This window comes from Leucopleurus acutus (genome assembly GCF_964270905.1).
Source record: "Leucopleurus acutus genome assembly, chromosome: 5".
Lineage (NCBI taxonomy): Eukaryota > Metazoa > Chordata > Mammalia > Artiodactyla > Delphinidae > Leucopleurus > Leucopleurus acutus.
The window spans coordinates 116,881,547-116,953,635 of NC_139147.1; positions in this window are offsets into that span (position 1 = coordinate 116,881,547).

Below are 72,089 nucleotides of genomic sequence, written 5' to 3' on the forward strand. Positions count from 1 at the left end.
ACAAGCTATATAATTATTCAGGTTTGCTGTAACTTAAAATGCACAAAGCAGTCTGCAGGAGTTTATTTTAGTTAGTTTAGTGGTTGACTCTTTAAAACATAGATATGTGTTTGTTAATTATTCATTTCTAATTTTTATGTTGTTTTCTATTAAAATGAAGTGACTTAGACATTGAAACGCTTGCTTTAAATTGATGAGAGTTAACACAATATGTTTCTGATTTTTACCTATCTTAATCTGTTCTTTGCCAACTGAGAGCTTACAAATAATTCACTGAAAGATTTTTACTTTAGACTCTAGTATTTAAGTTGCGCTCAAAGTTTCACAGTGAAGCAGTATCAAACTTGTGTGTAAAAGAATACATTTAAGGAAAATATTATTTTTAAAATAAGCATCATTTTTCTTAAGTGAAAAAGTTGCACTAAGAAAACAAAACTAAACAGAAAAGTAAACCTTTCAAATGCCAATCTATTAGATTGATTTTATTGCTATTAAACACATTTTTTTTAACTGAGTTGTCTATTGAGAGAAATTAAAATTTAGATGTCATAAAATAAAGAGTTTACAGGTAGAAAAAGGAATTGCAAATATATTTAAAATTTTTATTCTATGCTATACAAAATCAGTTATAATTTTCTTAAATGTATAACATATGTGCATAATTTTTCCCTTCTGAATTATTTAAAGGATGATATTCTAATTGTTTGGGGGATAGTTTTGCTAATTAATTACAGACATGAGGGTCTACATATAAGATGACTGATTATATTTTTATGTCTTTATAATTTCATATCAACTTTATTATGACTTAATCTGAAAAAGAATCTTCAAAAGAACTTACTTAAACACAAATTTATTTTATTTTATTTCAAGCAAACGTATTAAATGCTATATTCTAAGTCTGTCGTTTCTTCAATATTTGGATACTGAAAACTATAAAGGACTTTTTAAAAACCTTCAGTCCATTTCCAAATTTGAAAACATCACAACGTCTTATTTATATAAGCAAGAAAGGAAAATAATATGATTTTAACTACTCACAACTAATTTCTGAAAACCTATTAAATAATATGATTAAGTTTATTTTTGAAGCAGCTTTATATAATCTCCTAGAGAGCTTTCTATTTCCTCTTGACTATTATTTCTGTCAGTTTGTTTGCTGAATGGTACAATACTGAATTTCCAGATTTTGATTTCCCATACTAAATCAATGGTTTAAAATACTGTAAACTCATATGAGAGATTACCGTGCAATTTTATAATGTATTACAATCACATCATTTGTCCCCAAACCCACAGTGATTATTGTTAAAATGCTCCTTTGCTCAACCAGTGAAATCTTTTTCATCATGTGCTATCCACATGTAGAGGGCGCTGTTGTTCATGTATTTTGAAAGTGTTTCCTAAAGCAAAACACATTCAGCTAATAGTTTAGTATTTGTTTTTCAAAACCTGCCTATAAATTACAATGGAAGTATTAACGTGTAAAGCCTGAATTTAAATTTAAAGTAGCTGTTCATGTAATTGATCATTAAAGTCGTTGCATTTGACATTAAGGATATGTGTATTTTTAAACATCCCTGAGTTCTGGTGAAACTTTAATTCATTTTAAACATCCTGGTTACTAGATATTATATGAATATTTCAACTTTTTGGTAGTATAATTATGTAAAAAGAATGGTCTTGTGACTCAGGAGACGCATGCTGAAAAATCTAGGGGTGTCATTTTCAAATGGCTCAGGGAAAAAAGAAGTAAATGGCAAAAATGTTAATAGTTGCTGCTTCTGGGTGGGGGACTTGCAAGTGTTTGTTAAATTGTGTCGCCAACATTTTCTATATTTGAAATTCTTCAAACTAAAAACTTGGGGGAAATGTTCTAACTCATTTTTAATTTCTATGGTTATTTCTGTTAATTATTTTTCTAAGTTAGTATATATTTTAAAAATATATCACTGAGCATGCTAGCTTCTTTTTGGTTAACTTTTAATGCAGTCCTAAAATGTAAAAGTTTATCTTGAGTATATGAAAAATATAATACTTCTTTCATTAATTGATTAAGATTGAGCAGAGAAAAATAATTTTAAAATAAAAATTCATATTCACTCCTATTTTTACAAAATGTTTTAAAATAAGTATATAATAGTGACTTCTCTGAGTTTTAAACATTTTCTTCAATATCATGAAATCATTTGAGTTCAATTCTTTTGTTCTATAACATATGGTTGCTGTAAAGAATTTAAAAATAGATTTTAAAAAAACCAAGCAAATCATAGTCAGTCTTGTTCTAAACACAACATTTAGGTAAGACGTTGTTATAACTTAAAAAATCAGTTTTTAAAATCTAAAAATTTGAATGCATCTTTGTATAGAAGGCATTGAATAAATGATACTTATAACAAACCAGCACTTTACCAGAAATGGCAAATGCTATATAAGCGTTACAATTCCAGATTTAAAATGCATTAACTTAGAAAACTCTAGCCAGATACTAAAAATAGATATTATTCTAATGTAGTTTTCATTCTTAATTCTTTACATTTAATGTAATACTTAGAATCAACCGTTTCAAAAGTTTTCTTTCCATAGTTATATATTTGCTACATCTAAATGTATTTTTAATATTGTGATATATGCTGAATAGAGTTAAGAAAAGGATATTCTCTCTAGTTAAATAAAGTTACATTTGAAATGATCCAGACTTTGACTGAATATTTCTTTTTCACTTATATTATCAGTCACTGTCAAAGAGGCAGTAGCATCTCCCTTTTTCTTTTAAATTTAACTTGGAGAAAGAAAGAGGGAGAGAACATTAGTGACTAGTATATGGAAATATATATTCCATGCATATCCACTAAACGAAATCACTAGAAGAACATAAATATAGCTTAAAGAAAAGTTTTGAGTTTAGCTCAGGCAGAACTTTTCACCACTTCAAGTTATTTTAAAATCAAAATAAGCATGGCAGAAAGCAGAAGAAGAAAAAGCAGTTCACTAAAATGGCTCATAACTTTCTCTTTTGAATAGGGTATCTGAAACTTTGTCTGGTTAAACTGTATCTAATCTAGCACAAGTAAGCATTGTCTGAGGTTTATGGTATCCATGAACATTCAAGAAGTTTTCCACCTTAGAAAACAAGGAGGTGGGGGGCAGAGGACAGTGGAGGGGGAGGGCTGATCCATAACTAACAGTTGCCTTTTTATGATTGGCAAGTTCTTTGGGCCCAAGATACCCCCAGCCTGACTGATGAGGACGCTGAGATGCCGTTCGGCCCTGTCTTTATGTCAAATCACTGCCATCAAAACAATGGCTCATATTACATGAAAATCTTGTGCAAATGAGCCATAATGGGAGTGAATGACAATCTCCTAAGACCATGCAGCAGGGTCCTCCTTTGATCTGCAACACTGTTAATCTTTCTCAAACATTGCACACTAAGTATACTTGGCAAATCCTATATGAGCAAGTCCCTATAGTACAGAGCCAGAGAGAAACAAGCTGTAAGTGAAATAGACACCAACAAAGAGTTCCATATTGGTCATGGATTTCCATTTTACTTGAGAGTTTTTTTATTTTTTGTGTTGTTGCTTTTTTAGTTTTTGTGTATTTGTCGTTTTGGTTTAGTCTTTTACAGAACATTTATACTTCATACTTCCTTAATTTAAAATCTCAGTTACAATTGTTTTATATATATTGGGTTGAATTTTACACAGCTGATGTTGAAAATTATTTTGAAAAGAACTTACAAGGGATATAATAATTTGAGAATGTGTGAAATGCCTTGTCTACATGGGCTTTTGTCATTAATCATAGAGGACTCAGACTGATGGTTTATATGATGTCATGCCAAAACATGAAAGAGAGAGACAGAGGAGAGGAGTTTCATACATGGTGTTTTCTAGTGTAAGAAAAGAGTGATTTAGGTGTTTCTATTTCTAAGGTGTTCTAAGCAACCAGGGAAATCTACCTCATGTGGAGTTATAGATCACTCTTTAGATAATGAAAGGTACTTTCTTTTACTCTCTAGTATCAAAATCAAATTGTTTGGTTGGGTCACCAAATATGTAAGGCATATGTAGACTAACGCAAGCTGAGTCAATCGTGGTAATTCAGTGTTTGTAGTGCTCTGCTTTTGAAGTGTTGCCTAAAAATCAGCCTTGGGCTTCAAAGAGAGAAGGATTATAGCCTTTATCCAGAAATTAATATGGCTGGAACTCAGAATGTCAGAGTCTAACCATGATCCTGGCCAAATAGGAGCATAGCAGGAATTCATTCTCCTTTGACTTGGAGTAAATCGTAAAAATGGATAAATAAGCAGTGAAATATTATGAATGTGCTACAGCAAAGAAAAGGGGGAAAAAATAAACCCTGCTTGTTTTCTTGACATACAGACAAGCCCTCCCAAAAAAGTGATGTCCCCAGAACTTTCACCAGTCTTCTCCACCTAGAGCATTTTAATCTCCCACCAACTGTTTAACAGAGAGAAGTGCTATTAGAGAGAAAGCTATTCCTTTTGCTGCTAGCACAGATCAGATGACAGCCTCTCCAAGTCCCTCCTCTGTCAGAGTTCAAGCGTTCAAAAATGGTCAGAATATCAAACAACAGAAAAGCAGCAGGACTTTACAGGAAGAGTTTAAGGACATTAGATTAGGCAGAGTGGTCAGAAGAGACCCGCTGGTGTTAGGTTTCATTTTCATACTCAATCTCATTTTAAGTGCCTTCTGCCAATAGCCTAGAGTAGGCGAGTGATCCCCTTCCGCTACTGGGTTACTGTAGAAAGCAAGTCCTTAAAATACCAGGCATTTCTACTTAATACCCTGGTATGTTTCAGGTCGAATATTAAATGACTAGATGTTCTCACCTTCATAACAATAGGTAATTTGGAATTACTCTTTCAACAGGATGTATTTATTTTGGTCTAAAAGCAAAAAGGTGTGGTGTCATTTCTTCTAGGAGTTGTGAACAAAAATGAAGGGAATCTCTCACTGAGTTTGGGGAAAATTCTCCCCTGAACAAGGTAGACCCCCCAGAACAACAAAGCAATCTGTCCTTTAAAATCAGACACAGTTCTTGCTGCTTGTTTCTTGACACATTTTTCTACGGACGCTGAGAAAAACCCATGTGTAGAGCCTTTACAGAAGAGTATGGCTGCATCATGACAGGCTAAGCAATGTGTTTCATTAAGAAGGAATGTTTATTGTTCAGTACAGAGGTTTTGTGTGGAAGACACTTGAAGAATGATCACCATAAAATCTAATTTTAATATGTAATAGCCTCTTTGATATAATATACATAGATCCCACACATAAAGATCACAAAGGCATTTGATTTTCTATATTTTTCTTGCATTTAAGATATATCTTTTGTTATAGAGCCTTGCATTTGACACTCATATGAACAGGCTGCCAGTGTATTTTAGTTCCAAGAAAGTTGGAAGGCAAGAAGAAAAGGTGGTTGATGGATTAAGTCTCTATGAGAAGGCAAAGTGATACCCATAGGCCTCATTCTGTTGAAAATGGGGGCAAAATAGGTACAAACTTAAGCAGGATTCATTTTCCCCTTTTCCATTTTTGTCATCTTGCTATGAGATCCCAGTTCCTAGTTCAAGTTTCAGGGAGCCCACCAGGGCTATTTTGCTATAGAACATAGAGTCCCAAGTGTTAGCAAACATGAGTCAAAGAAGGATGGTTCAGGTGAAAGGAAAACAAAATTTTTCAAGGAAACAGGAAACTGGAAGAAAACCTGCTTTTAAGAGTTTAGCCGAATGATTTGTTTTTAATGGCATAAAGTTCTCTGACAGCACATTATCATTATCCAAAAACTTGGGGCTTGGGCAATGTCTACTTATACAAAACATACCATGGAATATCCCTACTATGTTTAGTTGTCAGTAGGGCCCAGTTGTTGTGTCCAAACTATTTAAAACTAGTTTCTAAAGAACTATAACCTACTTAACAGTTTAATGTTACTAGATCCACCCACAATCACTATCCTATCCTCACCCCCATCAGTGCCCGTCAAGGACCACACAGCTATAAATCTATGGATTTATATAAATATGCATATATGACAGATGTATAATAAATCTATAGATTTATTAAATAAAATCTATTTAACTGCATTACTACATCAAAATATCTTGTTATCTAAAACTTTTTGTTATTTTTGTGCAGATGGAATCAGTATTTTCCATGATAATATGCACTGGAAAATACACATTTTTTAAAAAAGAGAAACAGAAACAAAACATGTGTCTTATAAAGCTGAAATGTCTACAGAGTCCTCAGCATTTCCCTATTTATTATTATCTGATAAATTCATTTCTAACTCTTCTTATCTAGTATTTTAAACTTTAATTTTTGAATGAGTAATATATTTACATGGGCTCAAAATGCAAAATAAAGAATGAAAATAAAGTGACAATTCTTCTTCTTATCCCTCTCCATCCATCCAGTTTCCCCCTCTATAGTCAGATAATTTTTATGTATTTTTTCATAGACTCTTTATGTATAAGAAATACGATCAGCCACATAGCCCCTCCTGAAACATCCATCTGTTCCTCCTTCCCTCCCTCTTATCTTTGCTTCATGCTTCATTGTTATGACAATGCCCTCATTTTCCCACTCATCTACTAACTTACTCCATGTGACTCCATCTTTTCCTTTTTCCTCCTCTAACAATGGAAAATATATACTTTTTTCTCCTAGTGCCATTGTTCCACACTGGTTTAGGTACTATTTTTTGCACTGACTCAAAACTTTACTCCTTCAGTTCCCACCTTTCTCCTCCTGCACCTCCACTGTCTACTTCTCTAGGTTCTGAGCTAGCTATTTACATTTAAAAGAATTAAAATTAAAAATTCACTTCCTCAGTTCCACCAGACACATTGCAAGTGCACAGTAGCCACATGTGGCTAGTGGCTATTGAATTGAACTGCTCAAATGCAAAACATAACAGTTATATCATTAGCAAATATTTTCTTCCATTCAGTAGGCTGTATTTTCCTTTTGTCGATAGTTTCCTTTGCTGTGCAAAAGCTTTTGAGTCTAATTAGGTCCCATTTGTTTACTTTTGCTTTTATTTCCTTTGCTTTATGAAATAGATCTTAAAAAATATTGCTACAATTTATGTCAAAGAGTATTTTGCCTATGCTTTCTTCTAGGAGTTTTCTATAGCTCATTTTTGATTTGTTTTGACCTTTGTATTACTGTAATTAAATCTTTGCTCAAATGCTGGAAAGTCTTAGCTCTTCATTCGTATTTAAGAGTGAGTCACCAAGAAATTTATCACAGGAAATCTCCCAGAACACAGTTGCTAGAAAGACATTATAGCTCCACTGAGCCACATTGTGACTTATCTCTGTCTTCCCCTGTGACTCTTCCTCTGCTTTCTCATAGCCACATCAATATTCTCCCAGGATGGTAGTATCAGCCTTGGATGCAGAGGATCACCTAGTTTAGTTCCCCCAACTAAGTGGTGCAGTCTCCATGTCTCAATCCCATTACTTGGAAGAATGAATCTGATGGGCCCGGTCAAGTCAGCTTTTGTGATCAGTGCTCATGAGAGATTTAGTTCGTACATGGGAATGGCCTCTTCTCAGACTACTAGAGTTGGAAAGGTTCTTTTAGAAAGAAGCATGAAAATCTAGAGAAAATTATTAACCTCTCTAACACAACAACCGAAGAAAATCCAGATAGTACCTAGAACACACTGGCCAACTAGGTGAGTTGGACGAGTCCACAATGACTGGTATAGGTTCAAAGACTGGCATGAACCATGACTCAAACTCCATTGAAGTTGTTTTAATGTCAGTTTACTATTGATTCAGCAAACAAGGAATGTAAAGGATACTCATCAGATTAAAGGTATAATTCAGTAGACACAGCTCCTGTTGCCTTCCTGGATCCTCAAAGTTTTGTCTAAATTTCAACAGGTTTGACAGTACTCATAGGGTGAGGAACCAGGCAGATTAGCAAATTCTAGAACCTCAGGCTCAGGCTCACTTTTTTTTTTTTTTTGAGTGGCTGGAAGAGAAGCATGTCAGCACTTCCCTTATTTCCAGGGGGGAAAAAATAATGTGCTTAACTTACATTTTGCATAATATATTCTGTATTATCACCAAGCCTACTGGAGGTTTCATTGCACATGGCCTGGCCATGGCCACCACAATACATAATATAAATAAGTGAAGAGACCACGTGGACCCAAGTGTATAACATGGCAACAACACTGATAAATGGTAACTGACACCCAGCCTCTGCATAGACAAGAAAACTAGAATTGGAGAGATTGTAATCTGTAGAGAAAGAAACTGCTATTCAGTTCTAGGTGATTATATTCTTGCAAAAAGATGTTTTTCTTTATTTTCTGTTGTATAGAAAAAGTCAGAAATCAGATTTCTAAGTGACATTTCTGGATTTTGAAATGTTGGCAATTATCAAGAATTTTTAACGCACTCTTGGTAAAACGAAACATACCTACTGATAGAATCAGGCCTTCATACAGCTACTTTGTGAATCTATCTGCACATACCTTATTAACTACATATACAAACACAGACACCTTATGCAAATGAGTGTGGATTCTAATTATTCCTCCAGGCAAAATCCAATATAATCAAGAATGAGGAATTTAGCCTCATATACCAATTTTCCACAAAATCACAAAATGTTAGAATAGGAAAAAGCATTGGAGTTCAATGACCACAATTTCCTTATTTTATAGATAAGATACCTTTTGTCTAAAGAGATTTAACAACTTGTTCAAAGTCTTAAAGATAGTAAAATATATGTATGTCATTATTTTTGGATTTTCTTTGAAGGGTGGTAAGATTCCTTGAGTTCTAAAATATAATTCATGGCTAAGTATCATATCTCCACAGGTTTTCTAGCTCAGTCTTATTTTAGCCTGAACCGTAATTTATCAAAAAGCTTTATTTAAATTCCTCTCACAAAACCAACCAAAATTATTTCAATGTGCCACCTAGAAGGGCCGATGTAACTAAAACATATAACAATGGTGTGATTATGCGGGAGTAAATAATATCAACGTTAGTCTTCATGCACTATTGGCAAGGCACCCCTCTTTAACACCCACCCCCAACTTCGCTTTATACATGGAACTGGTAAAATGCTGTATTTATTTCAGGGCGCATTTGCCCAGGTAATTTTCAAACTCTAACTCTGGTTCTTGTGCCCAGATTTTTTTTTTAGCTCTTTTGACTTCACACATTGAAATTTATGGTGCATTTCACAGTGCTCCCCGCTGTGGGCCTCATCAGGTCCTGGCTGCCAGGCCACTAGGAAACAAGAAATGAATGCTGGAACACCCCGTGGCTGTTCTTAACTAAAGAACTGCAAACATGACCAAAGTTGCCTGCAAATCCTCCCAGATTGTCAGAAGAAAAATGGCAACAAGCTACAGCCATTCAATGAAGCAATATTTTCCTTATTACTTGCAAAGTCTTTTATTTAGCTTCAACAGTATCATATCTGAAATGATTTCATGACTGGGGGCAATACTTGGGTAGCCATCTGTTCTCTCCGATTAGCTGTCAGATGAGTAGAGTGTTTTTAGTCAATGTTTTCAAATTATTTTAAAATACCAACAAATTCAATATTTGTTTATGACATTAATGAGGAATATTTTCATCTTTTTAATCCCAAACAGGAAGTTAGATTTTCCAATAACCTTATATTATCTCCACAGTCACTGGTGCAAATGGGTAGATTCTAACTGATGTTTTTTTAAAATGGAAAAAAAGAAAAAAGTAAAGTGGCCAAAATGTAGAGATGGATGGGATACACCAGAGCTTTCTTGGCACTTGCAATTTTAAAAGTAAATCTTTAATTTGGAGATTTCTGCCTATCCACCATTGCAAGCCCCTCCGGGGCAATGATCTATCAAGTTCTGACTGTCTCAAACTGTTTGTGCCGGATTCCACATCGATCACACTCACACTTGCTGCACTTTCAACCAGAGAGCCAAGAAACAATAATTTTCAATTAAGAAACCAGAAGAAGACTTGGCGATTTGATTTATGGTGCATGACTAATTATCAAATAGCTAGCCTAATGAAAATTAAGCTGCTGGTTACTACAAAGATTTAACTTCATTTTCTTGAAGAGATACTGATATGATCCAGAATGTAATTTATTGAAGTAGTATGATACATTTGAAAAGTCATAGATATGTAAATGAGATAATTATCATTTTTAAGTGACAGGGATAATTATTTATATTATGATGAATTTTATATTCAGAGTACATATATACACCTGAAATAAAAGATTATCTTTGCTTACAATAATGATTTTCATTCCCTTCTTGTGCTACTGGAAGATCTAAAAATATTGCACAAATTATAAGGATTGGAGGCTCTTTTTCTAAAAAAGAAAGTTAAAATTAATAGCTTTTTAATTTTTTTTGAAAATTGCTTCATGTAAATTATTCAGAATGAGTAAATGAATGAATATTTAAAACCATATAAAATATTATCAAGTGAGTGTGCCAGACCATATGTATACTTTATGCTAATTATAGTTTTTTCTTGTATTGTTAAATACAAAAGCCTAAAATCATAAATACGCTACCATGCAGTTTACCTTGGTTCCATAAATGAAATAATTTAATGCTATGTCATGTGTGATGTTCTTTACCATACTAACTTAGCCCTGTTTATAAATAGTCAACTCTCCACCCTATTTTTAACTCCACTTCACCTCAAGCATTCTCCTGTACAACCAAATTGAACCATTCCTTGTTCCCTAAACATCACATTGATTTCCTGTCAATCTTCCTTCATTCACACATCTATACATTTCCCCAAAACCTGTATCTCCAAATTCCGCCATCTTTCAAGCCCAGTCTCAGATGTCACATCCTCCATGCAATGAACAAAAGTTTTCTCTCTATCCTCCCCCATCCATCCTGAAAAGATGTCTCCTTTCTTTGAAATCTCACAGATTTGAATGGTCATCAGCCAGATCAGTGGTTCTCAATCTTGGCTGCTATAATGAGGACTTGTAATATCTTGTTTTTGACTTGTGTGTTGAATAATGGGTGTTTTCAGTTCATGAAGATTTATCAAACTATATACTTATATGCACTCTTCTCAATGTATGTATTATACTTCAAGATGAAGCATTTAAAAAATATCAGTGCTGTGACTCCATTCCAAGCTAATTAAATCAGAATCTCTGGGGATGGAGCTTTGGGAATTGGTATTTTTTGAAAGTTCCCCAGATGATTCTAACATTCAGCCAGCTATTCAGAACCATGGACCTAACTGGTGTCTTGAGAATTTTTCTTCCCTTCCAGAGGGATAAATACCACTGAGATAACCAAATGTGAATAGACAACCAAAATTATAGAACTCCTAACCATAAACATCCTTCCAAAGAGTTTTATGTTTTATTCTTTTCTAGGTAATGTGCTTGTGATTTATAATCATTACATGTTTTGCAGTTGATAAGCTGTTCTTGAGAATGCTCATTTCTAAGATGTGATAACTGCAATGAGCTTGATATTACTGTAGTATTTGTAGTATTATATTTATTATAGCCTTATAAAAATAACATTTTCCCCTTCTGATTGTGTGCCTCCTGAGACTAGGAGCTGGTTAACTTTTTTCAACAAATATTCATCATGATACTACTTTGAGGTTGCTTCGTCAACTATTAAAAGGAAAAGTGAGAGGAAGAAAGAAAGTCAAAGTAGGGTAAGTAAGAGATTAATTTTGTGTCTATGCTTAACTGTATCGTTTAAGATGGCAAAAATATTAGAAACAATATTCTTATTGTTTCAATCATGATATATCAGTGATCAGAAAATCTTTTTTGAAATAGTTGGTCTTCGGTGAAACTTATTTCCAGCTGTCCTCTATACTGCTCCTAAATTTGTTCATACAGGTACTAATTAATAAGTTTTCATTGGGAAAAAAAGCATCTCAATGACAACCCTCCAATATATTTGCATTCCACCCTATGTCCAGAGCTGTCTTTCTAAAGTACAAATCTAATTGATCCTCCACACTGTTCCAGAATCTTTAACACCTACCCAACTCCTTACTACCCAAATTGAGGTCTGAGGGCCACAGATGGCTGGGAGTCTCTCAGAAAGGCCAAATTTCAGTCCCCATTCCAGAACCACTGAATAAAAATCTGCAATATTAATAAAATTTCCAAAGTGAAATGTGTGCACACTGAAGTTTGAGAAGCTCTAATCTAAAGACTAGTAAAGCCAAGCCCCTCATTACCTGTCTCCCATCTTCCTCTCCCAGCCTTATTTCCAGCTAATCCTTCGAACCCAAGCTGTGTCTCTAGCCAATGGAACAAGGCAGCATTTTCTTGTATTTACACATGTTGTTTGCTCTTTCCTGGCTGTGCTTCCACACATTCACCTGGTGATTCACCTGGTGAATTTCTCAATTCAGCTGATTCCCTTCTTCTTTGAAGCAAGACCTTCCCTGACTCTTCAGGTGGAGTTAGAGTCTCTGTCTTCCTGCTTACAATGCTCTTATTTAACAGTTGTCAGGGCTTCCCTGGTGGCGCAGTGGTTGAGAGTCCGCCTGCCGATGCAGGGGACACGGGTTGGTGCCCCGGTCCGGGAAGATCCCACATGCCGCGGAGCGGCTGCGCCCGTGAGCCATGGCCGCTGAGCCTCCGCGTTCGGAGCCTGTGCTCCGCGGCGGGAGAGGCCATAGCAGTGAGAGGCCCGCGTGCCACAAAAAAAATAAAAGTGTTGTCAAATTGTATTGTAAATAGTGTTTGCCTTTCTGCTTTTCTTTAGACTGTGGACTCCTTGAGAGCAGGAGATGCATCTTGTTAAATCCTACAGTTCCAGCTAGCAATATTTTAGATAGATATAAAGAAATTAAGTCAACAAATGCTTTATGAGCGCTGGATAAAAGGCCCAGATGAGATCATTCCTGAAGACACAGTGTTGTGAAGTGTTCCTTTTACAAGAGTACTTGATAGCGACACATTTAAAAGCACCGCATTGTGGTTACTTATTGATTCCTCTCTTTGTAGTAGAATAAGACATACTGAATTATACTGATAGAATTACAAGTGACTTGGGATATAATCTAATCACCTACTCATTCTCTTTCAAAGAGGATGATCCAAGGTGATTTAACCTATAACCAGAGAAAAGATGTATATTTGCAAATCTTTTTACCTCCTCTTTATCTTCTGGTATATGTTTTGCACACAAACGTGATGCTCAATAAATGATTTCTAAATAAGAGGATGACCTAGTTTGCCTTTTTAGTATTATTTTCAAAGTCAACTATCATTGACTTATACAAAGTAAGATATAAAAAAACATTTAGCACAGTGTTAGTACAGAGTAAGTGATCAATAATAGATATATGCTTTTTCTCCCAGCCTCTCTTCTCTTTAACTTAAATCTCTCATGCTGCAATTAAATTCCCATTGCCTTTGTTCAATGCTTCAGGAAATAAAAAATTAAAAAGCTAAAATTAATCACTAAACCTAATTTTAAGCTCAAAGGCAACAGAGCACCAACAAATAAGAAATTTACTCACTTGTTTTATTTCCTTTGCCAAACTACTGATGAAAACACCAATACAGAGCTTGTTGTTGTCATTGTTTCGTTTTTAAGAACGTAGAAAGAGAATTTTTATAATACAAGATTACGTAATGTATACGTGAGGAAGGAAACCCTGAGCTAAGTTGTATGCTGTTGGTCTACACATCATATACCCACAAAATCTCAACTTGCTGTATCTTGTGTTTTATTCTTGCAGGACTCCTTGATTTCTACAAGAGAGTAGATGGCAAGAGTTAATCCTTTAATGGGTTAGTTGTATAAGGTCGTTTGATCAGAGGTTTCCTATCAGCATCACACAAATCAGTCCCAAAGAATCAAGTCCCTACATGGCCAACAAGTAAGACTCAAATGAATATCAATTGTACCACAAGGTAAAATAAGAATTGCCATATTGTTTTTATTATCTAGGTCTCTAAAACTGTCTTTGAGAAGAACAGTGGTAATATTTTATGGATCTCCTGCTTCTAATGCTGGTCTTCTATTTAAAGTTTAATGTACTGAGTCAATTATTCCTCTCTTTGTTAATCATTTACTAATGAAATAACAAATAGACACTATCGAATGAGTCACAAATTGGGGAGGGCAGAACACAGCTGTGTGTGTTCAGATGTAAAGAACTCCCGAAACTTAATAATAAGAAAACAAACAACTTCCTTTTCTCCTTCCCAAAATAGGCAAAAGACACTTCACCAAACAAGTTATATGGATGGGAAATAAGTAGACTAAAAATGTCAATACTACTGGTTATTAGGGGAAAGCAAATTAAAACTATAATAAGATACCACTACACACCTACTAGAATGACTGAAATTTTAAAAAATAAACAAAAACACCTGGTAACCTGACAACGCCAAGTACTCATGAGGATGAGGAGCAACTTGAACTCTAATTCCTTGCTGGTGGGAATGCAAAATGGTACAGCTCTTTAGAAAACAGTGTGGCAGGGCTTCCCTGGTGGCGCAGTGGTTGAGAGTCTGCCTGCCAATGCAGGGGACACGGGTTCGTTCCCTGGTCCGGGAGGATCCCACATGCCACGGAGCGGCTGGGCCCGTAAGCCATGGCCGCTGAGCCTGCGCGTCCGGAGCCTGTGCTCCGCAACGGGAGAGGCCACGACAGTGAGAGGCCCGTGTATCACAAAAAAAAAAAAAAAAAGAAAACAGTGTGGCAGTTTATTAGAAAGATAAACATACAATTAATAAGTAACCTATTAATCTCATTCCTAAATAAAATAATTCATTTTCCAAAAAAAACAAAAGTATAAATCCACAGAAATACCTGTATGTAAATTTGATAGCAGCTTTATTTATAATATCTAAAGATTGGAGCCGTGTCAAATATTCATCAATTGGTGAATGTTCACACAAACTGCGGAATATTCATATAATGGAACACTACTCAGCAATAAAAAGGAACAAATCACTTATATATGCAACAACATGGAAGAATTTCAGAATACTAATGCTGAGTGAAATAAGCCAGAAACAAAGAGGCCATATACTGTATAATCCCATTTATATGGCATTCTAGCAAAAGAAAAGGTATAGGGATGGAAATCAGATGAGGGACTGGAGGTCAAGCAAGGGGGTTGAGTACAGAGGAGCGTGAAGGGATTTCTCTGGATGATGGAGATGTTCTATAACTCAAATGTGATGGTGGTGGTTACAAAAGTATGGTTATAGATAGATATAGATATATAGATATATCTGTAGGTATATGTGTGCTAAAAAGCATTGAAACATCTAAAAGGGGAGAATTTTACTGCCTGTAAGTTATATCTGAATAAGCCTGACGTAAAAGGCTAATGACCAGTTGTTACATATTTGGAGCACATATAGATGATGATAGCATAGCAACAAATCACTACTACAGATTAAGTCCTATATGAACTAGAACAGTTATTTCAGTCACTGATTTGGCTAATTTAATAAGAGGAATCACAAAACTTTTTTATCTACATTCTGTAACCCCAGAAGGAACCCATATCTTTCCTGTTTTCATAGAATGCCACTAAAGTTCCAATGCTAAAAGAACAATGGAATCTAAGTAGCCTCACAAACTAAAGAGTACCACCCAGTACATCCCCACAGAACTTACCAAGAGAAGGCAGACGTGCCTGGCTACCCCTACCATCACCATGCCAGAGCAAAAATGATAATAATAATAATGAAATGAGAGGAATCAAGGAGGATCATTTCAGGGGTGGCATCTCATCTTCCCTTCTTTCACCTAGAGCCAGATGAGAAGGATTCTAAGAGAACCTTTTAAAAACTCTCAGGGGAAATCTGACAGCTCACCTCCCATTTGAATTTTGGTTTATTAGGTGGACTACTGTGGCTGCCCTGGGTACCTGTTTAAAGAAAGGAAAAAAAGAATTGGAGAGATGCAGCAGAGCAGTTTGTACTCGCACTGTTTGACACGGCAAGGCTGTGTGAGTTGCCGACAGGTCAAGTGGACCATAGAAGACAGCTGGATTTAGGCCATTTTGCCACTCCTGGATATGGTGCCTTCTAGATGAGGAAACCTTGGGTGCTAAAGACTACAGGTGCCCTGCCTTGAGAAGGAGCTGAAGGGGGCAGTGAAGGAAATGTTCACACCAGAGCAATCCTTCAAGTTTAGAAACTTGTGCAGTAGGGGGACAGTTGCATGACATCCAAGTAAACCCATCCATAAGTATCCTGCAGGTCTCCAAAACCAACAGAGGGCAGCTAAGTAAAAAGGTCCTTGCTTCTTCTCTATTCCACCTCCTCATGACTGCACACGAGGGAGAGAAAGGGAGCCCAGAAAGGAAAGCAGAGTAGAATAGGTTATGTCTCCCTCACAGGTGCACCTCCCTCAAGACAAGAGCTATTCTGGCTGTGGGACAGAGTAAATCTTGAGATGAATTTGAGATCTAAATTTTACTTTAGACTCGACTGAGTCAAACTTTGGGAAACTTAAAAGTAACTGGAAAGTTATGAGTTCAATCTGAGATACTGTTACAAAACAGAGAAGTCAATTGCTTAAAAGCATGTTTGAAAGCCTTGCTATTAAAAAAATTCATCCTCTTCAGCTGAGGCATTCTCACTGAGAAAAATTAGTTCATGAGCTTCATCAAATAAGAAAGTATACCCATTACAGAATGAGTGTCAGTGATTTGAAGTATAATCCTGGGGACAACAGTGGAGCACACTCAAGAAAGGCCATATTGCAAATGAAATTGAGGGCACAAAGAACAATATTGTGCAGATTAATATGGACATCAACAGTTCTTAACCAAAAAGTGATTCAGTAGTCTACATTCAAATGTAAAGAAGTTTTAAGAATACCTTAATCAATTTATTGCACTTTTATTTTTCTGTTTATGAATACACAAAAATGACATATGATATTTTAAAAACTATGAGTAAATAGATATAAAAGAGCTCTTTCTGTACGTTTAAAATAAAAAAATATAGGGAACGATAAATCACTGTCATCATTTAATTGACATATATAATAATGGTTTGTCTTCCAATTGGTGGCATATTAGGTTTAATAAAGTAAGATATATTCTGGAATGTGAACATAAGTATTGTATCCAACTTCTGAGTCCCAGTCTTAAAAAGGAATCTGATAATCCTCCGCTCTTACCCCATTCTTCTATTCCTTTTCCAAGCTACTGGTATATCGTACTGGTCAGCTCCGACCATGCAGATGAGGGTAACACCTCATGGAACAGCAGATTAATAACATAGAAGGAACCTGAGTCCCAGATAATTCCACAGAGCAAAGCCACCAACCTATTCTAAGCATCTTTCTATCTCCAGACTCTTATATAAGAAGGAAACAAACTTCTATCCTATTAAGTCAGGTATTTCTAACACATTAAGACAGTCTATTTGTTATAGCAGCTTAACTTATAAACTAGCTATTGTAATACATAGTAACTTAAAAACTAATATTTACCATGTTTACTATATATTAGACACTGTATTTACTGTGATTTACTTATCACAGAAACCCTAAAGGAAGGCACTATTATTCTCCCCATTTTTAGAGATAAAAAATGGACATTTGTAGATGTTAGGTAACTGTGCAAAGTCATACATAAATGCAGGAATTGAGATTTTCCACTCATAGACTGAGTTCAGAGCCTCTGTTCTTCTGCACTGTGATAGTAGTGTTCCCATCATAGGGCTGTTCCCCCAGTCCCATGAAGCATGTTATACTAGTGCAAAAGTTTGATGTGGTGCCTTCATACTTTTATGACTCTATAGACCAATACAAGAAACTTGCATCCAAATGATGTACAAATCATCATAATTTTGACCTAATGTAATCAAAATATTGAAAGTTTATTAAGAAATAATTCAAAATACATGCACAGATGCAATATTATCTATAATTGACAAAAACTGGAAAAATAGTATCCAACAGTAGGAAGGGGTTAAAGAAAATTAAGCAACACAAACTCATTGAAATGTTTTGAAGAAAACAGAAGTATAATTATAAACATTATACTGATCTTTCAATATTTACAATGTAATGCTGTGTGGAAAAGGCAGGCTACAAGAAATACGGAAAGAATGTCTAACATTTATTAAGCACCAACTGTGTTCTAAACACTAAATATTTTACACAAATATTACTTTATTTAATCACTACCCCAATGATGAATGGAGAGGATGATAACCCTTTCCTCCACCCCATTTTCTAGATGGAAAAGCTTAGGTTTAGAGAAATAAAACTTTTGCTAAAGATCATGTAGCTAGAAAAGAACAAAGCAGGAATTTTCGGTCCATGTCTCACTGAAGTATTTTTTTCTATTATTCCACGCCACTCAAAATGGACTACACACTTTGATTATGACTATAGAAAAAGATTAACAGGGACACAAAATTAAAAAGACATGAAAAAATAAAAACAATATGCCGAGATGATAGGGTTATTTTCCTCTTTTTCAGCAATTTTTTCCTTACTGGTAAAGAATATACCTGGTGTCCATAATTGCACACACTTTTTAATTAAGTGATACTCTTGCTTAAGGTGTAGAGATAGAACATTACTTAAAGGTAGCACACATAGATTTGGGGACTTTGGGGGGGCATTGAAGAAATGGTTCTTAAGTTATCTCTAGGAAAAAAAAATCCATGGATGATAGGAAGTTAATTTTAGAAGCCAACACTATATAGCTTTCCAGTAAAACCAACTGACTGTCTGATTTACTCGTGACCTTTTCCAAACTTGATTCTTTTCCAGTATTGCCTTCCTCAGTGGATAGCATCACCATCTATCCAGTCACACGTCATCTATGACATTTTCCTTTCTCCCAGCCATATCCTATCCACCATCAATGCCTCTCAATTTTACATCTTGAGATCCCCTAAACTCATTCACTCCTCTTTCCAAAAAGGTGCCTTCACCTCTCTCCTGAACTACAATCCATAACCTAACTGATCTAGCCAACACATCTTCCAATCTATTCTCTACTGCAGCCAGAGTGATTTTTAAAATGCTAATCATATCACGTCATAACATGTTTAAAATACCTAGTAAGTATTCCCTTCTGATCTCAAAATAAATCTGTGTCTACAAGGCCCCAAAGAATCCCCACGACAGACTCATCTCTCACTTCCTCTTCGTGGTCCAACCACATGGATTTTACATCACATTTCTCAATTGTGTCCTGCTCCCTCAGAAAGTCTTTGGCAGACGATGTTCCCTCAGCTGAATGTGTGCTTCTGTACCTTATTCCAATTTCTATGTGCTAGCTTAACACCTATTCATTCTTTACATCTCACTCCAAGTATCATTTCTATAAGGAAACCATTCTTGATCCTACATAAGGTTACGTCCTCTTATTTTCCACTCTTATAGTGTAACGTGAAATTCCTTCTAGCATTTAAACAGATAATAATCTTTTATTTATTCATGTGATTATTTCATTAATATCTAACTCTCCCAGGAAATTGTAGGCCCCACAAAGGTAAGAATCTTGTTTGTTTTTGTTCATGTTATACATCCAGAACCTAGCACCGGGCCTGACAAATGGCAGACATTCAATAAATACTTCTATCCAATGGTTAAATGACCTGAATAAAGGATAGCACTGATGGTGACCAAGGCAAAGCACACCTTTGTTCTCAACTTCTTTGGGTCCAAACACATAAGGTCAAGGTACATTCTGCACATCAAAACTATAATTAAGTGACATTTGCTTTTCCATCCATTTGTTCTCCTTTCTGACCCTTTCTTCTCCACAGCTGTATCTTCTGCCCTCTATATGCCCAGTGCCTTCTTTTATTCCCAACCCCTTACAAGATTTTTGTGGTTACTTAACAAATACAACAAATACAGTAAGGCCCTGCTACATTCAAAGCACTGTGCTACATACAGGGTATAAAGAAATGAATAATGGTAACTCTCACTAAGAAATAAAAATGGCATAACAGTTGCCGGTAACTATTGTATACTTATCACATGCCAATCACCATTCTTGATGATATACACATAAGGCTGAGATGTGAAGTACAACGCTTACCTGGAACTTAGAGGCCACTCAGCAGCCTGCCTATCTTAACCTTCTCACTTCCCCTATTCCCTACTGATAACTTCATTTGGGGGTTACCCAATGCAGACAAAGAGGCAATAAAACAGGAGTGTGTTGAAAGCCATTTGTAGTCCAGGCCAGACTCCCTGCCCTGCCAGGACATCTGCTAGGAGGGAGACGGCCGCGGAATCAATCAGAGGCACGTTTCAGGCATTTGTTTAAGGCAGCTCTTTGAATTGTGTTTTTTGAGAACTGCAGATTGTCATGCAGCCTGTTAGCCTCCTACCTTGAACTAACACTGGCATAAGAATAAAACAAGTATTGGGGTAACTCAAAGTTAGGAGGCTCCTGCATCTTGTATCATGAATCCGATGGCCAAGTCATGCCTTTGTGTGCCTTGAACATCATGCTAACCTGGGACAGAGAAGCAGCAGCAAAACTAGGGTCACCAGGGAGAAGCGTCTCCTTCTAGGACCACAGATTATCTCCAATGACTACTGTGACTCTGAATGGGAGGGGGGTTATATTACATTCATTATAGATGAGGTTACTAAGCCCCACAGGTCATCCAACAAACATGAGACATAGTTCTAACTTTCTTTTCTCTGTCTTGAAAGCCCATATTCTTTCCACTCTACTGTACAGTCACATAGTAGGAAGAAATAAGGAACGTTTAAAATCTGCAGATCCAGGCTGTAGATATTAGGGGACAGAAAGAGTCCTTCTAATAGCGTCCCTGGGGAAGACAGCTTGGAGCACTGTAAAAAGAGTGTTCTTGAGCAAAGATGCCAGGTGCAGAAACAGAAAATTGCAAGGTTAAACTGAACTAATTGCTGTGTGCAGGGGAGAGGTGCTGAAAAGTTACACGGGAGCTGAAATGTAAAAGACTCCAGAAGCTAAAACCAGAGTTATCATTGGGGCCCTATGATTTCTCTCCTTAAATTCAGACAGAACTTAGCTAATTAATCTACTAAAGACTTGTCATTAGAATTTGCCATTACAGTACCCCATTTGTTGGGCTCCTTGTATCCTGAATCTTGAATATTTCAACTTATTTTTGACACTCATTAACTCCCTTTCTGCATGTAGGTCAATCAATTTTTCCATTATACTTTTTAAATTAATTACACTATAACAATAAGGCATGAGCAAAGGTCATAAACTTCAGTCTTCAGTGATGAGGCAGTCAGTGTAAATACGTGAAAGGTACAGAGACAACTAAAAGAGAATGGTAGAAACTTGGCAAACTAGATAATACATTTCCCACTCAAACTTTGGATAAGCATGGTATTTATAAGTTTGGACTACAATCTACCTGGATGCAATGTAGGTGTTTATATATAAATATAGTATTTACTAACATTACTAAGGGCATATTATGCACTCTTCTGACTGCTTTACATCTATTAATTAATTTAAACCTCACAACCACCCCACGAATTGGGAAAATTAGAAGCATTCTCATTGCAGATGAGAAAACTGAATTGCAGAGAGGTTAAATAACTTACCCAAGGTCACTCAGAGATAGAGTCAAAATCTGGCTCTGAGGTATGTTCTTAAGCACCACAGCGTATGTCTGGACCTCAGAGAGTACTGTTCATGGTGAATGATTGACTGCTCATGACTGTAAAGAATTTAGGTTCAAATGTTGGTGAAACCTATATCTCAGCCAATTCTACCATAAAAAACTACAATCTACTCAACATATTTATTGTGTACCTACTGTGCTCAAAGTACTGGATACCATCCACACAGGCTTCCTAACCAAAGCCAGAAAAACACGCCCATGTGTTTGCAACCTAAGCATCTATGGCTGTTTCATGACTGAATCTACTGATATCACTCAACACTATTCAACCAACAAAAAGAACCAAGTATCCCACTGAATCAAGCTGCCAGTCAACTAAAAAGTAATTCCATTTAAAAGCTGTTAGTGTAAGACAGACGTTTGGTTGTTGGTGGGAACTAAGAGAGAGGTCTCAGAGTCATGATTTTTGTCAATACATCTATCTATAAAAATGACCACCACCCTGGCTCTTCTTACCCAGTGAAATTAGTCTAGGCCTTAGAGCAGTGTTTCTCAAGGTCCTGTTTCACAATCACTGGGAGTAATTACTTAAAACCCAGACTTATGTACAACCCTGCAATGTCAGAAACTTTTGCAATGGAACTCAGGTACCTGAACGTTTAAGAAGCTCTCAATACTTTGTATACTCTCAAAAGTTTGAGAACCACCAGTGAGACAAAGGATGAGAATGAGACTTTAAGCACTTTCAGAAAATGTTGAGGTCTGTTAAAGAGTAATTTGTACTCTGTACAAAGGATAAATTCATGATCTCTAAAATTAGAAATTGTAGGTTCATGTGTGCTCAAAATGTAGATCACCATATTTTAAAATGCAAAAATATCATTGTTCTTTGAAAAATTACAACATTGAATAATTTAACTCTCTAGGATTTTGCATTTAAATTCGAATTTCTGGAGAAATGTGTCAGAATTCCCTTCCTCTGCAACTAACAACAATAAAGCCAAAGTGTTTTATTATTTTTTTTTTCTGGTACGCGGGGCTCTCACTGTTGTGGCCTCTCCCGTTGCGGAGCACAGGCTCCAGACGCGCAGGCTCAGCAGCCATGGCTCACGGGCCTAGCCACTCTGCGGCATGTGGGATCTTCCCGGACCGGGGCACGAACCCGTGTCCCCTGCATCGGCAAGTGGACTCTCAACCACTGCGCCACCAGGAAAGCCCAAGCCGAAGTGTTTTAGACAAATAATTACTTTTTCTCGTATAACAGTAAGTCCAAAGACAGGAAGCTGCAGGCAATTGTCCAGGGCCTCAACTTTGCCATAGGGAAACTCCCTATCTGTTCTTCCATTCTTAACATACAGCCTTGTTACTTCATGGTCATAAAATGGGAACTTTTTGCCCCAGCAAAGCACTAAAATCAGAAAAAAGAAGGAAAGAGAGAGGGGTAATGCCAGTTGTATAGGTCTCACCACACTCCCAGTAGATACTGTCTTTCATTTATCTGAGTTTATCACAAAATCACAGCACCGGAGGCTGAAAAATGAGAAACAGAATGGCCATGATTGGTTTAGACCAGGAGTCAGCAAACTACATCCCACTCTCATGGGCCAAATGCTGCCTGCTGTCTGTTTTTATAAATAAAGTTTTATTGGAACAACCACACACATTCTTTTTTATATATAGGTGCGTTCATGCTACAATCGCAAAGTTGAGTAGTAATTGCAAGATAAAACTCCTGGCCCACAAAGCCTAAAATATTTACTATTTGATCCTTCACAGTAAGTTTCCTGGCCCTAGATTTAGACCAATAATGATCCATTACATGCATCTGAGAACATCACTGCAATAGGGGTTCTGGTGGCAGATATAAATATTGGGCAGGCAATCCTAGTATTTGCCACACTATGTGTTCTCTAATGACATTCTTGCTTAATTGCCCCATCTGCAAAAATCTGGTACCCTTTATAAAGTTGTAGCTACCTCAAGTCTTTTATAATATTAACTGTGAAAAAAAACATGTGAAATATTTAGAACAGTCCTACCACATAGCTAAGGCTCAATAATGCTAGCTTTTAGTATTACTATTTACATGACACCTACTGCATTATCCTTTCACTTTCTTGAACTGTCACCTGAATTGCCTTTGTCTTTAGCAACTACCGAGAGTCATTTTTATTTTAAAAAATTGTAACTACAGGAGTTGTATTTGTCTAATAGCCTTTCTATTGGTAGATTACGGTAATGTGGACTTGAGAGCACATTCTAGATATGTTTGGATTAATTAAAAATTCTAGATCCCACAAATTGACTTCGACATATTTATAAGATATTATCCATCATCAAATGCAAAAAATTCTTCACTTGTTTCTTATATACAATACAGTGATCAATGCATTACTACAAATCATCTCTAAGGAAATTAGTGTTTTTATGGGCCCTCTTCCTGGCATGATGCTATTTTCCAATAGGGTTCCAATCAGGCCTCAGATAAATATTTCAGCAAGTCACACTTAGCCTTTAGAGTTATCCTGACAGCATTCTTTGCAAGAAGGTATTTAGGTACAAGAGACCAAAACACCTGTGATGTAATTTCTCTGTATTTGCATAGATTCCTCATTCCTCATAGTCAGGGAAGAAATATTATCTTAAATGTTACCTTCCTTATGAAATAAAATTAAAATGTGCTACTAATAGAGCATTAGAAAAGTTATTTATTAAAAATGAAAGCATAATCACAGAAAGCTGATGTATTGTATGATTTTTTTCAATGTACAACACTAAGTTTTGTATTAAAAAGACATGGAGATTTACTTTCACAATATAATTTGAAATACAAAGAAAAAAATGTTACATGCTGAGCAATGAAATTGAATATTTTTTGACTCTTGAAGGAGACCTATCCATTTCATTCAAGTCTTCCATATTTTTAAGTTAAAAAAATAGAAATCTACAAAACATTTTGGTAAAATCTGTGGAATTCTGCGGGGGTCCAGGGACTGGAGTGACAACTTTTCCCTGCATTACATGAATAACTCATCGACTGGCCCCATCCTCATTAAGCTCCAATGAAATAATAACAGAGAGACTTGTATAAGAGTAACTCTCTGTCTACTACTATCTCTCGTGCTTGGTTTAGAATTATTAATCAAAACCCAGACATACAGAATATAGAAGATTAGAAAGCTTGAGGCTTATAGCTAAGTATTTAGAGATGACTTTCTTTGTGCTGGGTGAAAATAATCTATCACAAAACAGGTGGCTGTGAGACGGCAACTTCAGTAACAAATTGGCCTGAACAGAAATTCTGACCTTAAAAAAAATACCACAATCAACATTAACAAATGTCATCAAAAACACTGTTGTTTGGGACATAATTCACTATACAGTCAAAAGAATTATACTACTGGAATATTTGCCCCGTTTGCAATCAACAGTAACTCTTAGGAATTCAAACGTAACATAAAACTTAAAATGTTGCTTTTCATTATGACATCCTGTTTCCTTTTTTCTAAGATTACCCAAAAGCTAGCTTTCTCCACAATACTGCTCTAATAGTTTACATCTCTTTGGGTCTGTGAATCTGATCATCACCAGTAGGCTGCCAGAACCTACTGTTTCACGTGAGACTCCGGTATTCTTTTGTAAATACTTATAGATGTAAGCACTGTGATTTTAGTACCCGGGGAAAGAGTTAAGCTAAATTATAAAGCAGGGCAAAGCTCAGGAAGGAGAGCAACCTCTTAGCACCATTTTGGAATGGTGGATGCACAAGCTGGATGCACCCTCCCCAGGGCTTCCAGTGTCTCTCTGCTTCCCTGGGACCTCCTCTGTGGTACCCAATCTACAGCTTCTCTTCCTGAGAATTTCCCCTGCTCTGGACCTTTATTTCACCCTTTTCATATTCTACCCCAACCAGCATCCTGCAAAGTTATCCCTTAGACTCTACCCAATTATATTTTTTTCTTTTTAAAACATTTTTTATTGAAATAGAGTTGATTTACAATGTTGTATGAGTTTCAGGTGTACAGTAAAGTGGTTCAGTTATAAATATATATAAATATATATATATAGTCTTTTTTTTACATTTTCTTCCATTATAGGTTATTACAAGATATTGAGTATCATTCCCTGTGCTATACAGTAGGTCCTTGTTGGTTATCTGTTTTCTATAGAGTAATGTATATATTTTAATCCCAAATTCCTAATTTGTCCTTTCTCCTCTTTCCCCTTTGGTAACCATAAGTTTGTTTTCTGTGTCTGTGAGTCTATTTCTCTTTTGTAAATAAGTTCATTTGTACCCTTTTTTTAGATTCCACATATAAGCTATATCATATGATATTTGTGCCAACATGGATGGACCTAGAGACTATCATACTAAGTGAAGTAAGCTAGACATAGAAAGACAAATATATATTTTTAATTCAGTTGTATATCATTGATTGTACCTCCCACAACAAAGTGATTAGCTTTCACGTGTTATCCTTCCCAATGTCATCTCAAGTATGATTAAGTTCATAACCCAAACAAGAAGTCTCTAATGGTGAAATGTCAGATATTGATAAAGGTAAGTGAGCAAGATACACTGCGACAAGAAAGTCTTCTTGACATCTTGCAAATAATCAACTAGAGCTGTATAATCTAGCTGTATTTAAAACTAGCCTTTAAAAAAAAACAGCTTTATTGAGGGATTATTTACATACTATTACATTTACCCATTTTAAGTGAACAATCCAATGATTTTTAGTCAGTTTCCAGAGTTGTTATTCATAGCAACATTATTCATTATTAATAGCCCAGAAGTAGGAACAAGTCAAATGCCCATCAACAAGCAAACAGATAAATAAGCAAAGAAACAGAACTAACCTTTTTAAGGAGATCACTGCAAGTTTCATGAAACCTTAAATCTAATGGATATTATTTATTTATCCTTGGGTTTAGAAAAAGTAGTTTAAATGGTCTGAAATTCTCCTGATTCAGAGTGATAAGTTTGTACTTTAAGAAAAAGACAAGGTCTGTAATGTTCACCATCTACATTTCTACTACTTTCCTCTATGTAATGAATGTGCTATTATATTATGTAAATAAGATGGTTTGTTGTTTCAGTGAGAATCAATCCCATTACCCAGAATAATACTCTAAAACATTGATTTCTTCCACAGCCATGTCATAATGGTTCCAAAAATACAGGACCCATCTATGTGGTCATCCAATTATTTCTAGACAGAATACTATTTATGCTTTGAAAACTTAAATGATTTATAGCTGGCAAAGGAAGAGATGATGGAAATAAATGTAGCACTGTAAAATAGTTTTATGTGTCTTATAGGATCAAATTCTAATAAATTACTGTAATTTGAGTGCTAGTAATTCCAGTCTGGGAAAATCCTATTCACCAAAATCTGACCAAATTTTGGCTAGGAAGAAAGTTTTATTGGATGCAATCTGGTCCTTTCCATTAGAAAGAAACAAAGTTACAATGGCTGCAATTGTTACATGCTTCACTTCTCCCACATCCAAAAATATATATCAGATAGCTTATATTAAAGAAAAAAAAAACCACATGAAAACACATGTACCTCAACATAGAGTGGCTTGTGTCTGTGCTATCTCCTGACTGAAAACCAGTTGAATCAAAAACTGAGTCTAACGGTCTTCTATAGTCCTTCTTGTTAATTTTAAATCTTCTCAAAACTCTCCTGTTTGTATGTCAGTCGGTATTTTGTTGCGTTTATCAAGATTAATCAAAAGCAAATTTACTCTAGTCAGGGAATGACTTTACTCTTAATCACCGCAAATCATGGTATCTGGTTTGCCTTTCTAAGAAAACTATTTGATTAAATATTTTTTGGTGGAGACTCAATCACTACTTGCCAAAACGGTTCTGCCCCTTCCTAATGTCAATTGGTGCTTTTTATTAGAAATTATATTACTAAATCTGTGGTTTAGAGAGAATTTTATCTCTATCTTGCTAATAGATCCAGTCTCCATATGAGTATACCCAAAGCAAAAATATTAACATTATGCATACATAAAGATTAAATGTATCACTCCTCTCAAAATTTAATGTCTGGTAGTTAATCCATTTACCTTGTCATTTGTATTAAGACTCCCAAAAAATTTTTCACAGTTCACCAATCAATTTTGGAAACTAATCTGGTCAATCTCAGGTCTCAGTCTCTCCCACGTCCATAATTTTATAAAAGTCACAGGGTAGGGTTTCCCTGGTGGCACAGTGGTTGAGAGTCCGCCTGCCGATGCAGGGGACACGGGTTCGTGCCCCGGTCCGGGAAGATCCCACATGCCGCGGAGCGGCTGGGCCCGTGAGTCATGGCCGCTGAGCCTGCGCGTCTGGAGCCTGTGCTCCGCAATGGGAGAGGCAACAGCGGTGAAAGGCCCGCGTACCGCAAAAAAAAAAAAAAAAAAAAGACCAGTAAGACTCCCGGGAATCACACCATCCCTGCACCATCCATTTGCAGAAAAGGTCGCAGATGTGCCAAGACTGGAGGCTGCACACACATACCTCCTTAACTCTCTTCCAGCAGTGACCACAAAGATGTACATGACAATCAACACTCATGCCCTCCCTTCCTCTCTGAGGGAGATGCCAGGATATGAATTTTCACTCTTAAAAAAAAAAAAAAGGAATCTCTGTTTAGTTTACCAAAGAGCATGAGGAACGACATCAAAAATTGACCTAGACTATGACTAATTTATGTCAAACAAGCAAATTACGATAAAAATTATGCCCCCATTCTTTTGAGAACAGAGAAGATTTGAAAATGGAGTTAATGATCGATCATGTATTGTGATCAAGCTTCTATAATATCCCCAGAGTATGGGATTCAGAGAGCTTCAAGGTTGGTGAACACATCCCCATCAGAAGGATAATGCACTCTAATTCCATGGAAATAGAAGCTTCGACACTCAGGACCCTCCTGGACCTTGTCTATGTATCTCATCATCTGGTTGTGCATCTGTATCTTTTATCGCATCCTTTAATAAGCAGGCACACACAAGTGTTTCCCTGAGTTCTGTGAACCACTTCAGACTCTTGAATGATATTGTTACAAGATACTGCAATATCATCAAAGCCCTATCAAAGTAAAGTTCTCTTGAATTAGCCCAATAATTGATGGGAAAAAAGAAAACCTTGATATGAGAAAGAAAGGTGTTGCTGTAAATGTCTATTGAAAGCTATTTCTGTCTCTATGTTCCTAGCTAATGCTAATGTATCCATTTTATTTTTGGTAGCAATGTTAGGTAATCTAAGAGGCAGACTCTAGCTTATACTATTCCTTTGTGTTTATGCCTTAACTCAGCTTCAAAGTACACCATGTTCTTTCTTTAGAGAATAATAACTCAAAATTTTTTTCTAATTAACCATTTTAAAAAAAATATTTTGGTAAACATCAAAAATTCTCATTAGAAAGTATAGAATAAGAGAATCGCAGAAAATTGATCATAACATCCTATAATGTGTGAATACTGTATATACAGAACCAACGGAATTTTCTAGAGAAGCTTGTTTTACATTTTTTGATGATTTTTATACCACTTTCCCTTCACACTAAAAAGGATTTTCATAAAATGATACTGTCCTTCCTGTGTAAGAAAGTGATCCTGATTCCCTATCATTCAGACCGTTCCTTAAATCATATTTCTCATAATAGTGTTAGGTTTTCTGAGTGACCTTGTGCCCAGGGGCAAACATACCTTTTATCCGCTAATTATTCATAAGAATATTTACTGGGCATTGTTTGTACATGAAAAACTGTGCCAAATGTTGGGCAGGACACAAAGATAAACAAAACTTTTTCCCTTCCACTAAGATGTCTAAAATCTCTTAAAGGAGACGAGACAGTGCCCAGATAAATTCCAAAGTCTTTCATGACAGATATGTGAGTGGCATAAACCAGAACCGCAAGAGTTCAGAGGGGAACTATCAGTGTTTCTGGGAGAGAATATTGAGTCTTACATTTATCTCTGTAAATTCCTATAGGGATGTGATTTATGTTGAAAACTAGCACCAATAAAGCAGTGGGAACATAAATGGGGAAAAAAATAACTCATGGGTCTCATAAAAAATGCAGATGCTTATTCCATTTTCAGACTTCAAAAATCAGAGGTTTTATAATGCCCATTTCTACTTAGTCCTAGGATATAAGCAAAAGTATAACAATGAAGTGTTCACCACATCTGGTTGATTTCAGTTACTGAAATGTAAATCTACAATTGGAATTTCTGCAGAAGTGAAAAAAAAAAATGGGCAGCATCCTAAAACAGCCTTCTCTTCTGTGACTAAACTGCCATTACTCCCAACTTATCTCCAAAGAGCTCATTCTGTATTTATTTAATTACTGTTGTCATCTTCCCTAAACCACTTCCTTAAATCTCCTTATAGCCCTCTTAAAATTCAGTGACTGAACATATATTAAAATTCCAATAAGAGCCTCTGTGCCTACTGGAAATATCAGAATCATTATAAAACTTTAATACTTACAATTTTTCAAAACCACATTTGCATTGCAACTCTTGGTAAGTGTATCCTATAGAAATCCTCATAGCTGGACAAAACTGTTTATTTATGGTATTTTTATAATATTAAGTTTTTTCCAGTAAGTATGTAGCAATAAGAAGATAATTGAATTATTGTGCTGTATGCCTGTTAATAGTAATGAAACTATATAGGGTGACGTGGAAAGATCTTCAAGACAGAAAAATGTGCATACTTTATAGAGTTGTATGTTTGTGTACATATGCATGAAAAAGGCCTGTGGGACATTTACCAACCCATAAACATTGCTCTTCTGTGCAGAGAGAAGATTGGATTAAGAGAAAGGGTGAAGAATAACTTATTTTTACTTTAATATTTCTGTACTGTTTGACCATTTTACATTAAGCATAAATTTATTGTGTTATATTTTCTGTAAACATACTTAAAAGATTTCATCTGGAAGAAGTCTTTTAATTCACAAATATATGTTGCAGTTTATTGTTTGCAGGCTAAGACCAAATACATTCTCAATAGCTTAAGGTGAGACCTTCAAGATGGCGGAGGAGTGAGACACGGAGATCACCTTCCTCCCCACAAATACATCAGAAATACATCTACATATGGAACAACTCCTACAGAACACCTACTGAATGCTGGCAGAAGACCTCAGACCTCCCAAAAGGCAAGAAACTCCCCACGTACCTGGGTAGGGCAAAAGAGAAAAGAAAATACAGAGGCAAAAGAATAGGGACTGGACCCATACCTCTGGGAGGGAGCTGTGAAGGAGGAAAAGTTTCCACACACTAGGAGCCCCTTCACTGGCGGTGACTGCGGGTGGCGGACGGGGAAAGCTTCGGAGCCGCAGAGGAGAGCACAGCAACAGGGGTGCAGAGGACAAAGCGGGGAGATTCCCGCACAGAGGATCGGTGCCGACCAGCACTGACCAGCCCGAGAGGCTTGTCTGCTCACCCGCCGGGGCGGGCGGGGCTGGGAGCTGAGGCTTGGGCTTCGGTCGGAGCGCCGGAAGAGGACTGGGGTTGGCGGCGTGAGCACAGCCTGAAGGGGGTTAGTGCCCCACGGCTGGCCGGGAGGGAGTCCGGGGAAAAGTCTGGAGCTGCCGAAGAGGTAAGAGACCATTGTTTCGGGGTGAACAAGGAGAGGGGATTCCAGAGATGGTCGCGAGCCATGGCTATCAGTGCCCAGAGACAGGCATGAGACGCTAAGGCTGCTGCTGCCGCCACCAAGAAGCCTGTGTGCAAGCACAGGTCACTGTCCACACCTCCCCTCCCAGAAGCCTGTGCAGCCCGCCACTGCCAGGGTCCTGTGATCCAGGGACAACTTCCCTGGGAGAACATACGGTGCACCTCAGGCTGTTGCAATGTAACCCTGGCCTCCGCCAACACAGGCTCCCCTGCATTCCGTACCCCTCCCTCCCCCCAGCCTGAGTGAGCCAGAGCCCCCGGATCAGCTTCTTCTTTAACCCCGTCCTGTCTGAGCGAAGAACTGACGCCCTCAGGCGACCTACACGCAGAGGCGGGGCCAAATCCAAAGCTGAACCCCGGGAGCTGTGCGAACAAAGAAGAGAAAGGGAAATCTCTCCCAGCAGCCTCAGGAGCAGCGGATTAAATCTCCACAGTCAACATGATGTACCCTGCATCTGTGGAATACTTGAATAGACAACGAACCATCCCAAATTGAGGAGGTGGACTTTGGGAGCAACAATATTATTTTTTCTTCCTTTTTCTCTTTTTCAGAGTGTGTATGTGTATGCTTCTCTATGTCATTTTGTCTGTATAGCTTTGCTTTTACAAGTTGTCCTAGGGATCTGTCTGCTTTTTTCTTTGTTTGTTTTAGTGAGGTTTTTTTTTTGTTTTTTTTTTTTTGCAGTACACAGGCCTCTCACTGTTGTGGCCTCTCCCGTTGCGGAGCACAGGCTCCGGACGCGCAGGCTCAGCGGCCATGGCTCACGGGCCCAGCCGCTCCACGGCATGTGGGATCTTCCCGGACCAGGGCACGAACCCATTCCCCCTGCATCGGCAGGCGGACTCTCAACCACTGCGCCACCAGGGAAGCCCCTTTAGTGAGGTTTTCAGCACTTGTTCTCATTAGCGGATTTGTTTTTGCGTTTGGTTGCTCTCTTCTTTCTTTCTTTCTTTTTTCCTTTTTTAATTACTTTTAATTTTTTATTTTTAATAATTATTTTAAATTTTTAATTTTAATAACTTTATTTTATTTTATATTTTTTCTTTCTTCTTTTCTCCCTTTTCTTCTGAGCCGTGTGGCTGACAGGGTCTTGGTGCTCCAGCCGGGTGTCAGACCTGTGCCTTCTGAGGTGGGAGAGCCAAGTTCAGGACACTGGCCCACCACAGAGATCCTGGCTCCATGTAATATTAAATGGTGAAAGCTGTCCCAGAGATCGCCATCTCAACACTAAGACCCAGCTCCACTCAATGACCACCAAGCTACAGGGCTGGAAACCCTATGCCAAACAATTAGCAATACAGAAACACAATCTCACCCATTAGCAGAGAGGCTGCCTAAAATCATAATAAGGTCACAGACACCCCAAAACACATCACCAGATGTGGTCCACCAGAAAGACAAGATCCAGCCTCGTCCTCCAGAACACAAGAACCAGTCCCCTATACCAGGAAGCCTACACAACCCACTGAACTAACATTAGCCACTGGGGACAGACACCAAAAACAACTAGAACTATGAACCTTCAGCCTGCAAAAAGGAGACCCTAAACACAGTAAGTCAAGCAAAATGAGAAGACAGAAAAACACACAGCAGATGAAGGAGCAAGGCAAAAACCCACCAGACCAAACAAATGAAGAGGAAATAGGCAGTATACCTGAAAAAGAATTCAGAGTAATGATAGTAAAGATGATCCAAAATCTTGGAAATAGAATGCAGAAAATACAAGAAACGCTTAACAAGGATCTAGAAGAACTAAAGAGCAAACAAACAATGCCGAAAAACACAATAAATGAAATGAAAAATTCTCTAGAAGGGATCAATAGCAGAATAACTGAGGCAGAAGAATAGATAAGTGACCTGGAAGATAAAATAGTGGAAATAACTACTGCAGAGCAGAACAAAGAAAAAAGAAGGAAAAGAAGTGAGGACAGTCTCAGAGACCTCTGGGACAACACTAAACACACCAACATTTGAATTATAGGGGTCCCAGAAGAAGAAGAGAAAAAGAAAGGGACTGAGAAAATACTTGAAGAGAATATAGTTGAAAACTTCCCTAACATGGGAAAGGAAATAGTTAATCAATCCCAGGAAGCACAGAGAGTCCCATACAGGATAAATCCAAGGAGAAATATGCCAAGACACATATTAATCAAACTATCAAAAATTAAATACAAAGAAAAAATATTAAAAGCAGCAAGGGAAAAACAAAACATAACATACAAGAGAATCCCCATAAGGTTAACAGCTGATCGTTCAGCAGAAACTCTGCAAGCCAGAGTGAGTGGCAGACATATTTAAAGTGATGAAAGGGAAAAACCTACAACCAAGATTACTGTACCCAGCAAGGATCTCATTCAGATTCAATGGAGAAATTAAAACCTTTACAGACAAGCAAAGCTAAGAGAATTCAGCACCACCAAACCAGCTTTACAACAAATGCTAAAGGAACTTCTCTAGGCAGGAAACACAAGAGAAGGAAAACACCTGCAATAAAAACCCAAAATAATTAAGAAAATGATAATAGGAACATACATATTGATAATTACCTTAAAAGTAAATGGATTAAAAGCCCCAACCAAAAGACATAGACTGGATGAATGGATACAAAAACAAGACCCATATATATGCTGTCTACAAGAGACCCACTTCAGACATAGGGATACATACAGACTGAAAGTGAGGGGATGGAAAAAGATATTCCATGCAAATGGAAATCAAAAGAAAGCTGGACTAGCAATTTTCATATCAGACAAAATAGACTTTAAAATAAAGACTATTACAAGAGACAAAGAAGGACACTACATAATGATCAATCCAAGAAGAAGATATAACAATTGCAAATATTTATGCACCCAATATAAGAGCACTCAATACATAAGGCAAATGCTAACAGCCATAAAAGGAGAAATCAACTTTAACACAATCATAGTTGGGGACTTTAGCACCCCACTTTCACCAGTGGACAGATTATCCAAAATGAAAATAAATAAGGAAACACAGGCTTTAAATGAGACTTTAAAAAAACATGGACTTAAATGATATTTATAGGACATTCCATCCCAAAACAACAGAATAGAGTTTCTTCTCAAGTGCTCATGGAACATTCTCCAGGATAGATCATATCTTGGGTCACAAATCAAGCCTTGGTAAATTTAAGAAAACTGAACTCATATCAAGTATCTTTTCCGAACACAGCACTATGAGACTTGATATCAATTACATGAAAAATTCTGTAAAAAAATACAAACACATGGAGGCTAAACAATACACTACTTAATAACCAAGAAATCACTGAAGAAATCAAAGAGGAAATCAAAAAATACCTAGAAACAAATGACAATGAAAACACAATGACCCAAAACCTATGGGATGCAGCAAAAGGAGTTCTAAGAGGAAAGTTTATAGCAACACAATCCTACCTCAAGAAACAAAAAACATCTCAAATAAACAACCAAACCCTATAACTAAAGCAATTACAGAGAAAGAAGAACAAGAAAAACCCAGAGTTAGCAGAAGGAAAGAAATCATAAAGATCAGATCAGAAATAAATGGAAAAGAAATGAAGGAGACAATAGCAAAGATCAATAAAAGTAAAAGCTGGTTCTTTGAGCAGATAAACAAAATTGATAAACCGTTAGCCAGATTCATCAAGAAAAATGGGAGAAAACTCAAATCTATAGAATTAGAAATGAAAAAGGAGAAGTAACAACGGACACTGCAGAAATACAAAGGATGATTAGAGATTACTACAAGCAAATATATGCCAATAAAATGGACAACCTGAAAGAAATGGACAAATTTTTAGAAATGCACAACCTTCCGAGTCTGAACCAGGAAGAAATAGAAAATATAAACAGACCAATCACAAGCACTGAAATTGAGACTGTGATTAAAAATTTTCCAACAAACAAAAGTCCAGGACCAGATGGCTTCCCAGGTGAATTTTATCAAACATTGAAGAAGAGCTAACACCTATCCTTCTCAAACTCTTCCAAAATATAGCAGAGGGAGGAACACTCACAAACTCATTCTATGAGGCCACCATCACCCTGATACCAAAGCCAGCAAAAGATGTCACAAAGAAAGGAAACAGGCCAATATCACTGATGAATATAGATGCAAAAATCCTGAAGAAAATACTAGCAAACAGAATCCAACAGCATATTAAAAGGATCATACACCATGATCAAGTGGGTTTTATCAAGGAATGCAAGGATTCTTCAATATATGCAAATCAATCAATGTAATACACCATATTAACAAATTGAAGGAAAAAAAACATATGATCATGTCAATAGATGCAGAAAAAGCTTTCAACAAAATTCAACACCCATTTATGATAAAAACCCTCCAGAAAGTAGGTATAGAGGAAACTTACCTCAACATAGTAAAAGCCACATATGACAAACCCACCACCAACATTGTTCTCAAAGGTGAAAAACGGAAACCATTTCCACTAAAATTAGTAACAAGACAAGGTTGCCCACTTTCACCATTACTATTCAACATAGTTTTGGAAGTTTTAGTCACAGCAATCAGAGAAGAAATAGAAAAAAAAGGAATCCAAATCAGAAAAGAAGAAGTAAAACTGTCACTGTTTGCAGATGATAGGATACTATACATAGAGAATCCTAAAGATGCTGCCAGAAAACTACTAGAGCTAATCAATGAATTTGGTAAAGTTGCAGGATACAAAATTCATGCACAGAAATCTCTTGCATCCCTATACACTAATGATGAAAATGTGAAAGAGAAATTAAGGAAACACTCCCATTTACAATTGCAACAAAAAGAATAAAATACCTAGGAATAAACCTATCTAAGGATACAAAAGACCACTGATGAAAGAAATTAAAGATGATATGAACAGATGGAGAGAGATACCATGTTCCTGGATTGGAAGAATCAACATTGTGAAAATGACTATACTATCCAAAACACAGATTCAATGAAATCCCTATCAAGCTACCAATGGCATTTTTCACAGAACTAGAACAAAAAATTTCACAATTTGTATGGAAACACAAAAGACCCCAAATAGTCAAAGCAATCTTGAGAAAGAAAAGCGGAGCGGGAGGAATCAGGCTCCTTGACTTCAGACTATACCACAAAGCTACAGTAATCAAGACAGTATGGTACTGGCACAAAAACAGAAATATAGATCAAGGGAACAGGATATAAAGCCCAGAGATCAACTCACGCATATAAGGTCACCTTATTTTTGATAAAGGAGGCAAGAATATACAATGGAGAAAAGACAGCCTCTTCAATAAGTGGTGCTGGGAAAACTGGACAGCTACATGGAAAAGAATGAAATTAGAACACTCCCTAACACCATACACAAAAATAAACTCAAAATGGATTAAAGACCTAAATGTAAGGCCATACAGTATAAAACTCTTAGAGGAAAACATAGGCAGAACCCTCTGTGACATAAATCACAGCAAGATCCTTTTTGACCCACCTTCCAGAGAAATGGAAATAAAAACAAAAATAAACAAATGGGACCTAATGAAACTTAAAAGCTTTTGCACAGCAAAGGAAACCATAAACAAGACAAAAAGAGAAACCTCAGAATGGGAGAAAATATTTTCAAATGAAGCAACTGACAAAGGATTAATCTCCAAAATTTACAAGCAGCTCACGCAGCTCAATATCAAAAAAACAAACAACCCAATCCAAAAATGGGCAGAAGACCTAAATAAACATTTCTCCAAAGAAGATATACAGACTGCCAACAAACACATGAAAGGATGCTCCACATCACTAATCATTAGAGAAATGCAAATCAAAACTACAATGAGATATCATCTCACACCAGTCAGAATGGCCATCATCAAAAAATCTACAAACAGTAAATGCTGGAGAGGGTGTGGAGAAAAGGGGACCCTCTTGCACTGTTGGTGGGAATGTAAATTGGTACAGCCACTATGGAGAACAGTATGGAGGTTCCTTAAAAAACTAAAAATAGAACACCATACAACACAGCAATCCCACTACTGGGCATATACCCTGAGAAAACCATAATTCAAAAAGAGTCATGTACCAAAATGTTCATTGCAGCTCTATTTACAATAGCCCGGAGATGGGAGCAACCTAAGTGTCCATCATCGGTTGAATGGATAAAGAAGATGTGGCACATATATACAATGGAATATTACTCAGCCATAAAAAGAAATGAAATTGAGTTATTTGTAGTGAGGTGGATGGACCTAGAGTCTGTCATACAGAGTGAAGTAAGTCAGAAAGAGAAAAACAAATACCGTATGCTAACACATATATATGGAATCTAAGAAAAAAACAAAACCAAAAAATGGTCATGAAGAACTAGGGGCAAGATGGGAATAAAGACACAGACCTACTAGAGAATGGACTTGAGGATATGGGGAGGGGGAAGGGTAAGCTGGGACAAAGAGAGAGTGGCATGGACGTATATACACTACCAAACGTAAAATAGATAGCAGTGGGAAGCAGCCGCATAGCACAGGGAGATCAGCTCAGTGCTTTGTGACCACCTAGAAGGGTGAGATAGGGAGGGTGGGAGGGAGGGAGCTACAAGAGGGAAGAGATATGGGAACATATGTGTATGTATAGCTGATTCACTTTGTTATAAAGCAGAAACTAACACACTGTTGTAAAGCAATTATACTCCATTAAAGATGTAAAAAAAAAAAAGATGTGGCACATATATACAGTGGAATATTACTCAGCCATAAAAAGAAACGAAATTGAGTTGTTTGTAGTGAGGTGGTTGGACCTCGAGTCTGTCATACAGCGTGAAGTAAGTCAGAAAGTCAAAAACGAATCCTGTATGCTAATATATAAATATGGAGTCTAAAAAAAAGTGGTTATGAAGAACATAGGGGCAGGGCAGGAATAAAGGCGCAGATGTAGAGAATGGACTTGAGGACACAGGGAGGGGGAAGGGTAAGCTGGGACGAAGTGAGAGAGTGGCATGGACATATATACACTACCAAATGTAAAATAGATAGCTAGTGGGAAGCAGCTGCATAGCACAGGGAGATCAGCTCGGTGCTGTGTAACCACCTAGAGGGGTGGGATAGGGAGGGTGGGAGGGAGATGCAAGAGGGAGAGGATATGGGGATATATGTATGTACAGCTGATTCACTTTGTTATAAAGCAGAAACTAACATACCATTGTAAAGCAATTATACTACAATAAAGATGTTTAAAAAAAACAGAGTTGGTGAGAAAATATTTAAAATAATTCATTAAAAGATTGAAAGAATTTCAAAGCAAAGATTGCCTTGTTACTCTAGAATTTTCTGTTATCTAAGAAAATATTTTCAGTATGAATTGACTTTGTGATTGTGGAATAATGAGTGATTAAAGTGGGTCAGGTTAATTGAAAAAAAACCTGGATTCGTTTAAAAAAGGTAAGGACCAGTTGAAAAGTCACTTCTTAAACAGTTTACAAATTCTTCTGAATATACGAAGCTTGTCCAAAGCTGGTCCCCTTAAGAAGCCAGGGATCGAGGTTTGGGAGAAGGAGTTGAAGATAGAGGAGAATGAGAAATAGTGCAGAAGGTGTGTCTGATATCTGGGGGGGGGGGGGGGGGGCATCTTAACACTTCTGGGCAGTCAGTTTAGGTCCAATCCTTAGTGGATATGAATTGACCTGAACTGTTAAGTCAGAAGAGTTAGAGAGAAACAGGTGTCTTTTCTAACTTAGGAAAATGTCTTGACAGTAGAGATGCTACTGGCATCAACACTTCTTTGGTGGTTGCTGTTTAGTAGTAGCAGTCTCAGCCCAAGAAGGATCAGCCCTGACTGCCTCACCACAGCAAGTGTAGGGCACAACAGAAGATGAGGCAGGTTGCTAATGAGACCATTGAGAGTCAACAAGTCCATTGGTTGGCCCCTGAGTGAAAATCCTGGTGAACCGTAGAAAGGTAATGACATGAACTGGCACTAGCTTTGTGTAAGTTTGCTATCCCTAACGGGGATCCAAAAAAAAAAAAAAAAAAAAAATTTGATGACATCTGGGTTTCTTATTTCTTCATATCTTGTATTTTGTTATGACCAACCACTCCTTACTGAGCAGTTATTTAATTAATTATTTTTATTTTAATTTAAAAATATATTACGAAAGAGCACACATGTCCTTTTGAATCAAGCAGTTTCTGCATCTCATCCTCTTGTTTGGAGGAGGACTAAATGACAAGGACGTAGGACGTAATATAACACCATTACCTAGGGGTCATTCATAGCCTTAACTTCCAGACAAGGCATTTAGAGAAACAAATCTATCTTCAAGGCCAGCCGAACTGGAATATGTCTGCTGTATATATGCATGGTCTGAGTGATTTCCAGCAGTAAAGTAGTAAGTAAGCCCAGTATCAGTAAGCCTAGCAACCAGCATATACTTTCATTCCATTCATCAGCTTCTGCTGTTAAAACACACACACACACGCACACACACACACAGCCCTGGTGAGCATACAGCTTTGGGGAAGTTAAAATTAGCCTCTAAAATCCTGAGAACACCCACACCTGCTCGTCTGCTGATTCAGTCAAGGTTTTTTCAACATTACCGTACATGGTATGAAGGAAAAGGATTGTGCGAAGTTCATGCTATTCTATCATTATCTGAAATGGAAAGTACACACAAGATCTATCACAGATGCCAAAAATTCACCCAATTCAACCCAATTTTCATCCACTTCCTGGCATGGCATTATGGGGAAAGAGAAGCTTGTGCAAGTCTCCTGCTACTTATCACTATTTCAAATGGAAATTAATCTCAAGATTTATTACAAATAACCAAAACTCTTCAATGCAGGGGACGCGGGTTCGTGCCCCGGTCTGGGAAGATCCCACATGCTGCGGAGCGGCTGGGCCCGTGAGCCACGGCCGCTGAGCCTGCGCGTCCGGAGCCTGTGCTCCGCGACGGGAGAGGCCACAACAGTGAGAGGCCCGCGCACCGCAAAAAATAAATAAAGTAAGAGAATTTAAATGTGAATATCTAAAGCTGACTTGTGTTTTCTTTAAGGAAGTGGTGGAAGAAAGCAGATATCTACAACAGTCAAGCAGCCTGTAAATGAAGAGGTCAAGTACCAATTCTACAGACTGAAACAAATCCCTTTTTTTTTTTTTTGCGGTACGCAGGCCTCTCACTGCTGTGGCCTCTCCCGTTGCGGAGCACAGGCTCCGGATGTGCAGGCTCAGAGGCCACGGCTCACGGGCCCAGCCGCTCCGCGGCATGTGGGATCTTCCCGGAATGGGGCACGAACCCGCGTTCCTTGAATCGGCAGGCAGACTCTCAACCACTGCGCCACCAGGGAAGCCCCAAATCCCTTTTTTGTACTGGGGAAGAAGAAAGTAATGATAAGGCTGGTACTTCCTTTATGCTAATCTCTAGCACACAAGTGTTTGACTGTGAATCACTGTTGGAGTAGAACCTGACACAAACATGTAAACTACCATGTCAAAGTGCCCGTTTGGACTATGAATCCACACACTCCTGAAACAATATGCATACAAATTCAAGTCAACGAATGTTTTATAACCATCACACAAGCTTTTATTTGTTGAATTTTATCTAACTTTGTGAGACACTTTTCATCAAAAATGGCCTTCAGTTTATGTTACAGGCATTGCCTCCAAAAAAAAGTCTTTTGTGGCTCCAACAATTCTAGTTTGAATCTTTTTTAAGTAAGATATTACAGTATTTCTTAGAGAAGAGTCACTCCAAACATCTCTCTCAATCTCTCTTCAGTGACCTTCAGATTTTAAATCACGGTCATGAACCATGTGAATTTGGAACTCACAAAGGAAGAGTATGAAATAAAAAAAGAATTTGAGGCTACTTCCACCCTAGTTCAGTGAACCTGTTATCTAGCAAAACTTCCAGAGAACACAGCCTCTTTCACAAAACTAACAGTTCTAAAGATGATTTTAGGAAAACACTTTCCACCGAATAAACAGACTCCAAAGTGCAATAAGAACAGATACTCTGAAGCATAGAATTGGGAGGAAATTATACAGAAAAGCTCCATGGCATGTTTCTGCTTCGTAGAGAAAACCATCCAGACCTCAGAATGAGTAAATTGCTACATGTTTGTGTTTAAAAAAAAAAAGGAAAATATAACTTTAAACTCATCTGTATCAAAAATATTTTCACCATCTGTTTCTCATTCATTTACACTCAATTAATCAAAAATTTAAGTTCCCTGTCAGCAAAGAGGATGGGAGTCTTTCAAAATAAACATTTAAGACTTCATATTTGCAACCTGGTGGAAGAGGACAAAATGTTTCAACCAGCAATATGACCTGCCTTAATATGGTTTGCTTTCCTTACACCTCAAAACAATATGGTGCATTATTTTTTCACATAAATTTAAAAAGTAATCAACTCACTTTAAAGAAACAGGCAATTGCCCTATTTTAATCTTCATTATTTAAATTGGCAAGTGACATTTTACATACCTCAATTGGTATGCACTTATATTTAAAATAGAGAAAAACTTCTGTAGGCAATCTGGAACATTTAAAAATAAAAACCTTTAATGAATAATTTAATACTGGATATCCACATAGCATCAAAGGAAAATATTCTGACTCGCCCATAGTATAAAGTAGAAAAATTAATAGGACACATGGATAACATACTTTTGTAAAATATTCTTTCTATCGCTTAGATCCTATGTGATGTTGCAGTTGCTATAGTAACTGTATTTTTGTTCAGCAGGAAAATACTATGTAGAGAATGCTTACAGTTACTCACCAAATTCTCAGTGAAAATTATACCCAATGGAAGTGATGAATTAAAATTTGCAGTGGATATGCGGCTCTTGCCCCTTAAGTTTAAAATTACCATCAAATAGTTTTATCATGTTTTTTCATACCAGTATTGTTCTTCATAAATTTCATCATCTTATAAACATCAATGGCTGAGCTAGAAAGAATTCTTAACTTCTTGTAATTCAGTAGTTTGTGTGGCGTATAATATGCTAAAAAGATGAATTACTTTAATCAATTGTGAACCATTAAATAAAAATTGTACAAACATTTTTTAATAAACACCCAAAGGGCTGGTTTCTACCTCCCCCATAATGAGTCTTACAAACCTCCTCCATGGCACATACATTGAATAAATACCTCAACATGCTACATTTGCCAGCTAAGTTCTAAAGTCAACTTTGTAAATGTCATGATCCTTAATGCTATTGTGGGAGAAATGAAGAGCGCTCCTTGAGTCCATTTGGCTAGGATGGTGAGCATACTTTGTTTCCCCAAGAGAAGAAAGAAGAGTAGTAAACCATTTTTGCAGAACGTCATTCTCCCACAACAGTTTATGAAAGAAACATCTGTGACAAGAATCTCTAATGCTTTCCTCAAAGCCACAGCTGACAGTAAAAGAGCATTGCTAAAAGTGGCAAATCAATCCCATTCCACCCTTCCCAGAGCATGACACCTAATTTGCTATGTATCACATGTATTTTCCTCACATGTGCTGAGACTGTGACATTGATGTGGTGGCTTTCATCCAAGCCTCAGCTGAATAAACACTTGGCCATACAGTGGGCAAACTGGCATCCTTAAAAAGTCTTCTGTCCCAGGCAAGTTAACTTCACCTCAGGGAAACATTTTTCTAAGTTTTAGTTTGCAGTTTGGGTACATAAATGGAATCTCTGAACACTGTTTGGAAAACCTTAAATCACCTGACACACATAGAGCACATTCTGTATTTTTCAAACCAGTTTGCTTGGTGCGATGCAATTTTTATGTGACTACGTGAAAACATATGCAAATCTAACAGACAAAAACAAGTAACAGTATGTAAAATTTCTAATCAAATTATTTCACTGCAGAACACGTACTTTTTTAAAAAAAAGCATAAGGGGGCTTCCCTGGTGGCACAGTGGTTGAGGGTCTGCCTGCCGATGCAGGGGACACGGGTTCATGTCCCAGTCTGGGAAGATCCCACATGCCGCAGAGCGGCTGGGCCCGTGAGCCATGGCCGCTGAGCCTGCGTATCCGGGAGCCTGTGCTCCGCAACGGGAGAGGCCACAACAGTGAGAGGCCTACATACCGCAAAAAATAATAATAAATAAATAAATAAATAAAAGCATAAGAAATAACCAAATTATGTATATCTGAAACATGTACCATTGCCTTTTTGGGGTTTTGTTTGTTTCTCTGTTTAACTTATTTTATTTATTATTTATTTTTGGCCACTCTGGTTCTTAGCTGCAGCACTTGGGATCTTCGTTGTGGCATGTGAGATCTTTAGTTACGGCATGTGGACTTCTTAGTTGAGGTATGCGGACTCTTAGTTGCGGCATGCAGACTTCTTAGTTGTGGCATGCAGACTCAGTTGCAGCATGCATGCAGGATCAAGTTCCCCGACCAGGGATCAAACCCGAGCCTCCTGCATTGGGAGTGCGGAGTCTTACCCACTGGACCGCCAGGGAAGTCCCACTATTGCTTTTTTTAGTAAACATTTTATTGATGTATAAAATATATCCAAAATACCCGTAGATCTTAAATGTATAGCTTAATGAATCTTGCAAAGTGAATGTAGTTATGATCAAGTACAGAATATTATCAAGACCACGTAACTCCCTAAAGCCCTAACTCTAGTGCTTTTAAATTTGACACTAGAATCTTTAACCAATAAGAAAATTCCATTGAAGTGATATCAAGCAAATAATTAAAGTTCTAATAAACAGTATGGATAACATCAAGGCCCCTGGATATCTCTTTTTACATGTCTTCTGTCAGACTGCAAGTGATTCTATTTTATCCTCTAACAATCAGGGAAAACGCCCATTACCATTATCCTGAAATTGCCCATTTTTTTAAATTCCACTGAAGTTTTGTAAAAATACAGGGGTTGTAAAAGAATACAGAGGGTTATGCCGTATCTTCCATGAAGTGTTTTGATTATTCTATTTCCCTTCCTTCTAAAGAACTTTACTGTAAATTCCTTTTCTCAATTTAAATTATACTTAAAGGAGAATACATATACTATAATTTTCTTTCTCTCAGATTTCTCTTCAATAAAATTCCCAAAGCAAAATAGAGCATCTGTTCTTTAAAACCTAAAATTAATGTAGAATAAATGCATTCTGTCGTGCTCTTTGACCCACAGATCAAACTTAGATGCTCTCTCTACAACAGAAAGTTACTTGGTGAGGGCCCACGACCATAAGAAGCAGCCCAAACCTCTATTAGCAGCCACCCCCTAAACCTCAGACTAGAATCTTAGTAGCACAGCCAGTACCTTCAGGTAAGTTCCACACACTCACCTCAAGAGCTCACTATGCTCAGAACTAAATATCCCCTATACTGATTAACACAGAAGTCCAAACCTCAAGGTCATCTTTGGCAATATCCTTACATTGCCTTTGTCAACTCTTATATTCAAATGAACAAGTTTTATCAATTCTACCTACAAAATGTCTTTTAGATCTGTCTCCTCCTGTCTTTTCCCTTGGCCCTGAAGTCCTTACTATTTTCTGAGCATGCTATTGCCTATGCCATTTCATCTCTCTGGAATGACTTTTCCTTCTTTTGTCTTCAGCCTTCAAGGCCCATCTCGAAACGGTTCCTCCTCCAGGTGCCATGATCCAGCCCATACTCTGGCACAGAGCCAGCTCCTCTCTTGCTTCTCTCATACCAAGTGTCACCTTGTATAATTACCCAGTCCTATATGTTCTCCACTAGAACAAGAACACCTTGAGCTGGAACAAAGCTTCTTCATCTTTATATTTCCAATGCCTCGTATATCACCTGACATATAATATATGATAACAATGAAAGAATAAAAAATTAAAATAAAATAATACTAGAGATTTAATGCAATTTACTACATAAACAGATGAAGGAATAAAAATTATGCAATCATCTTAACAGATGTAGAAAACACATTGGTAAAATTTACCATGTGTTAATGATTTAAAAAAAAAGCAGAACCAACTTTGAGCTGGCCAAAATAGAAGAGATCTTTGAAATACTGAAAAAGAATATCTACAAAAAACCCATAGCAAGCATCATAATAAGTGATGAAACATAACAAATTTTCACTTTCAGTTGGGGAACAACATAAAGATGTTCGCTACGCAGACTTCTATTAAACATTTTAATTATGTCATAATTGGTGCAATAAGAAAAAAAAAATAACTAGTGAAAAAAATTTTAAGAAACAAAGAAGACTGTCATTGTTCTAAAATATCATAATCATTTACATAGAGAATAGACACATAAATTACTGTAATTAATGAGAGTTAGTAAGTTTGCTGAATAAAAAATTACTACCTAAATTTAATGCATTCTTATACATCATCTACAAACCAAAAAATATAACTTTAAAAAATCCATTGACAGTAGCATCAAAAACATGAATTGCTTAGGAATAAGTCTAATGAAACACATATAAGGAAAAATTACAAAACGTTTTTTAGAAACATTAAAAAAGACTCACAAAAATGGATGTATATCTATGTTTCTATGTTGGAAGACTCGAATTTTGCCTATATTGCTCTACAGATTTAATATAATCTCAATCAAATATCAACAGGATATTTTGTGTAACTTGACAAACTATTTCTAAAATGTATATGGAAATGTAAAAAAAAGATATATAGCTAAGACACTCTTGAAGAGGAAGAACAAGGTGGAAGCACTTGCTCCATCAGTTCTCAATTAAAAGAGTGTTTAGTTGGCATAAATTAGACAAATAGGCCAATAGAACAGAATGAAACTTTCATGACAAAGATAACATGCACAGCAGTGGGAAAAGAATCATATTCAATAAATTGTACTATGACATTTGGTGTCTCTATGGAAAAAAAAATGGACCCTGACCTTACACTGTACACAAAATAAAAATAAACTAAGATTACAGATATTTTCGCCTCTTATTTAAGAAATCTTTCTAGCCCCTGGTCATAAAGAGACTCTCCTTAATTATCTCCTGGAAGCTTTACTGTTCTCCTTTTCAGACCTAATAGAGAAGGGCATCTTCTTCACTTTGGGATAGGGACAGAACAAAACATACTCTCTTGGAAAAAAACTAACCAAAAATAGAAGTAACAAAAAAGTAAAAAGTGAGAAATTGAACTTCATTAAAATTAACAAATTCTGTTTCTCAATAACACTATTAAGAGAGTAAAAAGGTAACCCACAGAAGTGGAGATAATATTCGCAACAAAGGTAAGAGGCTAAATAATCGTTTCCATAATATATAAAGAACTACAAACCAAACAAAGAAAATGGAAAACTAGATAGAAAAATGAGAAAATGACCTCAGTGTGCACTTCATAAAATAAGATATATGAATGCCTTGTAAACAAAAGAAAAACTACCCAACTTATTTAGAAATAGGAAAATGCTAATTAAAAGTATAATGGAAAACATTAAACACACATCAGATTATTTAAAAAATTAAAATCCCAACAATGTCAAACGTTAACAAGAATGGGGAGCAATAGAAATGTTCACATAGGGCTGGTATGAGTGCAATTGACACAAGCACTTTGGCAACCACTTTGGCAACATATAGTCAAGCACAAAAATCGCTCTCTATATACTGTAACACAGCAATTCCAGTCTGGTGTCTACAATGAAGAAAGGTATGTAAACTAAAAACAACTCAAGTCCATCAAGAGTAGTATGAATAAGTAAATTTTGGTATATTCATGAAATGGAGCACTGCAGAGCAATGAAAATAAACAATTTAAATTTACTCACAATAACACAGATGAATCTTATAAATATAATGCTGGATCAAAATGCAAAGCACAGAACAATACTTATAGCATTATTACATTCACATACAGTTTGAAAACAGAAAAACAAAAGTAGAATATTTTGCCTATGATTCATGTATAAATCTTTTTTCCTTTTTATTTTTTAGTGAACTATAGTTGGCATACAATATTATATTAGTTTCAGGTGTACAACATAATGATTCTACATTTATATATATTGCAAGTTAATTACCACAATAAATCTAGTAACTTCTGTCACCATACAAAGTTATTACAATACTATTGACTACATTCCCTGTGCTGTACATTACAACCTTGTGACTTATTTTATAACTAGAAGTTTGTACTTCTTAATCCCCTTCACATATTTTACCCATCCCCTTACGCTCCTCTCTGGAGACCACCAGTTTGTCTCTGTAACTATGAGTCTGTTTCTATTTTGTTTTCTTTGTTTGTTTTGATTTTTGGATTCCACATATAAGTGAAATCATATGTTATTTGTCTTTGTCTGTCTGACTTATTTCACTTAGTATAATACCCTCTAGCTCCAACCATGTTGTCAAAAAGGGCAAGATTTCATTCTTTTTTATGGCTTAGTAATATGCCACTATATATACATACGACATCGTCTTAATCCATTCATCCACCAATGACATTTAGGTTGCTTTCATATTTTGCCTGTTGTAAATAATGCTGCAATGAACATAGAGGTGCATGTATCTTTTCAAATTAATGTTTGCTGTAGTCCCATTTGTTTATTTTTGCTTTTGCTGCTCTTGCCTGAGGAGACATATACAAAAAAATATTGCCAAGACATGTCAAAGAGTATATGATTCCTTCTGGGAGTTTTATGGTTTCAGTTCTTACATTTACATCTAATTCATTTTGAATTTATTTTTGTATATAGTATAAGAAAGTGATCCAGTTTCATTTTTTTGCATGTAACTGTCCAGTTTTCCCAATATTTATTGAAAAGATTGTCTTTTCCCCACTACAGATTTTGAAAAATTGTATTTCCATTTTCATTTGTCTCTTTGATTTCTTCATTAACCCATTGACTGTTTAGAAGCTTGTTGTTTAGCCTGCATGTGCTTATGTTTTTTTTAGTTTTCTTCTTGCAGTTGATTTCTAGTTTTATACCACTGTGGTCAGAAAAGGTGCTTGATATGATTTCAATCTTCTTAAACTTATTGAAACTTGTTTTGTGGACTAACATGTGACCTATTCTGTGATCTATTCCATGGGCACTTGAAAAGAATGTGTATTCTGCTGCTTTTGGGTGGAGTGCTTGGTATATATCTAATAAGTGTGTCTGATCTGATGTGTCATTTAAGGCTAAAATTTCCTTATTGATTTTCTGTCTGTATGAGCTCTCCATTGATGTCAGTGAGGTGTTAAAGTCCCCTATTAATATTGTGTTTCCCTTTATGTTTGTTAATATTTGCTTTAGGTATTTAGGTGGTCCTATGTTGGGTACATAGATATTTACAATTTTTATATCCTCTTATTGGATTGACCTTTTTCACAATCTGATGCCTTTCTTTGTCTCATGTTACAATCTTTGCTTTAAAGTCTATTTTGTCTGATATGAGTATTGTCATATCAGCTTTCTACCCTAGTTTTCTTTTTGTTTCCATGGAATATCTTTTTGCATCCCTTCACTTCCAGTTTGTATGTGTCCTTAAGTCTGAAATGAGTCTGTTGTAGGCAGCATATATATGGGTCTCCTTTATCCATTTAGCCACATTATGTCTTTTGATTGGAGCATTTATTTTATTTCCATTTAAGGTAATTATTGATAGGTATGTACTTATTGCCATTTTGTTTATTGTTCTCCGGTTGTTTTTGTAGTTCTCTGTTCCTTTCTTCTCTTGTTCCCTTTTCTTGTGATTTTATGGCTTTCTTTAGTATTATGTTTGCATTCCTTTCTCTTCATTTTTTGTTTATATGTTATAGGTTTGGGGTTTGTAGTTACCATGAAGTTCATATATAAAAATCTATGTATTAGCAGTCTATTTTAAGTTGATGGTCACTTAAGTTTGAGTACATTGTGCACATTTTTAGTACCCCCCCAAACGTTTTATGTTTTTGATGTCATATTTTACATTTTTTAATTTTGCGTGTTGCTTAACTAATTATTTTAGCTATAGACGGTTTTACCACTTTTAGGCGTTATACTAGATTTATAGGTGGTTGATCCACTACCCTTGTTACATGTTTGCTTTTACCAGTGAAATTTTTTAAATCATAATTTTCTTGTTTCTAGTTATGGCCTTTTCTTTTCCATTTAAAGAAGTCCCCTTAACATTTCTTGTAAGGCTGGTTTAGTGGTGATGAACTCCTATAGTTTTTGCTTTTCTGAGAAATTATTTCTCTCTCCTTCAATTCTGAATGATAACCTTGCCAGTTATCTAAGTTATGCACGGTTTACCCCTGATCCATCCAGCAAATTAATATTGCATTTTGTAGACTTATGAACTGCATATAATGCTTATACATATTAAGTATGTAATCTTCAAAATTCATTTGAAAAAGAAGAAAATCCTGCCATCTGAAACAACATGGATGAACCCTGAGGGCACTGTTCTATGTGAAATAAGCCAGGAAAGAAAAACAAATACTACATGGTATCACTTACATGTGGAAACCAAAAAAAAACAACAACAACAAGAAAGAAGTCAAACTCATAGAAACAAATAGTAGCGTGGTAGTTACCAGAGGTGTGGGGATGGGGGAAATAAGGGTATATTGGTCAAAGTATACAAACTTTCAGTTATAAATGAGTAAGTTCTGAGGATCTAACATACAGCTTGGTGGCCATAGTTAATAGTTAATAATATTGTATTGTATACTTGAAATCCGCTAAGAGAGTAGATTTTAAGCATTCTCATTTTTAAAAAAGGGTAACTATGTGAGGTAGTATATATTTTAAGTAAATTGATTGTGGTAATCATTTCACAATGTATACATATATCAAATCGTCATCATCGTTGGATGATGTCATGTAATATATTACAACTGTATTTGTCAATTATACTTCAATAAATCTGAAAAAAAAATACATATTTTTCAGATTGAATACAGTCTCTAAATAATGTTAATTAACTTAAGTTAACCTACTTAAAATTTGTCTAAGAATGTTGTCTTTATATTAATTTCAACAATTTGAACAAAATCAGGAAGTGGGAGTTTCCATCTTCATAGAGACATTTTAAGGTGTAAATAAAATATATATGTCAATCTAACGTCTGAAAAGTTCTATAAAGCAAAAGAAAATGAGGTAAGAGCTCAGCTAAAAAATCGATAAAAGGAAAAGACACCTTTTTTAAGGAACAAGAAAGACCTCAGAATGCATGCCCATTCACATCACATCATCTTATGCAGATCTATATACTGTCTAATATTTACTTAAAATGGGTGATCTCCATAGCAACCAGTGAATCAAATGGTACATGAGCTGACTGTGAAGTTCAGACATTTGTCTTTCTTACAGTAAAATTGACTATATAACAAACACTATTGATTAGGGAATCCTAAAGTTTTAACCTAATATATATGGGATAACAGATTTTTAAATGTGTTTTCCAACTTGCAGTTGATGACATCAATACTATTTTTCCATAGATTTCTTCTCCTCTTCTAGCTTCCCTTTTTTGCTTTGATGGTTTAAAAATGGGGGTTAACAAAACTAAAACCACTGAGATTTATTTGAGTGTGTTAGGCAGAATAATGGCCCCCAAAGATGTCCATGCCCTGGTCCCTGGTCTCTGTGAAGACGTTACCTCACATGGCATGAGGGACTTTGCAGATGTAAATAAGGGTACAGATATTGAAATGGAGGGATAATCCTGAATTATTTGGGTGAGCTCAGTCTAATCACATGAGTCTTTAAAAACAGAAAAACTTTCACAGCTGAGGTTAGAAAAAGATATGAAAGCTCAGAGTGATGCTACATTGCTGACCTTGAAAATGAAGGAAGGGAGCATATGAGCTAAGCAATTTAGGTGGCCTCCAAAAGCTGGAAAAGGTAAGGAAATGGAATCTCCATAAAGGAAGGCAGCCACACTGACACCTTGATATTAGCCCATTGAGGCCCATGTCAGACTTCTGATCCACAGAACAGTAAAATAATAAATTTGTGTTGTTTAAGCTACTAAGTTATGACTTTGTAGTAGTTTGATGTAGCAGCAATAGGAGACTAATAAACTACATGTGACGGTGGTGTGACTTCATAAAAAAGGCCGGAACTAGTTAAAGGAAGGGAGAGGAAGATTCCCGCACTGTCTCATCCATACAGTATGGAATGTAATTCGACATATCTAAGCAAAGCATGTGTCCCTTCAAAACGGTGGTGGCCCAGACATAGAATTAGCAGGTTACCATCCGTATCCAAAGGCCTCAGGAATATTCCAAGGGACTCATGAAAATTTGTGTCCTCTGCCAGGCTCTGTTTTATGCCACATTGAGCCTCCTTCAACTGCATAAATGACACTGAATCATAATTAAGAGTGAAAACAGGCCCAAACCTGCATATCTTCCTTCAGCAGACTACCAGGTCAGCTAAAAAGAAAATGTGTTTTTTCTAAGACATTTTGGGGTGTGGATGTGTGTATGTATGTTTACATATATTTTTAATTAGAAGAAAGACCTCTCCTCAAAAGATTAGTTTTCTTTCTGGAGGGCTTTACCCAGAGCGGCTGTGACAAGAGGGAGGGAAGGGGAGATTAAACACTTTCACATTCATTATCTCATTTATATATGACTTTTAAGTAAAGACATTGTCTTTTCTAAAATGAAGCAGGCAGTAGATGTTTAACAGACTTATAGATGCTATTGGACAGAACTCTCTTCTTTCTCAGAACTCTGCAAGCGAGACTTGCATTCTGGATCCTCATTTTAAACAGAAGCATACAGATGTCAGTATAATAAAATATGCTCTACAAACTGATGGAATTGAGTCTTCAAAACAAATAATAATGTATTTAAACAAATTTTGTATTTCCCTTCACCATAAAAGGGATCCTGTTTGGATTCTTTTTTTGGTTTTTAACACTTTGTAGCTACCTATTATTTCATCTCAACAGTTCTCAGTGTGGTCCAAGGACCCCCAGCGGATTCCTAGGGTCTTTCTAAGGGGTCCAAGAAGTCCTCCTTTTTCCAATGACATATCCATGTGAAGCCAGGTTTTCTGGATCTACTTCAACCTAAACAAAATATCTCAAAGGCTGAATGCTGCACTAATTTCTAATATGATAAATATTTATAGATCAGATCCACATAAACAAGTTTTCAGAGTCCTCAACTGTTTTGTAAGACTGTAAGGGATTCCTCTCTTACACTGTTGGTGGGAATGTAAATTGGTGCAGTCACTATGGAAAACAGTATGGAGGTTCCTTAAAAAAAACTAAAAATAAAACTACCATATGATCCAGCAATTCCCATATATTCAGAAAAGAGAAAATACTAATTCAAAAAGATACATGCCCTCCATGTTCACTGCGACATTATTTACAATAGCCAAGACATGGAAGCAACCTAAGTTCCCATCAAAAAATAAATGGATAAAGAAAATGTGGCATACACACACACAATGGAATATTACTTGGCCATAAAAAAGAATGAAATATTGCCATTTGTAGCAACATGGATGGACCTAGAGCTTATCATACAGAGTGAAGTAAGTCAGACAGAGAAAAAAAATATGATATCACTTATATGTGGAATTTTAAAAATAATACAAGGGAACTTATTTACAAGCAGAAATAGACTCACAGACATAGAAAACAAACTTATTGTTACCAAAGGGGAAAACGATTGGGGAGGGATAAATTAGGAGTATGGGATTAGCAGATACACACCACTATATATAAAATAAACAGCAAGGATTTACTGTATAGCACAGGGAACTATATTCAATATGCTGTAATAACCTATACTGGAAAAGAACTGAAAAAAAAAAAAATATATATATATATATATATACCTGAATCACTATGTTGTACACCTGAAACTAATATAATATTGTAAATCAATTATACTTCAAATTGAAAAAAAAAGAGTGTAAAGTGTTCCTGAATCCAAAAAGTTGAAAACCGCTGCTTAACCTCAATAGTCTTCCCAACTCTCTGGGGAGAAAGGGATAGAGGTGAGGGGTGAAGGGAGGTGGCAATGGCGGCTAAATGAGGTTTGTTCTCTGGTATGTAAAGGTGTGAAGATGATCCACTTTGGGGTAAGAAGAAAATAGTGGAATTTTAGTAATATATATTTTATATCATCCTTTGTTTAATTTCTATATTGGAGTATATTTGCTATTATACACAATAAATTTCACCATGAATTTAGAAATAAATAAGTATAAATAAGTAAGGAGAGTAAAAAATGTTTTACCCATAGGGTCCATGATTTTAAAAACTTGAAGGCTACTGATTTAAGAAAATAGATTCTTTGTCCACAGTGAATAAAGTGCTGGCCATAATTCTAAAAAGCTCTTGAGAGACTTTTTTAGTATGAGGACTTTGATATAAAAAATAAATATTTTAATGAAGCACAGCAAAATCTTGCACATTCTAGCAGATTCCAAAAAAAGGAAGTTTTGTAGAAAATGTCAAATGTGTAAATGTCTGTTTCTTTTGTTCTCCATCTTATCTCTTTGAAGGAAACGTCCCATGTGGAAGGGTCATTTCTGTGTAGACTTTTTGACAACCAGATTTTGCACAGCTAATTTCCTTTATTTACCATTTTCACTTTGGATGGTTCAATATCATAGCTACTTATTCCTCCTGGAGAAAAAATGAAGTTGCTAGTTGTCACTGCACTGACACAAACTTCAAATAAATTGAAAGGTCAATTTTATTTCCTTAATTATCCTTTGTAGAAATTGAGGTAAATGCTTACAACTTTTAATAATGGCATTTTTTTTTTTTTTTTTTTTTTTTTTTTTGCGGTACGCAGGCCTCTCACTGTTGTGGCCTCTCCCGTTGCGGAACACAGGCTCCGGACGCGCAGGCTCAGTGGCCATGGCTCACGGGCCCAGCCGCTCCGCGGCATGTGGGATCTTCCCAGACCAGGGCACGAACCTGTGTCCCCTGCATCGGCAGGCGGGCTCTCAACCACTGCGCCACCAGGGAAGCCCAGATAATGGCATTTTTATTTACTCCTTACTTTTATAATCTAGTCCTAATCTACATTGCTTTTCTTATCTCCCAGTACTCCAGTGCACACACCACCTGATCCCATCCAGTTCTCTCTCTTCACAGATTTAACTAATTCCCTTTAACTATTTATAAACTATGGCCCTTGCCCTCAAAGAATTAGGGTTTGGTGGGTGGGTGGGTGGGGGGAATAAGCATTGTCCCAAATAATTGGCATGAAAAGAAGATAATGATAAACGTCTTAAGAAACATTAAAAGACTGTGCTTGTGGCAGAGACTGACATACAACATCCATGTTCCTCTTCCTCTTAATACCAGACCGTTTTTCTTCTAGCTCGAAGTGTTCTTAGGCACCCTTGTGGTTAGGTATGGCTTTGTTACTAACTTCACTTGCAACTGATGTGGCCATGGGAAGCTCTGGTTCATGAAATGAAAGCCAAAGTTGAGTTGGATTCCTTGGCAAGCTCTTTATAGGGGCATGTTTCATTTTTGCTTCTCTTCCTGTTTCCTGCTGTCTGAAACTTAAACAAGATGCTTATGTTACCGGGTTGGCGTGCGTTGGGTCAAATAGCTTCAATCGAGAAGGTCAGTGGAAGACCCGGACCAGCAATCTCGGTCCTTGTGATAGTAAGCAAAGAATTGCACACTACCACTTCGGGCTTAAGCGCAAGGCAAAGTTTATTAAAGCACAGTTACACTCTCAGAGGGAGAGTGGGCTGTTTCTGCGAAATGAAACCTGCCCTGTTGTACAGGCTTAAGGGTGTTTATAAAGAGCATTCTGCGAGGAGGCGGGGTGCGATCATGGATGAGTGACAGGGGATCATTATTTGATTAACAGTCCCAAGTTATGTAACAAGTTCATTATTGCGCCTGCCCTCACCCTTGATTCGCTAAGAAAAGCCCACGGGGCGGGAGGCAAAACCACATGCAGATTTTATTATACTGATGGTATAATGAGTTTGGGTTTACTCTAGGTTATACGCCTGTCTAGTCTGGGCATGCGCAGCCCGGGGAAGTTCCCTCGTGTTACCGTGCTCTCTCTCTATCAGGTTAAGTTGCCCACCACCCGACCATAGTTTCGCCCGTTCTGGGTGGGTCAGGGGAGGGTCCCCAGATGGTTGGGGTGTAACTTGACTATTCCCCTATTGTCTTTTCGCTGCTGTCACCTCCTTGCTGCTAATGTCTGACTAACTACCTAACAGATCTCCAGCAGCTACATTGGATGATGAGAAAATCCAAAGTGGAAGCGGGAGGAACAGAAAAATAAAATGGAGCCTGAGTCTTTGATGATTGTGGAGGTAATAGAGGTAAAAAAATAAATAAATACCTCTATTGCTTAAGCTATTAAGAAGGATGGGGGGGGTGGTTCTGTTATGTAAAGTTGACCTTGGTCCTACAAGATATGCCCTTGGAAATTCAGAGGGGAAAAGAAAAGGGGGGGATTACTTCCACTGGGTATTTTTAGTAACATTTGAGCTAAACCTTGAAGAATGCCCAGAATTTTATCATGTGATCAATGCCAGAGAAATCCATGAAAGAGATGATCTCAGAGAAGACATTGACACAGTAGAACAAATTTAATAGAAAAAAGCATGGCAGCTCCTTCCTTAGCCTTGGTACACCCCCCTCCTCAATTAAAAGGTCACCACCCTTCTCATTTCAATCTTCCCTAAAACCTAGTTCAAAATCAGCTTCCTCATAACGGCCTTCGCACGCCACACTCAGTAACTTCTATAGCACCAAAGACCCATTCATCCACTAGGCAATCCTGCATCATTTGTTATCCAAAGATTTGGGGTTTCTTATGTCTTATCTCACAGTGTAGGTAACAGGCTTTCTGATATCAGATAGTATTCTTTAAATTCCCAATTATGCTCATTTTACAAGCTCAATCACAAAAATGCATAATTTTCATCCCTCCTCAAAGTGTCTTTAGGTGTGGTCGGGCCTGGCTTGCATGCTGAGCATTTGGGCAGAAAATAGATAAATATATAAATAGCAATTCTATAGTGTCTGATAACTTATGAAGGGTTTCCTCTCCATCTTTTCATATCATTTTACAATACCTTTGTGAATTAGCTATCATCCATGCGCTTTTTTTTATCCAACAAAATATATTTTGCTTTTTGCTATTGTGCCAGGCTTAAGGCCTACTGGGAAAGCAGTAGCAAGCTTGTAAATAATTACAATACAATGGAGAAGCACTGATATAGAAGCCAGGGTGAGGTCCCTGGAGGGTTAATGAACTGAGGATACGGCCACTTTCTGTTGGGGTGGGTCTAAGGGCTCCAAAGAGGTAGTGATAGGGGAACCTAGTGGTAAAGGAAGAAAGGTGCCTGGAAATCTGAAAAAAAAAAAAGGGCATTACAGACAGATGGAACAGCATGTGTAATACACAGCACGGCCCATTTGAGGAATAACAAATAATTTGGTGTAGCTGAGGGCAGAGGAAGTAAGGAGGAAATTTTTTTTTATGCCTATACCTTTTTTTTTTAATAGATCTTTATTGGAGTACAATTGCTTCACAATGCTGTGTTAGTTTCTGTTGTACAACAAAGTGAATCAGCTCTATGTATACATATATCACCACATCCTCTCCCTCTTGAGCCTCCCTCCCACCCTCCCTACCCCACCCCTCTAGGTGGTCACTGCTGTGCGGCTGCTTCCCACTAGCTATCTATTTTACGTTTGGTAGTGTATATATGTCCATGCCACTCTCTCACTTCGTCCCAGCTTACCCTTCCCCCTCCCTGTGTCCTCAAGTCCATTCTCTACATCTACGTCTTTATTCCTGCCCTGCCACTAGGTGCATCAGTACCTTTTTTTTTGGTTCCAGGGAATCAACCTAAATGACCATGGACAGATGAATGGATAAAGAAGGAGGAAATTTAAAGTGAGACTGGAGAATGAACCAGGGGCCAAAAATGAAAGACATTGTATACTAACTGTAACATTTCTGTCTTATAGTGCAGGCAAAGAAAAGCTGCTAAAAGATTTTAAGTATGGGAGCTGCACTGGAGCTCTGCGGTCAGATTTATAATTTGGAAAGTTAATTCTGAATGCAGTGTCACAAATTATCCAGGTAAGCAACAATAAAAAATCCATGAGAAATTATGACACAGACGCAGAGCAAAGTGGTGCTGAGTTTCCAAGCACAGAGGCACGGTAACTCTGCAGCTGATTTTGCATGTTAAAAATTGTACCGAAGTGTTAGCAATAGAAGACAATGCAGCAACATGAAGAAGCTTTTTTAGGATTTCAAAACAGCTGTATTACTGCCTTTCAAAAAAGAGAGAGGGAGAGAGAGACTGTGATTCACAAAATGCCAGTATTATCTGTTAACAAATCATATATCTTTCCTGAGTTTTCACATTTTTAGGCTGACTTGTTTATTTGTCCTTATACCCCTCCATTAAAACTGAGAATCAACTATTTAAAGGCTTCACTTACAAGCTGACAAAAAAATCATTTTATTTTTCTTTCTCAATTGCTCTTTTCTTATTTCTTCTTTAAGAAAATACAAAAATGGCATTTCTATCCATTTCAAATGCCATCAATAATACTTTAAGCAGCAGCAACATTAATCAAATAGAAAACAGTATCTTACTTTTTTTTAATCCAGAAGTATTCAAAAGTATTTTATGATCTTTCACCCAGAAAAATAGCTTAGTGCAGCATGAGAATTTATTCAAGACTGGATAAAATGAATTAACTGTCTAAGTCAGGGAGGCAAGGTAATGCTTAGGTATTTCCTTTGCCAACCACTGTTTCTACACTAACATGCTAATGTACTTTTTGGGAAAATGCCAAAGATGATACTATGAAACTTTTTTTTTCTCTGCCCATATGTTCTTGAGTTACCAGAGGATGAATTCCAGGTCGATTTATTAGCCTCTTATGCCTTAGGCAAGTTGCTTGACCTCATGGAGACTTCCTTTAACAGCAAAACGAGGACAAAATAAGTTAAGGATTAAATAATATATTCTATATTGTGTTTAACGGTACCTAGCATAGAGTAAGTGTTCAATATATACAACTATCCCTATTATTACTATTTCTATTATAGACGTGTTTTGCTTGTTTTTCTTCTGCCTGCTGGGGAATGAGGCCTTGCCTGGTGGGGAGAAATTCTGCTTACCACAAAACTCCTGTCAATCATCATTTCATTTATCAAAATTATTTTTTAAGGGCGCACTATGTCATAGTGGTTAAGGAATCTACTACCCTACAATGTCATCTGTGGTTTTTGTGCAAATTTGTACCTTTAAGCTCCAAAATCAGTTTAACGTGATCTTAGATTGTTACCCTCCACTGGAGTATGTATAAGCAAATTATCTCACCAAAAAAAACAGTATCTAGACCCTAAGCTTTGGGGAATCTCAAAAATGATTTTTCAAGAGCAATGAGAGTTGAAGATAACCAAACACACATGGAAAAGGAAAATACAAGACTTTGCATAGTGATGTTATTACAAACAGATTACAATATGACTACACTTACTATACATAAAATATCTGCAGAGTATAGGAAGCTACAAAAAGTGAAAAAGCAAGTTTGAAAACAACTAAATACAGTTTAAAGGAATAAAAAGTATTACAAAATACAATACAGTAAAAATATAACATATAAAATAATTATAAAAATTCAATACTATAAAAGTATAAAAAATAAAATTTAAAAATATAGTCAGTAGTCATGTTTGGCAGCAGATGAAACAGCAGTAAAATAGTAAAAAGTAGAAAACTGGAAGATCAATCCAGAGAAAATACACAGAAAGCTGCAAATAGAGATAAAAACACAGAAAAATATAAGAGTATATAAAAGACAAATAAAAGATTTAGAGAAAAATTCCAGGAGGAAATAATAATGTTTCCAAATGTGTGTGCATCTAGTCATATAGCCTCAAAAAAAGCAAATATTGATAGTACCAAAATAAGGGACAAATCCATAATTATATGGGATATTATGATATACCTCTCTTAGTTGTTGATAAAATGAACAGAAAAAATCAGTAAGGCTGTAGAGATTTTAAAACATAATTTAAAAAATTGACCTATGGACATTATACTCTGCAATTGCAGAATACATATTTTTTTCAAGCACACGTGGAACATTTAGAAAACTGTCTGTATATTGTGCCATAAAGTACACGTCAACAAATATAAGAGGATTAGAAACACAGAGAAAATTGGAAAGGGGCACAAGGTAATTTCTGGGGGTTTGGCATTGTTTTGTAGCTTACGCTGTGTGGTAGTATCATGAGCAATCACATTTTAATAATTTGTTAAGCTATATAGCTATTTTATGCACTTTTTGTGTGTGATTCATATTTCACAATATTTTTTAAATAGATCTGAACCATACAAAGTATGTTCTCTGACCACAATGCATTTATGTCAGAAATCATTCAGAAACTAGAACTAGAAAATTTCCCATATTTTCAGAAATTAAACAATATGTTCTAAATATCACATTGGTCAAAGAAATATCATAAAAGACATTAGAAAATATTTTGAACTGTGTAAATAACAAATGCTATATAGAAAAGCTTATGGGGTGAATATAAAGTAACATGTAAAATAATATTATTAGCAGGAAATGCATGTAACAGAAAAGAGAAATGTTGAAAATTGATAAACTAAGCATATATCTAAAGTAGTTAGAAAAATTATCAAAAAATAAAACCAAAGAAATGTGGAGGAAGGAAATGAAGACAAATGCAAAAATTAGTAAAATGTTTTAAAAATATAAAGTAGAGAAGACCAACAAAGCTAAAGGTATATGTTTGAAAAGACAAACCCTGTGATAAGATTAACCAAGAAAGGAGAGAGAGATAGAGAGGGTGAAGGAGGGAAGGAGAAAAGGAGAGAGAGAGAGAATATTAGGAACGAATAGCAGAAATCACTGCAGATGCTGCAGACATGAAACAGATAAAAAGGAGATACTGTGAACAAATTTATAAGTTCCTAGAAAAGTGTATCTTTGGGTTTTGTTTTGTTTTGTTTTGTTTTGTTTGCGGTACACGGGTCTCTCACTGCTGTGGCCTCTCCCGTTGCGGAGCACAGGCTCCGGACGTGCAGGCTCAGCGGCCATGGCTCACGGGCCCAGCCGCTCTGCGGCATGTGGGATCTTCCCGGACCGGGGCACGAACCCGTGTCGCCTGCATTAGCAGGCAGACTCTCAACCACTGTGCCATGAGGGAAGCCCCGAAAAGTGTATCTTGAACAAAATTTGACTCAAGAAGAGATGGAAAACCTAAATAATCCTTTAAAGAAATTGAATCAAGTGTAAAAAAATTCTTCCCACAGGTCCAGATAACTTTATGAATAAGTTTACCATGCAGTCACTGAAGAAACATTTCCAGATTGTTCTGGACTGAGTCGTGTCCCCTCAAATTTTATATGTTGAAGCCCTAACCCCCAATGTGATGGTATCTAGTGGAGAGACCTTTGGGGGGTGATTAGGTTTAGATGAAGTGATGAGGGTGAAACCCTAATGATGGGATTGTACGCTCTGGATTACGATGAGTTTATTCACCAGGGAGCTTGCTCTTGCTTGCTCTCTTTCTCTCTCTCTCTCTCTCTCTCTCTCTCTCCCTCTGTTTCTCTTTTTGATGTGAGGACACAGTGAGAAGGTAGCCATCTGAAAGCCAGGAAGAGAGTCTTCACCCTAGTCCAAATATGCTACACCCTGATCTCACATGTCCAGCCTCAAGAATGGTGAGAAAATTAATGTCTGTTGTTTAAGCCACCCAGTCTATGGTATTTTGTTATGGCATCTCAGGCAGACTAAGACATAGACTTATACAAATTCTTTCAGAGAATAGAAAAACATGTTATATCCCAGTTCATTTATAATCAACTTGATAGCAAACCTAAAGGGCAGCATGAGAAAGGAAAATTAAAAGTCAGTTTCAGGCTTCCCTGGTGGCACAGTGGTTGAGAGTCCACCTGCCGATGCAGGAGACACGGGTTCGTGCCCCAGTCCGGGAAGATCCCACATGCTGCGGAGCTGCTAGGCCCATGAGCCATGGCCACTGAGCCTGCACATCCGGAGCCTGTGCTCCGCAAAGGGAGAGGCCACAACAGTGAAAGGCCCGTGTACCGCAAAAGAAAAATAAAAAAAGTGAGTTTCAAGTCTCTCTTTGAATACAAAAATATTTTTAAATGTTATTAAACCAAATCTATTAATATACAAAGAGGTTAACATATTAGGACCAACTGATTTTATCCCACAATGAAATGTTGGCTTAACGTTATTTAAAAAAAATCAGTTAATGTAATTCACCACTCCATCAACAAATAAAAGGAGATAAACATATATTAAGCTCAATAGGTGTAGAGAAAGCACTGATTTAAAGCCCATTGATGATAAGAATTTGTGCCACACTAAGAGCAAAAGTGAGCTTTCTTAACCTGATAAGGGGTATTTACAAAAAACCTATAGTGAACATTGTATTAAATGGTAAAGCTTTAAAAACTTTCCCTTTGAGTTGAGGAAAAAGGTTAAAAGTTCTGCTGTCAGAATATCAATTCAGTATTTTAAAGGAGACCCTAGCCCACAGTCCAAAACGGAAAGAAAATAGTAAGGTCAGTCTTGAAAAGAAAAAAAAAACCAAATAGTCATTGTTAACAGATGATAAAATTAAGTGTATAGAAAATCCAAAATATTCTATAGATTAATTATTAGAATTAATTAAAGAGTTTAGCAAGGTTGTTAGACTTAAATCAATATAAGAAATCAATTTAATTTTTATACACAAGAAACAGATATAGAATAAAATATATAAATGATTCCATTTATAACAGAATAAAAATATCAAGTACCTAGGAATAAATTAAATGTAAGTTGCACAAAACCTCTATCAGAAAAATTACAAAAAAATTATCAAACTTTTTGAGAAACAGTAAAGAGAGATATAAATATGATATAGAGTGATATACCATAAAATGTTCCTGCTAATAATGATGATGATCTAACATATATATGAAACATTTTATTAAGAGTTGCTCAGCTACTAGCATTTGCTCGACCTAAAAAACCCTATGGCATAAACCATTTATAAATTGTATATAAGATGTTCAGGGATTGGAAGACTGGGTATTGTAAAAATGACAATTCTTTCCTAATTTATTTATAGCTTAAATGCAATTCCAACTGGAATTCCAACAAAAGTTATTTGTTTTTATTTCTGGTGGACCTTGAGAAATTTATTCTAAAACGTACATGAAAATGCAAGGGGCAAGAAATAATCATTACACACTGCAGAACAAATTGTGAGGACTTGCTCTACTAGATATCAGTACTTATAATAAAACTAGAGTATTTAGAATTGTGCAGTATTTATACAGGGATAGACAAATAGAAAAATGGAATAAGACAAAAAGCTCAGAATAGAATCCTACATATATAAATATTTAATTTATGACAGAGGTTACCATCTTATCACTCCTCTACTTACAAACAGGGCAGTGGGGAAAGGTGGTCTTGTTAATAAACAGTGGTAGGAAAATCAGATATCCATTTTAGAAAAAGAAAGTGAAATTGAACCCATGAATCACACCATACACAAAAATAAATTACAAGTGGTTAAAGACCTGAAGTTGAAAAACAAAATTAAAAGATATTTAAAATATAATGTCAGACAATATCTTCTGACCTCAGGAGATTACAGAGCATTAGTAATAAAGGAGAAGATTAATAAATTTGAGTTCCATAAAATGAATAACTTCTGCTCACCCCAAAATACCATTAAGATAGTGAAAAAGACTTCAGAGTGGGAGGAGATATTTGCAGCACAATTAAGAGACAAAGATCTAGAATCATACATAGCAGTAAGAAAGTAACAAACAATACAATTTTTAAAAATGAGCAAGAGATAACAGGCACTCCTCAAAAGAAAAAAAATTCAAATGGAAAATAAAAATACACAAAGGGGTTCAATCAAATTAAAAATTGGAAATGCCAATTAAAATGTCAATGAAATACAACTACCCCACCATATTGGCAAAATTTTTTAAGTCTTTAATACTAAAAGAATTTGCAATATCTGGGAACACATATAATATGATGGGAGTATAAAGTAGTATACCACATTGAAAAGCTGTTTACTATTATCTACTCCAGTTAAAGATACTATATCTTATGATCCAGAAATTCTATTCCTGGTTATGTGTGTGTGTGTGTGTGTGTGTGTGTGTGTGTGTGTGTGTGTGTGTGTATGTGTGTGTGTGTGTAACAATAATTTCACAGGAAAAAATGCCCAAGGAGGTTACATGATGGAATATTTACATTTAAAAGGAATATGGGACTTCTGCTTCTGTTAATGGTAAAGTAATTTGAAATCACTTTCCCACTAAAATTAACTTAAAAACTAGATTTCATATTTTAGAAATCTTTTAAAAGTATTAAAGAGTTAACAATATATTAAGTAATTACCAGCCCAAAATTCAAAGAGATAATTCTGTCCCTTGGATTGTCTTCACCTGTAAAGTACTTGCCAATCCTGAAAGGTAGGAAATCAGCTGAGCTGCTTTTTGGTGACACTTAGAACTAGAGACAATAGTTAGAGTTCAGGGCTCACAAAGGGTAGACATTTTGATAAACTAACTCTCACTTAGGCTGGGACTCAAAGAGCTGCACTTTAGGAATTGCATTGGAAGTAAGCCAGTTCTACAATGGGTTGCTGCCTAGCTTCAAGTCATTTATGCATTGCAGAATATATCAAACTCTGAATTTGGATTAATGTGGTCATGGATTGCTAGTGCTCCCACATGCCAAGAAAAAGCAAAGAAAATCTTCTTCGGAGGAAGATATAAACCAGAAATATTTTCTACAAATGGGTTTCCAAATACAATGACCAAAACAAAATTGAAGATAACTAGACACATGTGAAGCCATAAAACTATTGGATAAGCATAACTACTATTTTTGTCATCTCTAAAACTAAAAGGGAAACTCAATGGAAAAAAGAGCATAAAGTAGATCATAAGTCTTTCTGGTAGCTTGATTTCTCCATATAAGTTCAATTACTGTTGTCAAGAAAACCACAAAGAATATCATCCAAGGCCTTCAGACAGAATACCTAGTGGCTTCAAATAGTACAATGTTCTAAGTTTCTCGGTTATATATCAACTTTAAAGAATTTTGAAATATGTCATTATCATCACATCTCTATCATAAAAATCTTCAGTCTTTGTTTTCAAGTAAAATCAAGCTTCAGTTGAGAATATACAGTTTTCCAAATGAAGCAAGAACTTTTCCTTTACATTTCAAAGAAACTACAACAGAATCAAAGGTTCACATGAACATTATATATATGGATGAAATCAATGGCTACTTAATAAAAGTTTAACAGAATCCTATTTTCCCATTTACTTTATAAGATAATAAGATAGATATACTTAACATGGAATTTATTAGTGGTTATGATTCTATTATTAATATGATTTTCTACTTTTGCTAAATTGCAATTCATTTTACTTTATGTTATAAATAAGTTGCATTATCTATGATCTATGGAAATAGCACATAAAGTAAAAGTTTCCATGGTAAGTTATTTTATCAGAAAGAAAAAGGAAGGAAGGAAGGAAGGAAGAGAGAGAGAGAGGAAGAAAGAAAAAAAGATTCCGGATAGTTTAGTCACTAAAAGTGACTAGGTAACTAAAAGAAAGCCATTCCTTAGTCAGACAAGAGACTGACCCAAACAATTTCAACTTCTGTTAATTTAGCTCATTCAAATTACATGTCAATTAATCAACTGAGTTTTTACAAATCATTAAACTTTTTTGCTAGTTAACTAACAAATGCCAGTAAGAAGAGCCACTGATTTATAAATTCCTTAAGTCCTTACATTTCTTATATCATGCAACCCATAGGACAATAAACTTCCTTCCAACTCAAAGGTCTTTGTTTATAGTGGCCTATTGTTTTAGTCCCATTATCAAAGCTTCTACATTATCTTATTTTCATGCAAAGCTCACAGTCAAACTTTCCACCAAGGATATATCCCAAATAGTGCAATCTCTTTAGAAAGAAGTGCTGTGGAATAAATAGAATAAGGTATATTATCAAGACAGAAATAATCAGCAAAAACCCTAACGGAAAGAACTTGGAGAATAGTATTATCAACAAAGCATGAGAAATTCTTCATAGACTATTTTCACAAATTCATAAAAGAATTCAGAATTCTTTTATAGAGAATTCATAAATTCATAAAATTTTGAATTCATAAATTTAAAAACTTTATAAAATTTTTCATAAGCTATTATTCAATAGATTCATTACCTCATGGGCAGCTACCTCATGGGCAGCTACCTCATGGGCAGCTCATTTTCATTTTGGAGTGGAATTTCTCTTCAGTAAAGTTGACAGTAAAATAAAAAAGATGAAAAGGGATCTAAAGTGTTTATTAAGTATTTCTTTGTTTCTTTTTTCCTAAAAAATTAAAGTTATTTGCCTAGCACAGCTAAATTCAGAATTCTTTGTCTACTCATGAAAATTTTATAATTTACAGCTTAGAAGTGAATTTCATTCATGTGGAATGACAGCTACTGTAATGCTGCATTGTAGGTTTCATCCACTCACACTATGAAATTGTTTAAGGAAAGAATTTGAGAATTACGATGCCACTTTCTGCTATTTCTAGGCATTTCTATTTTTTTAACAAGATAATGAGTATTTAATTTTGAACCTTGTAGAGATGTAACTGCTGAAAGATTCTGAGCTCAAAATCAGGGAAATACACCACAACTTCACTTTTCTACAAGCTGTAAACAGATTCTTGGAATTTATTACTATCATCTCTGTTTCAAAACAAACTTTTATTAGGAGCATTTAGTCAGAAACAGCCTCTATTTGTAACTTTATTCAGCCCATAAGTATCCTTCAAAAACTAAATTCAATACTTCAATAACTTGAAATATTTATCCTTTTGTTTATCAAAAATAAATTTTCAAGATAAAAGAATGAGTAAACAAATTCAAAAATATAGTACTTTTTTTTCAATATGAATAGATCTTTACTGGGGATGCTGTAGTAATGAAAACATGATTGTTATCTATGTTACTTTAGGAAATGAGACAAAACAATAAACTAAACTTCATAGAAACTAAAGCTAAAAAAAACAAAAAAACCTGGTTGTAGTCTGTTTTCCATACAACACTACCTGTGTTTAAATCATTACCTAAACAAATGCCATACAAGTAGCAAACTTTGCAATTTAATTTACCTTTTGTATCATTTGGGGGATGGAAGTAATTTTTTAAATCCCATAGAAATTTTATAAGTAGAATAGCTGGCCTAATCATTTCCATGGCAACACTGAGAGCTGGGGATTGGAGGGGAGACAGATACAGTGAGAGCAAATGAAAAAGTGTCTTAATTTTGTTGAACTTTACTTTTATTAATGTAGAAAATAAAGTGTGTATATATATAGCATTTAAAAAGGATTTATTTTACAAAATTAAAATAGGTTTAGGTTTTCTAGATTTTAAAATATATGCCATTATAGAGTTCAAACAGAAAAGTATGACAAAGGATGTTGAACATTACCTGTAATCCCATTACTAAGGAAGATTCACTCAACATTTTGGGGAACATGATCCTCAACATCCCTCAATACATACAAATGTAATTTTAATGGGCTTAATCTAAATGCTGCATTTTAATATCCATAGTTCACCCAAAAATATTTTATAGAGAGCTTTTCTTGTCAATAAATATAAATATACAATATCATTTTTAGTAATCAGAGTTTTCTGTTCTATGAATACACCACAATGTACTTGACCACTTAATGAATATTTGCTACTTACCACCAACTACAGTGTTGCTATTCCAATATTTAAATCATCTTGGATACTTGTCCAATCGTTTCCTGAGAATGAATTTCAACAAGGATATTTGCTGGATCAAATTGTGTACAAAAGTTAAATTTTGATATAGATTGTCCAAAAAGTTGCAATAATTTATGCACTCTGCAGCTCTGGAGAGTAGACATTTTTTTTTAATTGGACTATAGTTGATTTACAATGTTATGTTAGTTTTAGGTGTACAGCAAAGTGAATCAGTTATACATATACCTATATCCACTCTTTTTTCTTTTAGATTCTTTTCCCATATAGGCCACTACAGAGTATTGACTAGAGTTCCCTGTGCTATACAGCAGGTTCTAATTAGTTACCATTTTATATGTAGTAATGTGTATAGAGTACACATTGGGCTATATCTTTGCCAATACCAGATTTTTAAAAATATCTATCTTAAAGTTTTTTTCTAAAACTAAGCGTCAATATTTTTATTAATCTGATTTTTTTATTTTGTAGAAAAGTTGAACATCTCTTCGTATGTATGCGGCCCATCTACAGTTCTTCTCATGAAGTCCTAAAATGATTTTTTTGATGCACATTATGCCTAGGCAATTCTGAAATTTAACTTTAAAAAATCCTACAGAAATGGTACACAAATCTGCCCTTATTGGAATAACACAACTATATTGCCAGTGAAACATATGGCTAGACCATAGTTGCATCTGACTGCCCTATAAACTCTGTTTTGAATCAGTTACTTAAGAATTAGCTTATTTCATTCACACTTCTTCACCACTAACTTGACAGGCAATTTTTAAAGAGAAGAAATGTGTGACTCTATTTTCAACTTTTTTAAAAAGTATTTCACAGTTGAAGCATCTCTCTCAGTATTTCTATAGAGGATTTTAACTACATTTTCGTTTACAATGCCATACAGCTATCTCTTGTGTATGCTTCTTGCTTCATGAGTACTATTATAGCCAAATTGACACTTAGAGAGTCCCCAAAGCCAAACTGACATCTTTTCATCTATCTCAAGCTGGAGTTAGAGACACCAAGAAGAGATATATTATTTCCATTACATCTGGGCGATCTTCAGCACTGCTCACCATCACCTAGCTATGTGCACCTCTAGGGACTTCTAATGAACTTATTTCCTCCATAGTACAGATGTTCTCTTGCTTCAAGACCTGAAATAATGCTGCTGTACCAGTCATGCTCCAGACTAGATCCTGATAGTTCCTGGGTGTCTTCTACTTAACCAATACCTAGAATTTTTATATCTTTTAAAGGGTAACAACTATTTATAGTTAGGGTTTTTTAACTACTAACTTCGTCTGTTTTAGTTTCAAACATTTAAAAATAATTCTGCCTCATCTGAGGAGAAGTGAACAAATGAAAGCATCCCCATGGAGGCAGAGCCCTGCACAGCTTCTGTTATTAGTCTCCCTCTTCCTATGCCAGACAGGAGAAGCAAGACTCTCAGCCTCTTCTCCACTTCTGGAAAGCCCTGAGAAAATCAGAATTCACAGAGGAAAATCCCATTCGCCTGCCATTGTTGTTTGTGTCAGTACCTTAAGGCTCTAACCCTGGGCTCAATTGCCTCCTGGGGATCCTTTGTTACAGGGGGAAAAAACATGTAGAATAGTCTTCTCCCTTTCCAAAATCCCATTTTAACTAGAACATGCCTGTTTTAGCGGACATCTCTTTCTGAAACAAAGTAAAGGCTATTCTAAAGTTTGCCTCCTGTTCACCTCCCTTATGAAAAAAGATTCACTTATAGTATATATTCTGTTAAAATTTAGTGTTTAAAATACAGTTTCTATTATTCACACCTTTTTTTGCTTTGACCTTTTCTCTACTTACTTATCCAATCTAACTTGATTGGATTTATTTTACTTTCAACTTGGAAAGTTAAAGTACAATTGAGGAATGGACATTTTAAAAGTGTATTCTACTTTTTTTTTCATTGCCAGGGAATAGAAATATTACATGGAAAAAAAAGTTGGATAATAAAATTGTAAATAACTAATTTTCCTCAAGACAGAAATAAACTTTAAAAAATTGATTACATAACTAAAATTAACTTAAATATAAAAATCAACTAACTTGGGCTTTTCATTGAATTGTCTGGCTGCTTCATGAGAAATGATGCCCTAGAGAAGGGGGAAAAGCAAAGTTTTTTTAATAGTATGAAGAAAAGCCTGATTTCTGAGCTCATACTCCAAGGAACTGAATGTTCACTTTGACTTCATAGAATGCTGTACTGTGTCTGTTTATTCATGTGGCTTAGTTTAATTGCTAATTCAGTGTTATTTCTGAGGTACTTAAAATTCAGTAATGAAGACTCACATAATGAAGTATTATGTAGACTTATTAATGAATATATAATGCCACATAACGCCACATAAAGTTATTACAAATGCCAACTGTTATCATCATACGTGTCAGACTTAATTCTGCTTCTGAATCCACTGAGCTGGGTCCCTCATTCTATCTTCATGCCTTCATTTGATATGGCAACAGCCCACAGTTCTTCCCTAGTTCTGCGTTTAGGAACCTTCTATTTAGCAGAAAATCAGAGAGACAAACTGGATTTTGAATAAGGAAAATCATATATTTAATTTCAGTGATGGTTCCACCATCTACAAACTCTCTGATTCTATCTAACCCATTTGAAATTCAGTGTCATGAGTTTTTAAATGAGAATCATAATATTCTCCTACTCGACACTTATCGGTGGAATGTATGTCACATTCCAACTCCTGCTCTAGGCACTGGGCACACAGCAGTGAACACAGCACACTCCTTATTTCAAGGAATCAACTGGGAAGTAGATTGATTTGGACAGATATGCAGAATATTTGCATCCATATGGGTTTGTTCCATTGAATCTGAGGAGTAAGGAGTGTTACTTAAGTACAATTCAGTCTCAAAGACTTGGAAGTATTTTCTTTCCTGATCTCTACCTCCCTTACCAAGCCTGACCAATAAATGACTTCTGACATGTCTAAAAATTGAATCCACCCTCCAAGTACACAACAGTATCATGAGTTACTCAAATATGTGTCAGAGGCTCTGAAAGGAATTTCAAAGAAGAATCTTAAAACTGCCTGGAGTCAATTGGTAGTATCTACTATGTGTGATTTTTTTCATCTGGTCAATATGTTACTTTAACTAAAAGTCTTAAAGTTAAGAAAATTTAATGTTTCTGCTGTATTGCTGTGGAAATACAAAATGGTACAACCTCTCTGGAAAACATTTTGGCAGGTTTTTATGAAGTTAAGTGTACACTCACTTCGTGACCTAGCAATGCCACTCCTAACTATTTACTCAAATGAAATGAAAACCTATGTTTACTTAAAAGCCTGAACATGAATGTTTATACAGTTCTATTCACAGTCACCCAAAACTGGAAACAACCCAAATATCCTTCAGTTGCTGGATGGATAAACAAACTGTGCTATATATCTACGATGGAATACCACTGAGGAATAAAAAGGAACAAACTTGTTTCTCAAGTGTAATATCAAATTAGTACTTTTTCCAAACTAAATCTCACCAATAAAACAAATTTGAGGATATATTTTTTAAATGATAAGTAAAATCATACACATTAAATTTTCACCTGTACCTGACATATATTGGAAATCATAATTATTTATGTGTCTCTGTGTGTTTAAACTTGTACTAGGCACCATACAGTGGAGTAATTACAGAATCACAGGTAATCCCTTCAAGAGGCTCACTTCCTGGAAAAGAAAACATTTTAGGCAAATGTAAGAATGCTGGCCAAGCAACTTTCTCAACCGAGTTGATTGATGTCAGGGAAGAACAAACTTCCTCTTAACCTGGAAGGTTGATAAGGCAAGTTTCTTTCCCCATCCAAACAAGCAAAGACCATAAGAGAAGGAAAATGGGTTCCAGGTGAGAATACTCTTAGGGAGTTTTATATGACACAAAGGAAAGCAGAACACATTCATTTTCGTTCCTCCCAGCTGTTCTAATGGCATAAAGTGCTGCTGTCCTACCCATATACATCTGCTCACAGAATGGCATGTGCAGATGATTGCCTCCAGGTGTGTGCTTGAAGGAAAATCCTGAAAGTCAATGCAAACTGGAAACTTGGCCTCCAGGAGCAGATGCTGGTCTGCAGAAACCTGCAGACCTCTGCAGATATATTCTGAGAAATAAAGTTGAGATCAAGTTCTGAAAACCAGAGATGGCATAAATTAAGAACTTGGGAAATTATTTTTAGGACATCTTATATTTACATATTTAGAACATTTTTTGTATAAAGCTTCCGTGTGGTTCATGAATAAAAACCTTGGGTTCTATTTCTTCTCAAAGGTGAAACAGTCTGCCATTTATGTCAAACAGTTTCTATTTGCTGTGACACCTGGTCTAGATGCAAAGAACTTAGAGACTCCAACGGGGCAAAATCCATGTAAGATGAAGCAACTATGGAAAACTCAAAGACTGAATGATGATAGGGATCACTACAATGTATTTTCCAATACACCACTCCTCTAATTTAAAAAAAAAAAGTGTCAAAAAACAGGAAGAAATATCAAAAATATCATATTTACAAACACCTGAGTCAGTTTACTTTTTTTTTTTTTTTTTTTTTTTTTTTGCAGTACGCGAGCCTCTCACTGTTGCGGCCTCTCCCGTTGCGGAGCACAGGCTCCGGACGCGCAGGCTCAGCGGCCATGGCTCACGGGCCCAGCCGCTCCGCGGCATGTGGGATCGTCCCAGACCGGGGCACGAACCCGTGTCCCCTGCATCGGCAGGCGGACTCTCAACCACTGCGCCACCAGGGAAGCCCGAGTCAGTTTACTTCTTGAAAAATATTTCTCCTAAGAGCACTCTTGAAATGGCCCAGAATAAGCTAGAGAGAATAAAATGGAATAGAAGATTAAGTTTTCTGTTAAATAGCGATGAATAACATTTATTTGTGCATCCTGGTTGTCCCCATGAGGGTGCTCTTGTACTATCTTTCTATTCTAGAGGAGTTAATTAATCAAAAACCACAGTGGTAATCAAATTCTTACTTTGTTGCAGAATATTTATATCTAAGTATACTAATG